At 33.6% G+C, this 72,089-nt stretch overlaps 2 protein-coding genes across 2 annotated transcripts; both read right to left on the bottom strand.

Moving 5' to 3' along the window:
• Positions 1 to 24,485: 24,485 nt before the first annotated feature.
• Positions 24,486 to 34,437, bottom strand: LOC127255155 (uncharacterized). The gene is made up of 3 exons (XM_051280549.1): positions 34,223 to 34,437; positions 33,293 to 33,380; positions 24,486 to 24,716 (listed from the first exon to the last, which is right to left on the bottom strand). The coding sequence occupies exons 1-3, from the start codon at positions 34,435 to 34,437 to the stop codon at positions 24,627 to 24,629; spliced, it is 393 nt and encodes a 130-aa protein (XP_051136506.1). The 3' UTR covers positions 24,486 to 24,626.
• A 1,103-nt stretch (positions 34,438 to 35,540) lies between these two features.
• Positions 35,541 to 37,589, bottom strand: LOC127255275 (gibberellin-regulated protein 4-like). Its single transcript, XM_051280747.1, has 3 exons — positions 37,447 to 37,589; positions 36,124 to 36,160; positions 35,541 to 36,005 (listed from the first exon to the last, which is right to left on the bottom strand). Exons 1-3 carry the CDS (start codon positions 37,510 to 37,512, stop codon positions 35,824 to 35,826), a joined length of 285 nt encoding a protein of 94 aa, XP_051136704.1. The 5' UTR covers positions 37,513 to 37,589; the 3' UTR covers positions 35,541 to 35,823.
• Positions 37,590 to 72,089: the final 34,500 nt, after the last annotated feature.

Here is a 72,089-nt window from a genome sequence, read left to right as displayed (position 1 = left end):
AACAAAGTCGTTAGATTTTATTTTGCAATTTTTTCCTTCTAAAACTATCAAATCAAACTCTTATTTTTTTATTTTTATATTATATTAAATATATATTAATATTATACTATCAAATATCCTATTTAAATTATATATATATATTATTCAAAATACAACTGTGAGCAAACACACCCGAGTCTATTTATCAATTTTTTTTTCTAAAAATTTTCAAATTAAATTTATATATATTATTTTTATATTATATTAAAAATTAATTTTATATTCAAAACATCGTATTAATACATATTTATATTAAATCAAGAAAATATTCAAATTAACTTTTTTTTTTATTTACACAAACTAAAATCTAAAATCAAGTACATTGTTAATATTGATTAGTTATGGAATATTTTTAAAAATTATTAAACATTAAATTATTTTAGTTTTAAAAAATTCAGCTACGTCCGGCGTAAATCCGAATTTTCATATCATGTTCGAGTTGAATTTTTATATTTTTAGATCATATGTTTTTTTTTTATCAGTTCTAATTAAATGTAATTAAAAATAAAATTTTAAAATATTTGTGAATAACAAACTAAATAGATTGTTTTGAATTTGTTAAGATTTAATTGTAATTAAATTTGTTAACTTTTACTTCTTTTGAAAAATGACATAATTGAATGGAAAAAAAAAAAAAAAGGTGTCGTAATTGAGTGGGACGGATGAAATATTATATAAAAAATAGTTTCATAATTTCCAAAACAATTATAATAAAAACTATTTAATATCATTTATATTATTTCAGCAAAAGTGGTTACTTGAATAATATCTATTTAGAGTGGCAAAATGATAATTAGTCCGGCTGCCAGACTAAAAAAGATAGATTACCTTTTTTTTCATCTCAAATATTTGGTAAAATTTTCAGAGGTTGGACCAATTATAAATTAATTTATGTTAATTATATATATTTTTATTTATTTGTATAATAATATTGTTACTCCAAAATATTTTTAGGGCTTCGGAGTTAACTATTTTTAGGGCTTCGGAGTTAACTAACAGCCCAGCTCAGAGGAGTAGATGGACCGGCCCAAACAACCTTAATCCAATTCAAATTTGTATACGGATAAAGACAAATTTAATTTGGACGATGGATATGACGAGGGAGTGAGTTAAGAAACTTTTCTAAATAAAAAGTAGGAAAATGAAAAAAAATAGTGGAACAAAAATAGGGAAAGTGATAAAATTATGGACAAGACTCATAAAAAAAATAATACACACATCCAACTTTTATCTATTTTGCTTTTCTTATTTTTGTTCCTACATTCATGTTATTTTATAATTATTCGTTTCATAATCCAAGTCTTTTTTGTTTATACTGATTTCTTCCTATCTCTCAATTTAGTAGTTTAATTTCTCGTACAATTACAATCACTATTTTTCGATTGCGAGACCAAGTCCGAATACTTTTTTGAGTAGGCCAGGGAACTCAATTCTCGTCGATCTTAACAGATCCGTTGGACCATCATTGACGAATTTCAACGATAACAAATACTCCCTCCGTCCGCTTACAAAGTTTACATGTTTTTATTTTGAGACGTCCAATTACAAAGTTTACATTTCATTAAATACCCTACTTTTTTCCACAAATACCCTTACTTTACATCACATCATTACTTTTACACAAAAAAAAGTAAGGGCAAAAATGTCATTACACTACTTTTAACTACTCACTATAATTAAAATACTATTATTTCTTAATCACCGTGCCAAAAGTAAATGTAACCCTTGTAAATGGACGGAGGGAGTATTAAAATTTTATTATTTACAAATAATATCCATATAAGACGGTTGTTGTTGCAATAATTACATTTAATGATAATAGTGCTAGACAACACTAACGAGCACAATGCTAACATCACAAATAATATACACCAACATTAAACACAAATTAAAAGCACAATGTATATACATTTACATAATACAAATATAACAAAAAAATATACACTATATAACAATAGTTCATATATAACACATACTATAATTAATTTCACCTATTAACACAACACACTATAAAATGAAACGGACACCATATGCTACACTCGATATAACATAGATCGTTTGTTCTATTTTCATATGATATTTGTTATATTTAGAAGTACTTATTAAGATTAACATGATGTTGATTAGTCCTAAATAATCAACTTCTTAACGGAAATAAAATTCAAAATATATTAAAATTTATTTTTTTATGAAATAAGTTATATTACATTGTAACTTAATTATTAACCAGTAGGAGTGTAAATGAGTCGAGTTGAGGCTAAGTAGCAAGGTACTTGAGCTCGACTCACAAGCTCTTCTTAAACTCGAATTAGTAGCCATATTTGAATTCAAACTTGAGCTTATAAGAATGTGTTTACATTCGACTTAGTACAATTTTAAATAAATGTTTGTTATAATTTTAACTATGAATCTTTTATTATTATTATTTTTTTGAAGGACTATAAATACAAAAAATACATAAATATAGTCTTGAAAGTTCGAAACTAATTTTTAGTACTCTAATCATAATACATCAATGTAGTTAATACTTTGCTGGCTTAATACCAAAACCAATTTCGTATACAAATATATAAAAAATAATTATGCAAACTTATAGCAAGCTACTTAATAAGTTTCAAGCAACAAAATCAGTGCTCATGACTCGACTCAATATTACATTTAAGCTACTCGATACTCGACTCAAATTCAAATTCTTTGAGTCCAATCCAAGTACTCCATCGATCGAGTAGCTTAACAAGACAAGCAAAGGAGTTTGATTCAACATCACCCTTCTAACCAAATAACATATTATTTAAAACAGTAAAATCAAACTTTCAACCATAATCTTAACTAAAATATCCAAAACAAACCATTACATATGTTCGACGCTAGGATTCCAATTTAAAATTATAAGTCTCAAGCGCTTATTATCGCTGAAGCCTGATGCCACTCTTAGCTCATAGATGGCTTGGATTCATAAGCAAGCAATTAAACGATATCTAATACAATCTAAGCTTCCGGTGTGTTCATGTTTAAGCAATGTGCTCCATCCATAGAGTCACCTTGAATGCAAAATTAACTCCACTATATTATAAAGTTTTAATCGAAAGCTGTCCAATTACCATATCGAAAACTTGTCAACCTTCTCAGCCACGGCTCAGCATTCTAATCGACTTTCTTTTTATGTGCTTCACTTTAGCATAAGTTTGCCTTAATGTCTTCATTCTGTCTTCAAGCTTTGCGTCGGGAAACACTTCTATTATCCTCTTCATTTTCTTCAGATAAGCAATGTCTTCCTTGAGCTTCCTATCATAGCTATCTCCCCGTTCTTCCTGTCAAGTCACAATTCTAGCGTATAATTATTCGATAGAAATGTGTTACTTTTGAAAGAAATTAGAATGCAAAACTGAATCATCTCATTTCATTGAAGTTTGGACACATTTAAAGCCATGTACAAGTCTCCTAATCACATTTAGAATACTACATAAAATTTTAAACATTACTACTACTAAAATTATACCGAATGTATATATAGAAAAATAAAATAAAATAAAAATCTAATCTAGTAATGAGATAGATATGCTTTGAAAGTTTATTCTTTTGGACATGTTTTTTTTAATTCAAAATTTTCATAATTCTCTATAAAAGTATATTATTATTTTGCACAAAATATTGCATTAAAATAATTATTCAAACGAAAAACTAAAACAGAAAAAAAAAAAAAAAAAAAAAAAAGAAAGAAGGAAAAACACCAACTAAACACAATATGAGGTGCCTTTAATCAATATCCAAGTATACATATCATCATATAATGAGCAAAAATGGATATATAAATGTATTCACCAAAATATATTTTGTTTTTGCTAACATGATTCTCAATATATTATATTTTCTCATTAACAATCAATATAAAATATTAATTTTTTATATCAACGATACCATTTTCATGTCTCACATAAAAATACATTTCAAACTAAAACACTAATCCAACACACTTGACTCATAGTAGTTTAGGGAGTATAAAACTAATTTCAATCGTTTCACATTCTAAAAACCTTTCGAAAATCATTCTTTTAAATAATAATCTTTTAGACACAATAAATAATTTATTATAACCAAATTTCAACCGTTTAGGAGTATAAAACTAATTTCAATCGTTCACATTCTAAAAACCTTTCAAAATCATTCTTATAAATAATCATCTTTTAGACACAATATATAATTTATTATAACCAAATCTCACCCTTAATTATAAGAACAAATTCGGATAATAAAAAACCAAATTAGGGTTTAGATAACCTGGATGGTCTTCAACAGGGTTTCAATGCTCATAAGCTTCCTATGAGGCCATCTTTGTATACCCCAATCGCGGCACATTTTCTTCAACAGAGTAATGCCCATCTTGAGTTCTTGTGCAGCTCGACGGATTGGCATGTGGAAGTACTTGCGAATAATTTCCCTTGGCAACGTTTTCGAGCTCTTATGAGTGACTTTGGATGGCAGTTTTGGCCTTTGAAGGCTTTCCTTGACTTCTTTTGTTGTTGGCACTTCAGCTACTTTCATATTTTGATCGTTGATATTACAGTCTTCAATCATCAACTGTTGTTCAGGTACTTCCATTTCTTGATTGTTGATATTGCAATCTTCAATCATCAACTGTTGTTCAGCTACTTCCATTTCTTGATCATTGATATTGCAATCTTCAAGCATCAACGGTTTTTCAGCTACTTCCATTTCTTGATTGTTGATATTGCAATCTTCAATCATCAATTGATGTTCAGCTACTTCCATATTTTGATCGTTGATATTGCAATCTTCAAGCATCAATGGTTGTTGTGCTGGTTGGGGCGGCGGTTGCAGTGTTGATTGGGGTGGCGGAGGAACCCATACCACGACTTCATTGGAAGACCCTAAATTGTTGGCAAAACATGGGTTTGAAAACTAATACTCTTGTTTGCACACATCAAAAAATTACATTGCCACTCATTTATGTCTAGTACTATTTTAAAAAAAATATCATATAAATACTTATTTTCTATAAAAAAAAATATAGCATCAAATATTTAATTTTTTATTTGTCAAAATCTTCAACTCTTAAAAAAAGAAACAAAAAAGAATCATATCTGATCCAACTAAAAATTTGATCAAAGATGTTGCAAAGGTGCAGAATCTATGAAAATATAATATGTAAAAACAAGAAAACCCCTTGAGTTTCTTATTTTTGTATTCCATTATCAAATTTTTCTTACAATCCAATCTATATATATATATATATATTTAAACAAACATCACATATGAATTATACTTTTTATATAAAATATAACATTCAACAACTATTTCACCTTAAGAACATATATAATCCAAAACATACGCGCACAAATCGAATGAACAAACCCTATATTTTATAATATTGAAATTTATGTATTCACAAGTTTATATCCAACATTAGAGTTTACAATATTGAAATTTTCACAAATTATGTATTAAACGATACATGACAAATTAAACCCTATGCATATACAAACCATACAAAATGTTCTGAAAACCCTATGAAAAAACCTAATGGAAAAGCCAGTGTCTTAAAAGATCAGTGCCATTTATTTGTTGGTGAATCTCACCAACAATATTTTGATTGATTTTTCATAAATATTTTAAAGCCTTTACATGACATAAATAATAGAACTTTGATTGTTTATAAAGATCACTTGGAAACACAAAGAAGTCTAAAGAATATAATCAAATGATGATCAATGATTCAAAAGGAATTCAGTTTCGAACACGAATACCTGGAACAAAAATACTCTTCTGTAGAGGATCAATCCGGGGATAGAAAGGATCGACTGCTACCGAACCAGCATCAATAGGAGTATGTTTATGTCCATAAAGTTCCCAGTTTTCAAACAGATCCTCTAGTCCACTGTTTTAATTCCCCCAAATCCATCAAAATACTAAAACTACAACAACACTATGTAAAAAAAAATAACAGCCTTAATAAAAAAATCTCATATATACCTGAAATCATTTGGGTCCATTTCCAAAATGGGTGATAGATCTAAGAGGTCTTCATTGTTCTGGGGAGCATTATCCATTATCCTGTTTCAATTTATTTCAATGAAGTACCAAATGTCAGTTTATAATTTGTTATTACATTGATAGAAGTAATAATAGCTCATCTTTGAGTTAGCCATATGTCAAAATGTGGCTACATCTAATAGCAAATTATGCACCTTGAATCCCATCATAAGCAATAAGTAAGCTACATAGATATGCATATATATAAATTGTCAAAATTGTACAAGTAACAAATTATTCGACCTAAAGAATTGACAGAAACTAAAATTTCATCTTCTTATATAGGAATTGTATTTTTATGAATAGAAAAAAGAAATAGTGAAATAAATTTGTGATGTATGAATACTAGATCTTGCTAAAATTAGGGAAATACAGCAATGTTTGTTCTTTTTTCTCTTTGGTCTTGTACATTGATTTTAGTTTTTGGGTTATAAATGGCATCCGAGGAAATATTCCAGGCAATCCCAAGAATTCTATACTTAAAAAATATAATAGAAACACAATATATCTTTTTATTTATTTATTTAATCCACTTCCACTCAATACTTTTGACTTCTCTAAATTTAAACTCATTATTTTTGACAAATAAACAAATATATTAGTTCCATAATTTTAGTGTCATCATATGATCATGTCATGAGATTAGAGCTTTGTTCTCTTTGTAATATTCTTTTTTTTATAAAATGCAACACTACAAACTTTTGTAGAATTACACTATTTCTTTTTTGCAAAATATTTCATCTAAATATGATTCACATCAATCACTCACACACAAAAAGAACACACATTGAAGTATGCTAAAAATCTGTACAACAAAACAGTTCTACCGCAACAAAATTTATCATTCAACTTGCTACATATATGTGACTTGCTACCAAGACATCCATGGTTAGTAAAATTTTTCAGTGGCACTTTCATGACTACGGGGATGTTTTCCTTATAGTCAATGAAATACATCACTCAATAGATCAGATCTACTTAATTTATTTCGGCAATAATTTAATCGATGGAATTAGAAAAACCAACCAACTTATGCATATCTACGCGCAAAACAAATAGATTCCCATATAGCACAAAATCTTAACATCACATCCGGATCTATTGTCACCCAAGACATAGAGAAAAAGGAAAAAAAAAAGAACGTTCTTTTCATTAAAAAATCATTAACATTTTAGAATGTTCTTCAATTTTCACAGCGCATTGAAACTATATTTAACAAAGAACAAATAAACTCACAAATGATTTACGGCGAAGAAGAAGAAGCAGAAGAAAGTACCTAAGCGAAAACCACGAATGGAGAAGTATTCTCAAATGCTGATTCCTGATTTCAAATATACCGTGACAGCGAGGAAAAGTCATGAAATATATAGTAGCTCTAGAATTAAATTACATTCTATCTATGCATTCAAATGCGGAAATTAATTAAAATATATATTTATTATCAAATTATCTACTTTTAAAATGAGCTCACACATAATAATATTTAAATAAATACACTATTTTAGTAATTGTAGTATTATTATTTCAGATTTTATTAGTTGAAAAAATATATTATTTTGCTATCCTAAGTGACATCTATTACCATTTTTATACTTTAGTAAACCTTTTATAGATAGTCTCCTATCGAACATGCCATTGATAAAATGATTTTCCTGTTTTGTTTTAAATTAAAGCTAAAAGGATAAACAATGCTACATATAATATCAAAATTTTGGGAGAAATCACTGTGCTAACTAAGTGAAATATACATGTGATGATTTAACTCGCAAACACATCATAAATAAACAGACATCATATAGTTTAATTTAATACAACAAATTAAATATTGTGTTAGATGAAATCATTTGTTGACAATTCTATTTAGAAAGTATGCTATATGTACGTATTTTATGTATAATATGTGATGTGTCGATAATTGTCACGCGTTGTATTTATATTATGTTATATAAATGATATATTGTCTCTTATTTTATCATGTGCTATTTTTTTATTATATAGTGTATTGTGAGCACTATGCTAAATTTTTAATTCAGCACAGTAATTACCTCACAAAATTATATATAAATATATACACTATTTTTTTTAGGAAAAATAGCTACAATTTTTCTACTTACTATAATATAAGTACATATAATTATTTGTCAGGATTATTTTCATGCTTATATTATAATAATACTTAAACATTTCACAAAATTACAAAATTATAGTATGATTAATTAATCATTTTAAATTAAACTATTTTTATATTATGATAATCATTACATAATAATTATAAAATATTAATTATTTAATTAAGAAAATAATATATAAATAATACAAATTATTATTATTATAATAATCAAAATAAAAAAAATCAAGAAATAAGTCTAAAAATATATTTAAAATTCCTTCAAAAAACAAATATGTAGAAATATTGCTTTAATTGCGATGATCCATCTCATTATGATAGGGACTTCCCTAAGAACAATAAAAGATAATTCAAATAAAAATCACCTATTAGTGAACTTGCTACTATAATATTAACTTATGAAAATTTAGGTGATGAACATATCGATAAGGTTGAATATTCAAAATTAATATAATGAAAAAAAACAAAAAAAAAAAAAAAAAAATTGAAGTGGCTGATTGATTTTGCAAGCACATATCATATATCTCCCTTGCAAAAATATTTTCTAAATATAAAACTTTAACAAAATTTAATATTTCTATGGTTGATGAATGTGTATAAAGTAGAAACAGATATGTACTATAAATTTGAAATTTAGCATTGGTTATATGCTGAAATTATATAACATTATCATGTATTGATTTTTCTACTTTTAGCTTAGAAGAAAAATGAAATTCTAATTATTTGAAAATTACAAAAGGTGATTTAGTTGCTTTTAAAGTTAAAATAAAAAATAACCTAGTTGTGACTGTTACAGATCTTATTAATATGCATGTAACTTATGTGAATGTTGTTTATGATAGAATTGATTTGTATCATAGAAGATTAGGACATTTAAATAATAAGAGTTTAGAATTTTGTATATAACTCGTTATTTTGAAAATAAAAAACATTATATTGTTCCTTTTGTGGTATCAGTGTTTATGGAAAATATAGTAGAATTTAGTTCTCCAATATTTTTCTTGAAAAAATATTTTAAAAAATTCTTGATTATTTACTTGTTGATATGCGGGGACCTTTTAATAATCCCATCCATGATAGGAGTATATATTTTGTATCAATAATTGATAAGTTTTCAAGAAAGAAATGAATATTTTAGTGAAAGCAAAATATTCTATTTTTGAAAATTTTGAAGGTTGAAACAATTAACTAAAAATCATATTGAAAAAAAAATTAAATATCTAAGAACGGGTTAGAAATTTTGTAGTATTTGGTTTCATATGTATATATATTTATAGAAGATAGTATTAAAAGACATAAAACTATTTCATATATACTTAATAAAATGAAGTGGACGAACTGATGAATTAGACTCTTTTGAAAAGGGTTATAAGCTTATTAGCTTTATCCAGATTGTTAAAACATTTTTGGGGAGGCTGTTGTAACAAAAATTTAGTTAATTAGCAGGTCTTTCAGTATACTTAAATGGTGCTTATCCTGAATCCGGTTGGTGTGGTAAAGATGTGGACTTGTCAAACTTGAGAGTGTTTGGTTGTTCTGTTTTTATAAGTGTATCTAATGATAAATTCGAATCTAAAGTTGAAAAATATGTATATATTTTTTTAGATAACGTGGGAATCCGTAGTCGCTACCCTTTAGATGTGTTTTGGGTAAATTTTCGGCCGAACCTAAATATGCAAACTAGGTCCGACAAGACAAGCACACTAGGCGATATACTTTGGTTGACATTCAAACCAGGTTTAAAACTTTTATTATTAGAGATATAATATCTAATGATAATGAACTGTCATGTTTGAAATATGAGGAGCCTAATAATATTATTAATAATAAAACAGACAGTGATTCTAATGGCACACCTAACAAGGTGGAGCAAAATTATTATCAAATTGTTGATCATGACAGTGAAAACACTATTGTTTTGTCATATGTTAAGATTGAATTTAAAAACAATTGTGCTCTAACTTTTAAATAACACATTAGAATTGTTTTTTTTTTAAAAAAGAAATCATTGATTGACTAGAGGTAGAACTACAAAAAATAGTAAACACCCTTATAGATGTGATGATTGTGATGTTTTGACTTTTGTTTTGAATGTGTGTTAGTTTTATATGAAAATGAATCTAAAACCTATAATAAGGCAATAAATATGAATTTAAAGCTCAATGAAAAAAAAAAAAAAAAATAGACAAGGAAATTAAATCACTAACTGATAATACTTGAGTTGGTGCCTAAAGTTTCTAATTGTTATGTTCTTGATTGTAAATGATTATATAAAGTTAACTAAGGAACTGAGATTAAATTTAAGGCTAGATTAGTTTTTAACTGATTTACTCAATATCAGGAAATCGATCATAATGAAATATTTATACTCGTTGTGAAATGTCACTAGTAGATCTATACTTCCTTTGCTTGCTTGTTTTAATTGAGAATTAAAACAGTTAGATGTAAAAACAATTTTTTTTTACATGGTGACTTAAATAAAAAACAAATATATGAAATAATTTGAGGGTTATGTCGATAAAAATAAATTAGATTATTTTTTTGTTTTGAATAAATCACTCTTCGGTCTTTAACAATATCCTAAAAAATTGAATATAAAATGTGATGAATGTATAAAATCAATTGAATTTACAATGAGTAAATTTCACCATTACCTGTCCTTTAAAATAGCATGTAAGTATCTTCTTTTCTTACTAATATATGATGATATACTGTGATGAGTACTTAGAAGCTATCAATCATGTAAAGATTGTTGAGTTACAATTATGAAATATGTTAGGAAATGCTAATGTAATTCTTGGCATAAGTATAATTAAAGATAAAATGTGCTATTTTAAAACCAATATCTTTATATGAAGTCTTTAATTTTGTATTATCTAAAGGATAACGTCCAAAATATAAAAATAATATTTCCTCTATCCAACTTAAAGTACTCTTTTTACTATTTTCGTCCGTCTAACTCCAAAACATACATTTCCTATTTTAGTAAAAGTAATACACTATTACCAAATACTCTTAACTTTTACTTAAATTTCAAATATATCATTACCCATACAATACTTTATACATAAAGTAAAATGACAAAAATGTCAAAACGTCTTTCACATTTCTATTAATCAATAAAATACAATTATTTCTTAATTTACTATAAAACTCTAAAGGACCCCTTTGGAGTGAGACGGAGAGGGTACTAAATATATAAAACATGTGCCATATCCAAATACTTTAGGTTTGATAATGTACTTATTAGTATGAACTAGGTCCTATTTGGTTTATATAGTGTGTTGTTTAAGCCGTTATATGGCTAATCCCGGCATTGAATCCTGGAATGCTTAGAAATATTTGTTTAGGAATTTAGTTAGTACCATCAATTTTGGTTGGTATTTGGTAATCATATTAATGAAATTAAACTAGATGGATATGTGGATATAAATTATGCTAATGATAGGAACTCCAAAAATCGACCACTTTATATGTTTTTACTTTGTGTGGGTCTTGTTTAAGTTGAAAGTAACAACTCCAACATTATTTCTTTCTACTATCGAGTTTGAATTTGTAACCATAAAATAAATTTTTAGTTAAAAGACTATTTAAATCAAAATTGGTTATTTGCATAAAGATATTGTAGTTATTGAAACGTGAGTTGGATTTAGGGGTCTACCCGACCTAGACAATGATTGGGCCTATCATAATTAATAACAAATGGGCTTAGGGTTTAGGATGTTTTGGAGGAGGGGGGGAGGAGTGCTTATAAATAGATAGCTATGGTTATTAGCCGTTTGAGAATGATTGTAACTCTCTGAATCAATATAATAAAATCTCTCCAATTCTGCCAGTGGACGTAGGGTAACACACCGTTACCGAACTAAGTAAAACCTCTGTGTTCTTTATTTACTTTATTTCTCATTTTCTCATAGCAAGTGGTATCAGAGCCATATCTAATTGATTGAAGATGTCCTCATATAAGTTTGATTTGGAGAAGTTTAATGGGTCGAATGACTTCACCCTCTAGAAGGTCAAGATGAGGGCACTTCTGGTTCAACAGGTATGTGCGGCTGCATTGGAGGGAGAAGACAAGTTTCTTGTAAACACGAAGGAGAAGGTGAAGAAGGAGATTTTGGCAAAGGCTCATTCCACGATCTTGCTGTCAGTTGGTGATGAGGTGTTACGGGAGGTTGTAGATCAGATGACGGCTTTTGGGCTATGGGATAAACTGTGTGAGAAGTAATAAACTGTGTAAGAAGAACTAGAACAACTATCTCAAAAATAGGCTATATCAGAAGCAACGACTTTACACTCTCCGGATGTCTGAAAGTACTTAGGTAAAGGATCATCTTGATACCTTTAACCATATTATTCTTGATCTTCAAGGGGTTGAGGTTAAAATAGATGATGAAGATCAAGCTCTAATTTTACTGTGTTCACTACCTGGTTCATATGAGAATTTTGTAGATACTATGCTATATGGTATAACTACAATTTCTGTTAATGATGTGAAAGATGCCCTTATGTCCAAAGAATTCAAAAAAAAAGGTTTATCTGGAAGAGGGTTCTGGTTCAGGTATGTTTGCAGGTAGGGGAAGACCACATGAGAAGGGTAATGGGAGTGGGAGGTCGCGCTCAAAATCAAAATCCTCTCGAAAAGTTAAGTGTTATCTTTGCAAAGTGAAGTGGCATATTAAAAGGGATTGTTCGCAGAAGAAGGGAAATACAAAATTTGAGTCTAGTAACAGTGGCAGTGTTATTGTAGTACAAGACAGTTCTGATGATGAAGACCTTGGTGAAGTTCTGACAGTGTGTAGTGCTAGTATTGCTGATACCTGGATTTTGGATACCAGTGCTTCTCACCATATGACGTTCTCTCGTGATCTACTCACTTCTTTTAAGGAGTGGACTGGAACAGTAAAGTTAGGTGATGATGGGATTCTAGCCATAAAGGGAAGCAATATAGTGCATATAAAATTGCATGACGGTGCTGTTAGGAAATTTGACTGCTGGTATGTTCTTGAACTCATAAAGAATTTTATTTCTCTTAGCACCTTAGCCAAGAATGTTTTAAAATATCATGGTGAATGTGAGTTGGTGAAAGTCCTGAAAGGTGCTCTGGTGTTGATGAAGGGAAAACTGCAGCATGAAATTTATATTTTATAGGGCAGTTCAGTGATAGGAACGACGGCGGTATTCCAGGCCGTGGATAAACATTATGACATGACAAATTTGTGGCACCGCCGTTTTGGTCACATGAGTGAGCGGGAGTTGTCTGTGCTGAACAAGTAGGGTTTATTTTGTGGGGATGTGACAGGTAAAATTCAATTCTGTGAGGCTTGTGTAAAAGGGAAGCAACGCAAGGTAAGGTTTAGTTTCGGTCATCACACTTCAAAAGAAATTCTGAAGTATGTTCATTCAGATATATGGGGTCCCTCTCCGGTGAAATCGTAGGGCGGTTGTTCTTAATTTGTCACTTTCATAGATGATTATTCAAGAAAAGTCTGGCTGTACTTTTTGAAGACTATGGTTGAAAAACAGACAGGTAAACAGGTCAAGACTCTAAGAACTGATAATGGGTTGGAGTTCTGGAACGCTCTATTTGATGATTTCTGCAAGAAAAAAGGTATAATGAGGCACCGCACTGTACGACACACACCACAACAAAATGGGGCTGCAGACGTATGAACCAAACCCTCATGGCGCGTTCTAGGTGTATGCGCATATTTGCTGACTTATCTAAGCAATTCTAGGCTGAAGCAATTAACACTGCTAGCTATCTGGTTAATAGATCTCTATCAATTGCAATTGACTTAAAGACTTCTCAAGAGGTATGGTCCGGTAAACCCTCTTATTACTCTAATATAAGAATATTTGGATGTCTTGCATACACTCATGTGAATGATAGTAAGTTGGAGCCGATGGCGGTAAAATGCATATTTCTAGGGTATGTAACAGGAGTCAAAGGTTATCGACTGTGGTGTACAAAAGGTAAAAATCCTAGTAAATTTTTTATTAGCAAAGATGCAACCTTTGATGAATCTGCTATGCTTGATCAGAGTAGAGGTCGTAAAAGTATTGCAGGTATAAAAGATTGTAGTGCTGACCAGAGAGTGGAGTTTGAGACTCCTGACAAAGTTGTGTTAGAGGAAGAGCAACAAGATAATACTATTGATCAATCCGATCAACCAGATTAGTCAAAACCTCAAGAAAAACCGGTTGAAGAGGAAGCTGATGACACTAGTAATGGGGTTGAAGATTCCATAGCAGCTAGAAAAGAAATAATCAACTAGGTTTACAGGATGTGTCAATACACGTGACATGGATTCCGTGGCTTATGCATTGGCGGTTGGTGATGATCTTGGCTCTGATGAGCCAAAAACATATAAAGAAGCTGTGGCGAGTAAAGATGCAGAAAACTAGATTATAGCAATGAATGAAGAGATGCAGTCTCTTAAAAAGAACAAGACTTTGAATCTCGTTGCACTACCAAAAGAGGTAAAGCCAGTGATATGCAAGTGGGCCTTTAAAAGTAAAAAGGGAATTTCTGGTGCTGAACCTGCTAGGTTCAAGGCGAAACTGGTGGCAAAAGGGTTCTCACAAATGGAATGAATCAATTACCATGAAGTTTTTTCTCATGTGGTGAAACAAAAAACCTTCCGAGTTTTTTGGAAATGGTGGGTGCTTTGGATCTGGAGCTGGACCAGCTTGATGTAAAAAAAAAATTTATTCATGGTAATCTAGAAGAACGGATTTACATGTCTTAACCGGAGGGGTTCGATAGTTCTAAAAGGGACCAAGTATGTTTGTTAAAGAAATCTCTATATGGCTTGAAGCAGTCTCCGAGGCAGTGGTACAAGAGATTTAATTCTTTCATGGTATCTAATGGTTATACTTGTAATCAGTTTGATAATTGTGTTTACTCGAAGAAAGTTTCTAGTGATTCCTTTATGTATCTGTTGTTGTATGTGGATGATATGTTAATTGCAGCTAAAAATATGGTTGTGATTAATGAATTGAAGGCTTTACTAAAGAATGAGTTTGAGATGAAGGATTTGGGTGCGGCAGAGAAAATACTAGGTATAGAAATCTGGCGTGATAGAGAAGCAGGACAGCTATAGGTTTCTCAAGAAAAGTATATTGAGAAAGTTTTGTAGACATTTTTTGTTGATCAGTCCAAACCGGCAAATACTCCTTTGGCGGCACACTTTAAACTTGATCAAAGCACTATACCGGTTACAATTGAAGAGGTTAGCTACATGAAGATGGTTCCATATTCAAGTGTAGTTGAAAGTCTTATGTATGCGATAGTATGTACGAGACCGGATCTCGCTTATGCGGTTAGTGTGGTGAGCAGATTTATGGCTAATCCGGGTAAAGCTCACTAGAGAGCTGTAAAGTGGATTTTGCGATATTTGAAATGAGCGTCTGATATTTGTCTAGTATATGATGATAAAGGCCATGGTGATGGTCTGGTTGGCTATGCAGACTCTGATTACGGGGGTGACTTGATGTAACAAATATCACTGACTTGTTTTTTCACTATTTTTGGATATGTAGTAAGTTATAAGTCTATTTTACAACCTATGGTTGCCTTGTCGACAATTGAGGCGTAATACATGTCAATGTCTGAAGATATTAATGAGGGTATCTGGTTACATGGTCTAGTGCGGAGTCTGGGTCTAAAGGTGGAGAAACCGGTGTTATTATGTGATAGTAAGAGTGCTTTGAGTTTAGCTAAAAATCCGGTGTATCAGGAGAGAACCAAGCATATTGATGTAAGGTTGAATTTTATCCGTGATGTTCTGGAGGAAGACAAATTTTCTATTCAAAAAATATCTACAGAACACAATCCAGCAGATATGTTGACAAAGGCTCTATCAATGGAGAAGTTCGAGCACTGTTTGAATTTGGTGAATATTTGCAAGAGGTAAAGTCCCTCGGGTCATCTGGCAGGAATGAGACGATAAAGAGAGATATTAGGAACCTTTGGCGATTGGAGAAACTCCAAGTCAAGGTGGAGATTGTTGAAACTTGACTTGGATTTACCGGTCTACCCGACCCGGAACCAAAGTGAAAAGGTTGTTTCAATTGGCAGGGTTCCTTTTGGGCCCATCCTAATTAATAACAAATGAGCTTAGGGTTCCTAGCCCTTTGACAATGATTGTAACTCTCTAAATTAATATAATAATATCTCTGATTCCTGCCCATGGACGTAGGTTGACACATCGTCACTAAACCACGTAAAACTTCTGTTTTCTTTATTTGCTTTCTTTCTTATTTTCTCATAACAATAGTTCTTTTTTTGATAGCCAATCGGGTATTCAATTGTATAAAATAATATCTTTCATGATACAACTTTTTTTTTTTTATTTTTGCAAATGAGAAAAGCATTGGCGATGATGACTCTAAAGTTACCCAAAGAAACCGTGTCCCGAATTAGGTACGAGATTTGTTATAATTTGGGCCAGTGATTACAAGGCCTCAATCCAAAATCAATTTATTTTGTATCTAGTTTATTACATTAGTCAATCTATTTGGCCCAACCCATGAACTAGTGAAATTAAACATACATGGTTGGATATAGGATAAAAATTTGAGCCATTGATTTAAACTATCCCTACTATATATATGTTGTGTATGTATGTATATATCTTTCATAATTCACTTACTCTATTCTCACACATACTACTATCTCTCTCTCTCTCTTTTTCTCTAAACTCAATTTTTCTTATCCCTCTTTCTAATATTTTCCTCTCATTTTGTGTTTTTTTTCCCTTGTTACTTAGAGTCCTCTGCTTCTGCTCCGTGAGGCTTGAGACTTTCTAATTATGTTCCTTTGCTTCTAAATTTTTGGAATGGAAAGAGCTTTGGCAAGGTGAGCGACGTGCCAACTGATTTATTTTTTGTGTTCGTGGTTTGAGGTTTTTGTATTGTTTCTTTCCCTTGTGTGAATTTTGGCGTGTTTAGCACCATATATCGAGTGTGTGAAGAATTCTTTGGTTTAAACTAGAGTTAGGAAGGGGTCGTAGGTGTTTAGATGCATTTTTATGGTCAATTTAATGTTGTTCGGGACGATTTTTTTGTTTTTGGATGAATCTCAAGGATGAGCCTCGCAACAATCTTGTTTTCGATTAATCTACTTGAATACGTACAATGTATCTTTTTTGATTTGTTGTTCGCCGCCTTTTTTCATCTCTATTAAGTTTTATTTGACATATATTTAGATTTTTTTAAGAAAACCCAAGTTCTTCGTTAAAAATAAAACATTAGAATAGGTAAACAAAGTTGACCAAAATAATATTATGTATTAATAAGAGGATATCACTTTCTTTCACGGTTTCAATGATGAGAAGAAGGCATAAACATGAACTAGAATTTCCAAAATTTTAAAATTAAAATACACCAGCATCTAATTGCTTAGGACTACACTGAGGGACGTCTAAATGACAAAAAAAAAAAAATAATAATAATTAAAACACGTACCATACCCAAAATACCTTAGAGAATCACCGCTTAGTTGAAATAACTTGTCTTTGTTGAGATCACTTTTGGGCATGCAAAGAAAATTGTATGAGTGACATTCTTGCACCTTCGGTTTGAACGATGCCTCATATGGTTTCTTTTGAGAACACATTAAACTCGACATCAAGGGTGGAAAATATCGGCGATGGGGGCAATTAGTGAAGAGTTAATTCGACCTTACACCCGAAACACATATTCTGGGAGTTCAGGTTGCGCCATGTGGCACAATATGAATATATATCTTTTAATTTTTATTTTTTAAAAAATATCTTCCCAACTTGTCTTTTTTGTCTTTGTTTTTTAGAAATTATAAACTGTCTTGCCATAGTTGCTACAATATAGTGTGGACTGTCGATATGGTGCAAACTTAAATTTCTCCAAAATTGCAAGACCATGATATTGGAGTTACACCCTGGTTTCATGCGTTTTTTAAAAGTATAAAAGGGCACCATGCTATTTTGAAAGTACATGGAGATTGTACGCTGAATTTCAAAACTACAGAAAAATTATGAACAATTATATTAATATATTTCATTAAATATTCGGATAAAAATATGATTTACATAGATTTTCTAACATTGTGTTTTTTCAAAAAAAAATCCCTTAATTATGAATACAAAATTTATAATTAAAATAATCAGTATATTATGAAATTAAAAAACCTAAATTACTTACATAAATAATACTTCTTCCATCTGAGTTAATTATTATATTACATAAAATTTTATTCTCTATAAAATAATATTCATATTGTATATATTTTTATTGAAATATAATTTTTAAAAAATTTAGACACATATTTTAGAATTTTTTAATCACATAGTAATTGAATAAATTACCTCTAAGCTAACTTTGAATTTTATAATCTAACGGGTAATCATATGCATCCTTAAGTGTTTATCATTTCGTTCAGTACATCAAACTATTTATAATTACTATGAAGGATGAAATGTGATAGCTTTTAGTAAACACACAACAACAAGTTTCACACTACACATATAGCAATTTCTCTTGAATGCTTTTGTACAAAGAATATTTCTTTCTAAGATTTTACTATAAAAAAACTTCTTTGAAAAAAATTATAGTGAAGAAAAAAAATTACATCATTCTTATGTTGTTTTGCTTCTCCTGTTATATACATAATTTGAGATTTTTTAATTGACACATTCCAATTTTCTTTACAAATCTTTCAAATATCATAGTAGGTAATGTTTACATTAATAAAACCACTAAATTATTATCTCATCGAATTTCTTGCAATCAATTTCACATTTTTTTTAACATCACGAGTGATTTTTTAAAATATATTTCGTTTTATCTCATTTGGTACAACATCTTAATAATTTTAGGCTATAAAAGTTATATTTTCTTTATATAGTATTTTTTGGGATATTTTTTCTACCAGTGTAAGTCATTGTTTTCAATCAAAGACATTCTCGACCAACTTCATAACTTTCCAATATTTTGGCATGATTTGAGAAAGTGGTATTTAGAGTTTGTTTCATCAATGTCTAAGAAATCATAGTTTCATCATATGTGAATATGTATACAATTTTGAGATCTGACTTTATTTGAATATGATAAATATCATGCATTGGAAAAACTAACTAATTCACGTTGAGAATAAGTCGAGTAAAATAACCATAAATCAATTGTTCTTCGGAGATAAAGAGAAATGCTTAATCTCATTCCCATATCATCGAGCAAGCGACGAGTTGAATCTTGCCAATAAATTTAATCTAAATAATATATCAACTTAGATGGCATTGGCATGATAGATCCATGCACCTATAACAGTGAGATATGACACTTTTGGACCAAATACTTCTTTATTTTCTTTATTTTTTTTTTAATTCAAATGGATCCTTAAGTGGATCAAGTGAATTTATGATAATTGGGTACATAGCGAATATGATTATTCAGAAAAAATAAATTTTCATACCATTTTGGAATAATTTGTTTAGCAGATGAAGATCCCATATTTCAAGTGCTCAATTTGCAAACCAAGATAGAATTCTGTTTTATATATATATATATATAAAATTATCTCAAATTCTTTTATTCCAATGGAGCACTCCAAGAGTTTCATCTCACTTGAGATCATCGACATGTATGGCGATAATTACAAATTTTGACTTATAGTTATTTATGAAAACACATGGACAAATAAAGTTATTTATATAACTTTTTGGTAAGATTTCACTAAGCCAGTTATTCCATATTTGGCCTTATTGCTTGAGATCATCGACATATATGACAATGATTACAAATTTTGACCTATATTTATTTATAAAAACACATGGATAAATAAAGTTATTTATATAAGTTTCTTTGTTAAGCTTTCACTGAGACAGTTATCCCATATTTGGCCTTACTGCTTAAGCCTATGTGAGGAATTATGTGTTGATTCCAAATGCCTTAAATAATTAACAACACAATCTACACCAGATTTTTGCAGAAAAAATTCCAATAGCGCAAACAAAGTTATGTTGTTCGTGGAAGAGGCAAACCATTCACGCACGTTGTAAGTGTAATAAATCACACTCAAATTGTTAACTCGGATCTATCATCGAAGACGTATGTCTGAGGGTAATAACCAAGGAAGATTAATACTCATAGATGAACAAATCAAGCTCACAAAGTTGTGTGAATCATGACCTTCAGATATCCCATACCCTCGCTCACCTAGAATTTTCTAACAAACATTCACATTTTCAACCTCTACGAACTCAATTCCATCTTTTACTCTTCTGATTACCTCTTATCTCATTGTATTTTTTTTTCTTTTTCCTCTCCCTAGAGTTCACACCCAAAAGTCTCAATAAGGCAAGTACATCAAAAATGAAAAACAATCATTCTCAATAATTCTCTATGTTGACTCCAAAATTTGCTTTCAATCGAATATTCTAGAATATGCTTCTTCATCTCAATCATATTGAGGAACTGGTGATGTTACATTGAGGAACGAATCCTTTGCACCCAATTCCATAGTCATCCAGCATTTGCTACATCCAAAGAAGTTAGGAGCATTCTTTGGCGAACACAATATATTATGCCTCCACTATAGATAGAGTTATGTTGTTCTATTTCTTGGAGAACCAGGTTACCAAGTTTTTCCTAATATAAAAGCACTCATTATGTAATCTTACGATAATCACAATACCCCATCAAGTCCGTATCTTCTTAAGGGACCACTCTAAATTTTTTTTGAACTATATTTTCACTTTCATCTATTTTATTTCTAAAAATTCACATGGTCCCGATGATGTTGGCACCTGCTAGAAGAGCAATCAATTTAAACACCATTTCTTTCGATGAACGTTTCAAATGATTTATCATCTGAGCCTTGACTCTTTTCCTTTGTTAGTTCATTGCAAAACTTCACATTTACTGACCCCATCTCTTTCTTATTGCTCAAATTGATTACCCTATAAGATTGAATATCTGTGCAATATTCCAAGAAGTTCGCTTCATTAGCTAGCGAGTCAAATTTGCCCAAGACATTTTTGTCTTTTAGAAAAGGACACCTACAACCAAAATCTCAAAAGTAATGTACTCTGGGCCTCTTTCCCTTCCATATCTCATAAGGTGTGGACTTAGTGTGTGGCTTAAAAAAGATTCAGTTGATGACATGACATGTTGTATTTATTACTTCAGCCCATAAATTCTTTGGCACTCCCTTTCCTCGCATTATACACTTGGTCATCTCTTGGAGTAATCTATTCTTTCTCTTGACAACACCGTTCTGTTACGGGGTTTTTAGGATATAAAGTCCATGTATAATTCAATTCTTGTTACATAAATTATCAAACTCCTTATTTTCAAATTCTTTTCTTTGGTCAATTCAAATTCTCATCAATTTAGATCCTTTCTCATTAGCCTCTTGTTGACACAATACTTCGAAGGCTTCGTAGGTGTCTCTCTTTCTTCTTAAATAATCTCACACATTTATAGTAGTTGTACGCTGTGAAAAAATTATATTTTCTCTCACCTATGTTTTCCACTCCGTCGGACCCATGAGGTCGATATGTAGCAACTCCAAACATCGGTTGGTTGTGTGTTGATTAGACAACTTGTGCTTCACTTTGCTTCTCTTCTCTTTACAACAATGTCCACACACAATATTTTGAGAGTTTGACAATTTAAGCAGGCCTCGAACTGCTTCTAGACTACTGATCCTGATTAAACTCTACATATTGGCATGCCCAAGTCTAATGTGTCATAGACTGCGACCCTCCTTTTGAGTAAACAATGCAACCTTCAAGAGATTTAGTCAAGACCTAGCAATTGTTTTTTTAATCAAAACTCCACTCATGACTTGTTGTCCCCCATTCAAAACTTCACATTCGTCTTTAGTAAACTTGACTTCAGTTTCTTCATCACACAACTGGATGATGCTAATAAGATTCGTGTTGAGATCTTCAACATAATATACCTTTCTATGTTTAGGTAGTCCATCAAACTTCAATCCTCCATGATCTGATATTTTTCCCTTAAGCCCATTACTAGTACGGAAGGTTTATATGGAGCATGAGAACTGAGTCATAATAATTTGGACATATTGAATGTATACTTGAGGTGATCCCAAACATTGTTTAAAAAATATATCCATGTAAACGGTGACAACACCCATACATAGAGGAATATAAAAAGGATTTGAAATATCATAATATATTAAAGAAAAATAGTGTACTTGTGATTGACATATTTTTTTGAAAATGTTTAGGCATGTTATTTTCTTAAATGATATTTTAAATAATCAAATAACTCAAAGCTAGTAGAACCTAAACAGTCCTTAGCAACCATAGATCAAATTTTAGGAGAATATGCATGACCGAAGGTTATAATGAGACTAGGAAGAACAAGAGTAGTATTATGAGTGAGAGCAATAGTAGTAAAGAGATTACAAAGATGAGTCTACTTCTATTGAACCTCAAATAGGCAACCCACCTATCGACCCATCTTAAGAATTTGACCCGTATGTTGATCCTCAACCTGCACACTAGAAGAAAAGAAAGTAACAATAAGTCCCTGGTAAACTAGTTGGCCGAGTGATACAAGATTTAGAGTCAACTTGAGAATACAGTGAGTATCAGAAAAATATGTAGATGATAGAGGCAAAAATTCCGAATGAGTGATATCTATGTGGCTCCCATTAGTAATGTGCATAGGTAGTGAAAATGATATGGAGATCTATTAGTCAATAGACAAGTGTAGGTGTTATATGATTGTAGAAACTAAGATCGAAATACCACTGAGGACTACCTGAAGGGACCATGATACGAGAGAAATTTGAAGCCCGAACTTGATGTGAGAGAGTTACGATGTTATGGAGTGTCGGAGATGCTGATTGATCATAGTGATAAGGCGGCCGTGTATTTCAAGCATTTCGGAAGACCACAGAGCTCAGTCAAGATGGCCAAACAAAGTAATTTTGAATAGTATGACCTCTACGATGATAGTAACAACATTCCAATATCATAATTAATATGTAAATCAATAAAATAAAGCAACCCAAAAAATAGTCTAAACAAACCAAGCTACAACATAATCAGAAATTCTCAAAACAAAGCAAATTAACCTCAAATAACAAAATAAAATTTGAAACTCATATGTGCAAGAACTGACACATAGACTTGTATAAAAAAATCCCAAAATAAAGCCACAAAAATTTGATGACAGAGTTGCCATCACATGCCCCTATGCACTTCCGTCGCAAATCAACATCGGAACGCATTACTGGCGTGTGTGGGCCGCATGCACCGCTTTCGTAGTAATAGTTTTTTTTGGTGGCCGGTCTCGGCATAGTAGTGACAATGTGATGGGCGGTGTTGATTGGTTATCAACGGATAACGATGAAATTGTTATAGAAGGATGTGCCCATTATTAGAGAAAAATAAACTCTCATACTATGTAAAAATTTTCAGAATGAAAATTATTTTTAATAATAAAAGTAGGAGATTAAAAATAAATGTAATTTACTACATAATTTAATGCATATAGCTATATAGTAACGAGATATAATCAATAAAAAAATATATGAATTATATCTATACACTAAAAAACAAAGGTAAGATTACTTACAAAATGTTTATGTGAGTAATCATAAAAAATCCATGAGTAAATCGATTACTCACGTAATTTTGTCTGTGAATATTCTGTCAGTGAACACCTCGTTAGTAAGTATGTACGAGGAAAATCTATGACTAAATTACTCACAGAATTCGCTCCGTGAGTAATTTGCTCGTGTAATTACTCACGAGATTTGTCTGTGAGCAAATTTACTCATAAAAAATTATATGAATAATTCCATAAATAAAATTCAACAAGATAGAAGTTGACTATCTTATTTGCGACATAAAGATTGCATGAGTAATTTATTCAAAAAATTACTCACATAATTTTCCCTCGAAACATGTCAACATAATGTTTAAAATAGAATAATCACTACAAAAAAAAATAGTATATTTGTAACAGAATTCCGTCCTTAAAGATCATGTAGCTAATGTAATTCCATCGTTAGTTCCGTCTCTAATATCATTGGTAACGGAAAAAGTAGATTTAAAGACAAAAAAATCTCGTTACAAAAATTATATTTTCTTATAGTGAATTTCTGTGAATAATTCTTCCAACCACCAAAAATTTATATTTTGATTTATCCGTATCTATCTTAAATCATATATTACGACAACAAAAATCCAAGTCATAAAGTAAATCGCACCAAACCAAATATACAATAAACAAAATATGAGTGAATCATAGTTCCGTAATCGATGGATATCACGAAAAATAGTAAACATAACATTACAGTCAAAATAGTAGAATCCATACAATATTAGAGTTTAAATACCAGTACGAAAATAAACAAACGGATGGCGCACCAAAATTGCCATCGGGGTCACGGCAGTTCTGCCGGGAGTTCGTCCTCTTGAGCTGCTGCATGATGGTATTTGTCATCATCTCCCGCTAGAAACCTTGTATTCTTACACTGCTTTCATGAACAACATATAGTATTGTCAATCTTATAGATATTTGAGTTGTTCATGCAAATAATGCAGAAAGTCGGTAACCCTATTAATAATGTTTCTATTTAGAATAGCCTTGTGCATCCTATTATACATCCAAGCTCGTCTAGGAGTTGTCATGTCTAAGTTATTTGCCTCTGAAATAATATTTATTAGACAAGCAAAAATTCTTCATCAATTTTATGACAATCAACCATTGAAATCTTCAATAGTAAAACAAAAATATATTATCAAAATTTTGAAATAAAAACAAAAAAAAAAAAAAAAACTAATCTACAATCCTCTTTCTTTATAATTTCCAACACATTTTATTAAACCCCATTATTCATTAGCATTTATTGAATTTTTTTTTTTCTTATTTAAAACATAATAGTGCTAGCTCCAAAATACAAGATACAAAAATTCATCGAATCTTCTATTCATTCTTCCAAACCAAAAATTAAAATCTAATATATTATCTGAAAGCTCGTGATTTTTAACTTAAATTCAAATAGCATAAAATGATATATATATATATATATATTTGGTCTTGACAAGGTCAAAAGTGCAATTGAATTTTGAGAAGGTTGCTCCAAAAATAGTCGAGCTTATAAATATATAGCACAAAGAAAGTTAGCATACATACACATATATATATATATATGTATATACTCTATATTTATAGGTAGGTAAATTTGGTAGGCATATATACAGGTAGGCAACTGAAATAGATTCATAGGTTACTTAGCTAAATGTGTAATCTTGTCCTTTCTTTGGTGAAAGAAAGCTTGCAAATTTCATGATCTCATTACATTTTTCCATTAAACAAATATACACAATAGCGCCTAAAATAAAAACTAAAACAATTCAGATAGCATCCAAACTCAATGAACTTGTGAAGATATACAAGTGTAATAATACCATGTAGCGAATAAATATTGTACTGAATAGAATTGATTTTGTAATGTATTTCTCTAGTAGAACATGAGCAAACTTGTTCCGCTAGAATAAACAAGCCAACCATAGATTACAAACTTCATGAAAAGCTAACAAATATTTGATGACACACCAAACCATGCATAGCAATTAGAAGTGATAGTCACAACTAGAGTTTATGTTTACAATACATAATTCATACATTTAAAATTAGATGACCAAACATCAAATGTGAAAATTTAAAATCGAAAGGAGATTATGCAATGGTTTAGGAAAAAATTATGAAGCTGTTAAAAACTAAACTGACAAACAAATTCATCACTGGCCAACCGAAAACAATGCATTTTCTTCAATTTTTACAACTAACTAATCATTACATAATAATTCTCAATGCAATAGAAATTAATCAAACAAATGCACCAAATTTGATTTGTCACTGATAAACTAGTCGGGCCATTTGTTTGTTACCTAACATTGGGCCATTTAATTAGTTTAGTTTAGCCTATTTTCATATTGCTATAGGTTGTTAGTTTGTTTGATCTGTTGCATATATACATACACTTATATACATATCAGGTCTGTACAAAAGAGTGTTCCGCAATCAATTTAGAATAGAAAATTTCTCTTCCTTGTTTTTCCCTAAAATCGTCATGGTATCAGAGCGCATGAGTTCGATTGATTACTGATTGATTACCGATCTTCTATTTCATTTGATTAATTTGATTTGTGATTTTTTATTTCACTGAGATTGATTAATTCTCAGCCTCATGGTCTGTTCTGCTGCTATTATTTTCTTGTTGTAGTTTGTTTGAGAAATTGCAAGATGCTTACAGATCTGTCACTCTCTTCTGGAAACACAGTTAATTCATCCTTGGAAATCTTTTCTCATGATCAACCTAGCATGAGTCTTGTTCGTCTTCAACTCACGGAGACAAATTACTTGATATGGAGCACAGTGGTCTTGAGAGCTCTCTCAGCAAAAGGAAGAAAGGGATTCATGACTGGGGAAATTAAACGACCTCAAAACCCAATAGCTGCCCTAGAATGGAAAAGAAATGATGATATGGTACTTGGTTGGCTGTTGAACTCGATCTCTCCAAAAATTACAGTTGCGCTCAGTCTCATCAAGAGAAACTAAAACTTCGCTATAGTCAACACAACGACCCTCTCATTAACCAAAAGATGAGAGAAATCAGTAGGCTCTATCAAGGTAATCTCTCTATGGCTGCATACTTCAATAAAATGCAGAGTTTGAAAGATGAGCTGTCCTATTTGCCACCTGTGCCTATTGATAGAAATGAATTTGATCTGTATCTCCACAACCTAGATGCAATTGATTTGATGGGCTTAAATGACAATTTTGATGCTGTAAGAAACCAAATATTGATGATGGATCCTTTGTCGGATGTAAACAATATATTTGTATACTCTCAACTGTAGAGAAACAACAAGAGGTACATGATATGTTAAAAGATCATTCACCCATTGTGTTACTTGCTAACTCAAGAACCAGTGAAAGAAAGTTGGATAAGTCATTAAAAAGGAATTTGGTGTGTGATCACCGCAAGAGAAATGGACATGTCAAAGCTGAGTGCTTCAAAATTCACGGCTATCCTGAGTGGTATAAGGAAAGATTGAATAATAAAAGAAGGGAGACGTTACATTGCAAGCAGGTGAGGATACGAAATTAGCTGCTTCATATAATGTTGCATTTAACTCTGCATTCAATAGTACCTCATCTTCATTATCCAATGAAGCCTTAAGCGATCTAATACAAAGGGAGATTAGGAAAGCTTTTGAATCCTGCAAAACTCCAGTTGAAGAAATCAATATTTTCAGCACTCACCATACAAGTACTGTTTGTCTCAATGCATCTAATGAGGTGAATAAACTTAGAGGTTGGGTTCTTGACAGTGGAGCCACATGTCATATAGCTAATGACAGAAGGTTATTTGATTGTTTGATACAACTTGATAGTCCTATTAAAGTCTTCATGCCCAATGGAACAGTGCAGTTAGCAGAGTGGATAGGCACAATGAAATTTGAATGAGATTATTACTCTTCTTGATGTCTATTTTCTCCCTACCTTTAAAACAATTGCTTGGTATCCATATACAACTTGTGCTTGTTACCATAATTATATGTGATCTTCAAGAATAACCAGTGTTTAATTCAGGACCATGATCATCATGTGCTTGGAAAATGAGTGCTTGAAGGACATCTGTTCTATCTGGAAGGTCACACCGATCAAGTGCGTGCTGTCAAGCTGGATACTCCTTGTCATCAAAGATTAGGACATCCATCCAGTTTGGTAATGCAGAAATTATTGTTTAACTCTACTCTTATGAATAAGGATGTTGCACATACTACTTCTCTACCTTGTGATGCTTGCAATTCAACCAAAATGAGACATTTACCTTTTGGTTTGAGTGCTAATAAAGCTGATTCTTCCTTTACCTTATTACATCGTGATATTTGGGGCCCTTATCACTTACCATCTACTTGCGGAGCCAAATATTTTTTGACTATTGTAGATGACTACAACATAAGCACATGGATTTTCTTGCTATCACTAAAGTCTCACGTCTTAAACGTATTTGTTGTGTTCATCAAATTGATTCATACTCAGTTTAACTCCAAAGTAAAGAACGTGAGAACAGACTTTGAAGCCGAGCTTACTTCTCTGGCTTTCAAGAATCTATTACAAGAGAATGGAATTGCTCATTACAAGTCTTGCCCATGTACTCCACAACAGAATGGTCGAGTGGAGAGAAAACATCAGCACCTCATCTTCATTGCTAGAACCTTGCTTGTGCAAGCCAATCTACCTACTGAGTTCTGGGGATAGGCTGTTCTAACAACTACTCACTTGATCAAAATATTCTCCCCAGTCCTGTGTTGAATTGGAGATCACCCTATGAGATTTTATATAACAAGAAACCAGATCTTGATGGACCGAGAGTCTTTGGCTATCTGTATTTTATTTATAACACAGATCCTACAAGAAATAAATTCAGTAATAGAGGAGTTAAAGCTATCTTCATGGGTTATGAAAAAGGAATAAAAGGTTACAAAATTTACATTCCCTCCACAGACAGTTCTTGATCTCTAAAAATGTGGTCTTTTTTGAATCAGTGTTCCCTGGATTAGATTGTACTGCCTCTACCTCCAACTTTTGCCTTTCCCATGTGGTTGGTACTGAGGACAGAAAATCTTTGCCGGTCGATAAGTTCACCTCTACAGACACCCCATCCCCTATTCAACTAACTTCTCAGGCTTCTCTATCCCTGGTTGCTGAACCTCAGTCTTCTACATCTAGTATTCCCTCTTCTCCTGATACAATACAACAATTGCACTATCATCTGTGCCACCTTCTACACGGCCCTATAGGGAGGTTAAGCAACCTGGTTGGCTTAATGACTACGTCTGCATGTGTACTGACAACAATGATGAGCCGATCTCTTATCTTGAAGCTGTGGATAACACCCATTGGATACAGGCTATGCAAGAGGAACTTGATGCTCTTGAGTCAAACCATACATGGGACATAGTTGCAAGGCCCAAAGAAAAAAAGGCTATAGGATGTAAATGATATACAAAATTAAGAGAGACAAATCAGGAGCAATTTCTCAATATAAAGCTCGGTTAGTAGCCAAAGGCTACCTGTAGGAACAAGGGAAAGACTTCAGTGAAAGCTTTGCACAAGTAACAAAATGCACTACAGTTCGACTGCTCTTGGCTATCGGCATTGCTAAAGGTTGGCTTATACATCGGATTGATGTTAATAACGCTTTTCTGCATGGAACTCTTGAGGAGGATGTCTATCTCTAGCCCCCTCCAGGGTACTCAATCCCCCCCCCCCCAAATCATGTGTGCAAATTGAGAAAATCCTTGTATGGGCTGAAACAGGCTCCAAGGGTTTGGTTCTAGACTCTCGCAACGAAGGTTCTTGCCTTTGGCTTTAATCAGTCTCCTCATGATCACTGTTTTTTTATTCTTCACCGAGGTCCGGATATTCTAGCCTTGACAGTTTATGTGGATGACATTCTTCTTATTGGTTCCTCTGTGGGATTGATTAATAAAGTCAAGACCTATCTCCATGATATTTTCACCACTAAAGATCTTGGTGACGCCAATTTTTTCTTGGGCATTGAGATTAAACAGTCTTCCTCTGGTTTGATATTATCTCAGCAACGGTATATCGTTGACATCCTTGAGGACATGGATATGCACTCTGCTTCGGCTGTTGCCACTCCTTTACCACATGGGATCAAGTTGTCAGCTTCTGATGGTGAACCTTTGGATGATCCTGCCTCATACAGACGTCTCATTGGTTGTTTGTTATATCTCAACTTTTCTCGTCCTGATCTTACTTTCACGACACAACAGTTAAGTCAATTCATGTCACACCCCACTTCTTGTTATTGGAAAGCTACTTTGCATGTTCTTCGATACCTCAAGGGCTCCGTTAATTTCGGGTTACACTATTGTGCCGATCTTGCATTGAATGTCACGGCCTTTGAAGATGCTGAGTGAGGTGCCTACTTGGACAGCCGAAAGTCTATCTCTGGCAATTGTATTTTTGTTAGGAACAATTTGGTTTCATGGAAAGCCAAGAAACAAACTACTGTCAGTCTCTTTACCGCGGAATCGGAATACCGTAGTATGAGCTCGTGTACGAGTGAGCTTGTGTGGTTATCTTACATCTTTCATGCATTGCGCCTTGAGTTCCTTACCCCGGTACCACTTCACTGCAACAACCAGGTTGTTATTCATATCACAGAGAACTCCGTGTTTCACGACCGGACCAAACATATTGACATCGTCTGCCATTTCATCCTCCATTATTATGAAAACAAATTTCTTATTCCCGTCTTCACGAACAGTGGTAATTAGTTAGCTGATATTCTCACGAAATCGCTTCCTCGTGCGACTTTCGACCTGCTTCGCTCCAAGCTTTGCAATGATACACTTGGCGCGACGGGGGGTAATAAACTAGTTGGGCCATTTGCTGTTACCTAACATTGGGCTATTTAATTAGTTTAGTTTAGCCCATTTTCATATTGCTATAGGCTGTTAGTTTTTTTGATCTGTTGCATATATACATACACTTATATAGATATCAAGCCTGTACAGAAGAGTGTTCCGCAATCAATTTAGAATAGAAAATTTCTCTTCCTTGTTTTCCCTAAAATCGTCAGCCACTTTTCTTATTGCTTTCAGCGAATTACTTCTATAACAATACAACATTTTCCCAAACTTTACCTTACATGATTTTCCTCTTTGGTAGGATAGATAAACATTCAATTAACATATCATATATTGTTTTACTTGACAATTAATACTCTCTCCGTCAAACTTAAGAGTCTCATTTGCATTTTGCGTCATTGTACTTAATATTAAAAATATCTTTATATTTGTATAAATTTTTACACAAATGTCATTATAATAATATTATAAGACACTAATAGAAATGTTTTTGTCATTTTTTTTTATTTTGTACTACGTTTTCATATAATAATTAATATTAAAAAATCAGCATGTAAAAAGTAAATGAGACCCTTAAAGTGGGACGACTCGAGACCTAGCAACACAATCATTAATCATATATCCGCAAACGGGAGTCTCAACACGCCCCCTCAAGTACAAGTGGAGGTATGCGAAGCTTGCACATACATATGCGCACAAATGAGTATGGTGGAACTCGAGACCTAGCCAGACTCTGATACCATGTTGGATGCTTAATGACCGTCTCATCTAAAAGCTCGAACTGTTAGGAAAATGAAGTCATTAATCATATATTCGTAAACGGGAATCCCGAACTGTCAGGAAAATACAGTCATTAATCATATATCCGCAAACGGAAGTCCCAATGACTACTTTATAATTTTTATGCTGTAAGACATAAGGGATTGTCAAACAAACACTCTAAATCAGGAAACACATAAACAACAACAACAACAACAATAATAATAATGCAAAACCAAAACAGTTTAATGAACCTACATAATAGCCTTCCAAGGAAAAATGAGATGCAACAAACTGAAAATATATTGGTGTTTAATGAGACTTATCATAGGTACAAGGGCTTGAAGATCACTGTGAAATCATACAACTATAGAACTACAACAGTTATAAATACATAGTATAACATATATTGAAGTCAGATGGAGGCAGAAGTCATCTTTAACCAAAGAAGTGAAACTCATTCCTACTAGCGAGAGTAATGCATTTTATAATAAAAGCTCATAATAAGCCACAAAGTGATTGAAAATGCTGACAGAACAAAGTAAAGAATGAAATTAGGAACCATATAATTAGTATTGGTTTAGTCAAACACAGCAAGACATGCCTATCTCAAACAAGTTTAATATGAAAATGCCTTATACAAATGTTTTTATAAATTCCAGCCTTTCAACATGTAGAAAATTTTTTTGCACACAAAGCTTTAGAAACATTGGTGAAATGGCTAAGCATAGCATTAATAAGCACACTGAAACTGCTGCAGCGATTTACAGTTCAACCTTTGGCTGTTATAAAACATGAAAGCAGTTTGATAAGGTCTGGTCTAAACACCTGTCATGCATCTATAACAAAACTATTTGTCCTCACCTCCAAAATCATGGGTTTTGATGGAATCAAAGTATCAAACACAACTTCATAACAAATCATTAACAAAAAATTCTCAAGAAGTATCTATAACAACACTTAAGCTAACTGCAAGCACCTTTAAATATGTGCTCCCAACCTTCTCTACATGGTTACCACACTCATAAAAAATCTGTACAAATGAAAGTTCACATTATCAGTGAACCAGAAATCCAATGAATGAGTTACCCATTTCAATATTTTCCACATAATCCTAACTCTTCCAAAATAGAAAAATCATACCCATCTATAAATAAAGAACATTTCTAATCTAAGCATTCTCATGTAAATAAAATAATTTAAAATAACAAATTGGGCGAAAATCGAAACCCTTAGTTATGTACAAAGTACCCAAGTCACAATTCGAAGAGGCTTGTTGCAGACTAAATAACTGACTGATGAAGACAAGAAGAAGAAAATTCAAACCGATGGAGTTGTTCTGGAAATGTAAAGATTTAATTGAAAATACAACCTTTTCAAGAGCTAACATGTCTTTGACTTGCTATCTAAAGAGTTATTCTGCTTTTAGTGTAACTAAAGTAACTGTAGGCCTGATGTCTAAATATTTTAGTAAGAAAATAACTACTTGCAAGTACAAATGAATAAAATTCACAAAATAGAAAATTAAAATTCATATCCCACTAGCTAGCATTGTATGGACTTTTAGCCAATATAGTTACAAATAGTCCTACCTACCTTCTTGGCCATTCATGCCCTCAAAATATCAGCATAGGAAGCTTAGTAAAGTGATCCAGTGGATGCATGTACTAGTAGCATTTACCTATTACTTTCACTAACCTTCATCAACAATGTAGCAAAATGAATAACTCCTAATATAAGTAAAGATGGTCTGAAAAGATTCCTTATGACCACAATGGATAGTAACAAACTCTATTTACATATACATACACATTAAATGAAAACATAAGGTCACAAACAGTGAGAATTGCATAAAAGGAGCAACTACTTAACTCACACGAGCCCTGATAACAAATGGAAATGATATTTGTGGATCCATTATGTCTTGTAACAATCTTTGAGAAGAAAGGGAAGGTGTGCATTCTCTGCCAACATTGAACAATACGCTTCATTAACCATTCTAATGACATTTTTACGAGACAGCTTCGTAAGAATGAAGAATATTAGTATTCAAGAATGATAATTAAGCAATGGCATTAACAATTATAATTTCCTCAACACTTAGTGCATTGACTTGCAACATTCATTTAAAAAAAGAAAAAAATAGTTGTTGCAATGCATATAAATAATGTAAAATTCGTTCATGAAAACCAATACATCAAAAAAATTTGCAATATGTGCAAGTAATTTGTGACCGAAGTCAATCCCCACCATATGTGTCATCCCATAAACAAATTCCGCAAAAACAATAGCATACCTTCAATTAGAATTATACAAAAAGGCTGAGATATGAAGAATATTAACAAGGCACTAAATAAAAGAGAATAATCAATTACAATAAATAATCTTTTTTTTATGAATAGAAAAATGAAATAGTATTAACAAATAGAGCAGTTGCATGAAGTACAATGCAATGCGGATAGTAAAGATATGACAAGTACATCAATGAAGAAATGATAATCGACATCCAGAACAATCCATAATTTAAGAGAAGAGAAGCAAGTAAAAGAAAAGAAAGAGAGAGATAAATACTTGACTGTTTACTCTCTCTAGAACCTCGAGAGAGAGATAAAGTAATATGTTTATGTTCGGTGCGCAAAATGTCATCCCAATTGCCTACCCTGCATTGAACACTGCCCTCGCCTCTTCCCTAATTGCCTACCAAATCGTGCATAACTGATAAACCTCGAGTTAAAAGCCCTAATTTTTGCAAATCAATGTTCTAAGGAGCATTTCATCGAACAGTTGGAGGACTCCAAATCCATACCTGAGCAACATGATCCCATAGATTAGAATTGAAGGAGGTGTGGCGAGGATGATCTGAGGGAACATAGTGGTGGATTTGATGGTGCCATTGAAGCGGACATCCTTGCCGTGGCGCGAAACTTCGTGCAAAGCCTCCGACCACCACTCGCAAGCTGAGACCTTGAGGAGAGGGATAGATGCCGCCTTGTTCACTAGCTTCTGTACCTTCTTGTCCATTGTCATAATTTATGATTTTATTTTAATTGAGTTTGTCATATTAATCTAATTTGAATTTTTAGCGATTGGTGATGATTAATAAAAGAATATATTAAAATCTTTAATTTAAGTTTTTAACTATAAAATCTTTCTAATTTGTTACTATTAAATTACAATAAGTTACAAAATTATAATAAGAAATAAATTAATTTTAGTTACAAATTATAGTTTGCAGTTAATAATTTTTTACTATGATAATATTTATTAGCAAAAATTTTTGCAATAACTTATAATTTTTTTATAGTGAGAATACTTCTGCCGTTCAAAACATCGTCACTGTTTTTGCGAGTCATTATGTAAGTAGGAATTAAATTTCATCCGTAAGTAATCTGGACGGAGTCGGTTCCATCCGTAATTACTCACAAAATTTATTTCTTGAATAATCCAGGCGAAATTCAATTTCTTCCATAATTTCATCGATATTACTCCAAGTTAATTTCGTAAATAATTTTCATGAGTAAAACACAAATATCTTATAGTGATATATCTCAACTATATATATATATACATAATTATTTCAAGATTTCTCGAATTAATTTAAGACTAATTTTTTTTCTTTTTTTTTTTTTTTGGGTGCGTGTATGCGAAGGTAACAAAGAGAGTATGATATATATATATATATATAAAGAAAATAGAAGATAAAAAATAAAGTTTGTTGGGTGTGTTTGTTTGGATGTTTGGATTTTGAGTTGGAATTTGAACAGTAAAAATTTTGAATTTGAATAATTGTATAATGTGATATAAATAGGTGTTGATGTGATGTTTTGAATGTAAAATTAATTTTTAGTATAATATAAAAATAAAAATTAGGTGTTTGATTTGATGTTTTTGGGGTGAAAAAATTGGATGAATAGTGAAAAAAAAAAATCCAATCCCTCGAACAAACACACCTTTAGTAACTCTTGTAGTGCATTGATTCACATACCACTTAAACCATTAAATTAACATCTATTTTATTTAAAATACTACATTAACAAATTAATTTTTATTAAAAAATATTGAATCAGAATTTCGATTTCAAAGTCAAATTTAAATTTAAATCCAAAATTTAATAAAACGCGACAACAAATTTAAAGGCTCACAATACTCTTAACAAAATATTATCCATCACCAGTCCCAACATTACATACCTTTCAATGTATACATATTAATCTATAGAATAAGCAAAGACCATGAACATGGCCATTGCAAGTCTCATTAGGGCACATAATAAAAGTCCCAATTAATCTTGTAGGAGGATCATCATCATCATCAAACAATGACAATTTTAATTTAATCGAAGACGATACAAAATGACAATTAACTAAGTGAAGATATATATAAATAATTTATTTATTTATTTATTTTTCAGGGGCATTTTGGCCCTCCTCTCTTGGTTTTCCAGTTATCGTAGCAAGGGCAGCCTATCTTGTTGCCATAGAAGCCAGGAGGAACACACAAGCATTTGTTGCAGCACTTGTTGCAGAAAATTAGGCACGGCTTCTTGTACCGCGTTTTCTTGCACCTTCTAGAACATTCCGACGGGCATTCTGGCCGGGAAACCAACAAGACAATGATATCGATCAGTTTATGTATATATATATATATATATATGAATGCATGTATGTATGTGTATATGAATGTTTCGATTTTGGTTTTTGGATTTACCGAATCTCTTCAAGCTACCGGGGCCGTATTTTTTTGCCTGAAACAAAATATTTACCGTTAGACTTCGCAATAGTTTTGGAATTAGGAGCAAATATGTATGCGTTTTGGAAATGTTGTAAGAGTCTTTCAGTAGCCATTATTCTTATTTCATTCCCAAACGCTCCATTGAATATTACGTTATTTTAATCATATATATTAACGATTAGGATAAAGAAAAAAAAAGGAAAATTTAGCTACGCATTTCAAAATAATCTTAAAACACTTTTTAATCTTTTTTTTCCCACCTTAAATAGGATACTTATAATTTTATATATCTATTTTTTTCAATCAATAAATATATTTGTATATATTTAAAATTTATATATTTTTTCTTTTTTAATATATTAATTTAGGTACGTTAATATATACTACATCCGTCCGGCTCTAAGGGCCAAATTTACTTCTTACACGTTGATCTTTGAATATTAATTATTATGTCAAAATATAGTACAAATTAAGAAAAAATTGTAAAAATACTTTCATTAGTGTTTTGTAATACTAATAGAATGACATTTGTACAAAAAATTATACAAATATAAGGACATTTTTAATGTTAAGTACAATGACGCAAAAAGTAAATGAGGTCCTTAGAATCGGACGAAGAGAGTAATACATTTTATCTACACCTCATTAAAACGGTGAATTACTAATTTTTTTTTTCTAAAATATTTAACACAACTAACTAATTAGGGTGTGTTTGTTTGGGGGATTGGATTGGATTTACACTATTTATTCAATTTTTTTCCCCCAAAAACATCAAATTAAACACCTATTTTTAATTTTTTATATTATACTAAAAATCAATTTTACATTCAAAACATCACATCAACACCTATTTATATCACATCATATAACTATTCAAATTCAAAATTTTTACTATTCAAATTCCAACTCAAAATCCAAACCTCAAAACAACTCATAGGAATAGAAAGTATAAGAGCAATGAGGATTATCTCTCCGGAAGAGATAATGTAAAAAATGGAGAAAGAGAACTCCAATTTAAAATCAATTGGCACGCTTTTACTCTTATAAGTAAGAGAAGATCCCAATATTTTTTCAATGTAGCCTCGTTGAGACATATCGATCAAGCTATAATCAACACAAAACTTCCAAATAAAAGATTAAAATTCATATGATAAGACTCACGGCATCCGGACGGTAGTCGCCAGCCAGTGCCTAAAAGAATAGCATCACATATTGAACTAACAACCAGCTCGATCGATGCACACATATATACTTGCGCATATCGAAGCAAAAATTACATAAACGACCCTATACGCGTACCGTGGTGGTGAAGATGGAGATGGAAATCAAAGTAAGGAGCAGCATAAGAGTTATGAGCTTAGCCATTGTCCAACGCTACTAAAGTGAGAGAGCTTCAATTATGCGAGACAAGCTTTACTGCCCTATGAACACATATATGCATATATATAATAGTGTCGGACTATATGTGAAAATCAGCACCGTGTTGATTTTCCAAATCAGCAAATATAAAATACAAAAATAGCACATGTTGTGTGTAATAAAGGCATGTGTTGTTTGTTCATGATTACAGCGTGTGCTGCATGAGAGTACATCACGTGCTAAAATCAAATATTGTATGTGTTGTGTGAGACTATATTATGTGCTAAAATCAAGTATTGTATACGTTGTGTGAGACTATATCTTGTGTTGTTAAGTCATGTACAGTATTTGTATTATATTAACGTATTTGGTGGCTCACGCTGTGCTATTCAGCACAGTGTTAAATTTTATGTTCGGCACTGTAACACCGCCTATGTATTATATACGGAAGACTTAACAGTCCTCTTCTTCGATTAAACAATATTTTCTATGACTGATTATGATTCCTTTCATCCATTTTCGAGGCCACATTTCTCGCACTTGTCTTCGTGCAATAAATTTTGTGTCGACAATTTCGTTGCAAACAAGAATATGATGATGTAATAAAATAACCGAATGGCCAAGATCCATCCATCGATGGCGATGCGAAACAAAATCGAATAAAAATGAAAGTCCTGACATGAAACAGTTATAGCCAAGCAACCGCAAGATGCTCGTCTTGAATACCTCTTCCCAAGAAAAAATAAGTAATAATAAATAAATAATAGAAAACACAGTGGACTATAAAATTTGCCATTGCAGATGATCTATCGAGAAGATCTTGAGTTAGTTCAATATATTAATTGTTATGATATATGTGGTCTGTCCCTTTTATTTTAATTAGCTTTCAATATTTTAAGAATAAATTGCTATTTTATGTGATCTAATGTATAAAAATAAATATAATAATTGATATTTTATGATAAAATAATACTTTCTCCGTTTTAAAATAATAGTCTCATTTTTGTCATTTTCGTTAGTTTCAAAACAATAGTCTCATTTTCATTTTTGGTAACAAACTTCGTACTTTTTTACAGAACTATCTCTACTTTTTCATAATAATTACATAAACGAGGACATTTTGGTATTAATATAATATAATATAGTATTCCTTAATTCTAATGTCAATATCAAATGTTTCTATTGTTTTGGAACTAGGAAAGTAAATTAAATAGTACTTCGTCTTGTCGGTTAAATTTATTGTCATCTCTTTGGACATATATTAATGTAGGTGTAGGTGTATTTATATTTTTTTTTACTTTTCATATTTTTTTATAGTAAATAAATAAATAATACTCCCTCCGTCCCGCAAAAAGGTTGTCATTTGATTTTTGCGTCATTGTACTTAACATTAAAAATATTCTTATATTTGAATAATTTACTCGAAAAATATCATTGTATTTGTATTATAAAAGACTAATAAACATATTTTTGCTTTTTTCTCTAGATTTCTACGGCGTATTGATATAATAATTAATATTCAAAGTTCAACATGCAAAAAGATCATGGCAACCTTCTTGCGGCACGGAGAGAGTATAATTTGTTTTACCGAAAGAAAGAAGGAAAATACTTTTTTCAATTACAATCCAAAAAAGAAAGTAATTTTGATTGTTAGAATTAAATATCCTCTTATTAAATTTAAATATTTTTTTTATATTATTTGACATTATCTATGTTAGTTTAGACTCCAATATACTAAGTATATATACTCTTGTATATTCTTATTTTGAAATAATATAATTTTTTAATTTTCTCCTAAATTCTAATAGGGCATCAGAGCCTTATTTTTCAAAATAAAAAAATCCTAGCTGCCGCTGCCATCCGCCATCCGCCGTACTCCAGTCAACACCATCGCCATCGTTGAGACCACCTCGTCGCCGCCGACCTTCCCTCCAAAAATCGCTGCCAACCGCCGCGCATGGAGCCCTCACGCACTGCCAACGTGAATCGCGGCGGAAAAGCCTTTTCCGCCACCTCGCTTCGAGCCGCGTGTGTGGGCGCGTCCGGCCACCTTCGGCCATCGTTTTCCGGCCACCGCTTCCTATTTTGGTTCCCTACGTCGTGGTGTGGTTAGTTTTGTCGTCGGAGTTAATTTTATTTTGCGTAAATTATTGATATGGTTTCGTCAGTCCAGAATGTCATGACTTTCTTCCATCAAGTTCTTACTTCCAATCCCTTTTCTGTTATGGGCAATTCGTGGTATTTTGATTACGGTTGATGCCATCATATGACACCTACACTTGGACTCTTGACCGATGCGTATCATGTGTCTTCTTCATTGCTTATACATACTGCTAATGGAAGTCGCATGGATATCACTCATTCAGGATCTGTATCTCTACCACTTATATCCCTTCCTAATACTTATTGGATTCCTCAGTTTGACTTTAAATCTTGTATGAGTTGGCCAACTAGTTGAACAAGGATTTACTGTTACTTTTTTTTTCTTTTGGCGTGCAGGTTCAGGATCCACGTACGGGTCAAATTCTTGGGACATGTCGAAAAGTGGGTCAGCTATTTGTGGTACAATCTTTGAAAGTTCCTCATAGTAATTTCTCTGCTACTACTACTTATACCCCTCTTACTACCCTACATTCCCCATGTCTTCAATAGCATATTCGTATTGGTCATGCATCTTCCTCTAATATTAAGTCTTTCGTTACTAAGGGTCATTTGGGTTCTACTCGTTTCGAGTAATTTGATTGCTTACACTGTCATTTGAAAAAACAACTAGACTTATCTTTTTTTAAAAAAATGTCGGTCCTTTCCCTATTCCCTTTATGAGTGGGTTTCATTATTATGTCATTTTCATAGATGATTACTCCCGTTATACATGGATATATTTTTTGAAACACCGCTTAGAATTACCTCAGACATACATCCAATTTGCCCAAATGATTATAACTCAATTTTCTTGTCCCATACAAACCCTCATTACTGATAATTGCCTTGAATATAAAGATTCTACCTTGTTAAGTTTTCTCTCTACTCAAAGTACATTGATTCAGCATTCCTATCTATACACCTCCCAAAAAAATGGTGAAGCTGCGCGCAAACATTCTAGATACTGTTTGTGCGTCCCTTTTGTCTACCCCTTGTTCTGATAGGTTTTAGAGGAAAACTGTCATCACTGCTGTCTATACAATAAATCGTATTTCATCACCTTTCCTCCATAATAATACCCCTTTTTGAGTGTCTATATGGTCAGCCACCCGATTATAGTACCATTCGTCCGTTCGATGGTGTCAATTTTGTCCTTATCCCTCCGCATGAATGTTCCAAATTGGAACCTCATGTGCATTTATGTTGTCTTCTTCGTTATGGGGTAGAGCATAAAGGTTATTGGCTTTGGGATCCGATCTCTAAACGGTTGTATATATCTCGTGATGTTACCTTTTGGGAGAGTACCATGTTTTCCACCGTGTCTAAATTTTATGTCTCATCTATTTCTGGTTCACCTTTTTTTCTGTCGGCATGTCCTCCCTTGTTTCTTAATCCTGACCCTATGACTCCATCTATGCCTTCAGATTTTGTTTCAGTTGGGAACTCTGATCCACCTCCAATTGAGGCTTTTATTCCACCTCTAGTTGAGGCTCCTGATCCACCTCCGACCTTGTCTCCAGATGCTGATCCGTCTGTGGTCCCTGGACCTGTCATACCTCGTCAATCACATCGAGTAAGTCACCGTCCTACTCATTTGCGTGATTATCATTGTTACTCTGCCATATTATCTCATCATGAGCCTAAATCATTTCGTGAGGTAAGTGCTAATCCATTGTGGCAGCAAGTTATGACTGAGAAATTGCAGGCTATGACTGAGAAATTGCAGGCTCTGACAAAGACCCACACTTGGGATTTAGTGGATTTGCTTTATGGAAAGACACCTATTGGGTGCAAGTGGATTTTCAAAATCAAAACTAATTCTGATGGTTTCGTTGAGCACTACAAGGCATGTTTGATGGTTAAGGGTTATTATCACGAATGTGGAGTTGACTATGATGAGACTTTTGCCCCTATTGTTCGTCCCACTACTGTTCGTTGCCTTCTTGCTGTTGTTGTTGTTCGTCAGTGGTCCTTTCTTCATTTAGATGTCAAGAATGCATTCTTACATGGCACTTTGTCTGAAGAAGTTTATATGACTCCTCCTCCATGTTTCCCGTCTTCTGGAAAGATTTTTCGCTTACGCCGTGCTTTATATGGGTTGAAGCAGGACCCTCTGGTCTAGTATACCACATTTAGCTCTGCACTCTTGAAGTTTAGTTTTACCACGTACACCTACAATTCCGGATTCTTTCTTCGTCGCTCTTCATCAGGGATAGTTATCCTCTTACTTTATGTTGATGATATGATCATCACGGGAGATGATACGTTTGATATTTCTGATCTACAGGCATATCCTAGACAGTAATTAGAGATGAAGAAATTGGGTCCCCTTTGTTACTTTTTTAGACTTGAGGTCTCTGATTCTCCCAATGGTTTCTTTTTGTTTCAGGTTAAGTATGCCTCCGATCTTATTTCTCGAGCTGGTCTCACAGATTGTCAGGTAACCTCTACACCACTTGCCTATGACGTTCGACTTACAACTCATAATAGTTCTCTCCTTGATGATCCTACCTTATATCGTCAGATTGTTGGAAATTTGATCTATTTGACTGTTATTAGACCTGATATTGCTCATGCAGTGCATATTATGAGTCAGTTCATGGCTGCTTCGAGGACCTCTCACCACTTTGCCATCTTACATATTCTTCACTATGTGAAAGGTACTCTTCTGCATGGTTTACATTTGTCATCTCACTTCTCTTTGATACTCAGTGGTTACTGATGTTGATTGGGCTGAGAACCCTACCGATCGTTGTTCGACCACTGGTTTCTACTTTTTCTTGGGTGATTCTCTTATCTCTTGGCTCAGCAAGAAGTATACTTTGGTTTCTCAATTGATAGCTGACTCAAAGTATCGTACTCTTGCTGACTCTACATCAGAACTTTTGTGGCATCGTCGACTACTCACTAACCTTGGTGCCCCTGCAGCTATCTTCTACGGCTCTTCACTGTGATAATCAGAGTGCTATAAAGATGACCCATAATGATATCTTCCATGAGCGCACCAAGCATATTGAGTTTGATTGTCACTTCATTCGACAATATGTTGTCAATGGAGGAGTCCATTTCGTTCTGGTATCCTCTGCAGATCAAACAACAGATATCTTCACCAAGTCTTTTCTCCCTGGCCGTTTCCAATTGCTCTTAGAGAAAACTCAAGTTGGTCTTTACTGCCCCATCTTAAGTTTAAGGGGGGGGTGTTAGATTTAGATATTCTCTTATTAAATTTAGATATCATTTTGATATTATTTGATATTATCTATCTTAGTTTAGTCTCGAATCCACTAGTATATATACACATATATTTCCTTATTTTGAAATAATACAATTTCTTAATTTTTCCCCAAATTCCATCATTGATGATGAAGTAAATAATTGGAAAAAAAATGCATAAAATTTCATCAAAACTATCCATCATATTTTGATTGTGAAATTGATACAGTTGGGAAATTTAATCCAATAGAAATGACAGATTATTCTGCAATCACAAATTCTCAGCATGAAAATTTAGCGAATTTCAATATAATTAAAGGGAAAAATAGAAAATTATTGCTTGAAAAGTTATAAACCTTAGGAATGGGTGGTATCAGATTGTAACTCACTCCAAAAAAAAAAAAAAAAAAAAAAAAAAAAAAAAAAAAGTCATCCAAATGAGGCAACATCCTCACAAAGAGAGAAATCGATTGGTTTTCGATACCAAGCTACGAAAATCCACAAATAATCCTACTAAGTAAAAAAATAAATACAAAGTTTAGTGGAGGGAGGAGATTGTAACAAATCCGACAATAATCTAGTAAGAACAATGCATCACAAAAAAGAGAACACAAACAAGCAACATACACTACTATATTGTCACTCTCACAGGAAAACCCACAATACCCATCCATATATGTAGCAAGGAAATGAATTGGATAAACTTAAGAATATAAGAAAAGACTTACCGATAGACAACCCTGAAAGAGATAAAATGCGATAATGAAGACACCACCAAAATTCGAATTAGAATCGCACTATAGAAAGGGTGGATAAGAAGTGAACATAATGTTAAGACTGAGACAACTCAACGCTAGTATGATATTGTTCTCTTTGGCTGAGCCTGCACAGATTTATTTTGGGAGTTTCTCCAAAAAGTCTCATACTAATAAAGTTTATTTGAGACTTATAAGGTGTAGTTTTTGCTTTAAATATTCCAATGTGGGACCTTTGCATCATGTTGGTATACAAAACTAAGTCCCATATTGGAAGATTTGAAGAAATCTAACATATTATAAGTCTCACATTAACTCCACTAGTATAAGAACTTTTAGAGGAAGTCCAAAAATAAATCTATGCGAGCCCACATTGGAAAATTTGAAGAAAATCTAACACTTTATAAGTCATACATCAACTCCACTAGGATGAGGCTTTTTGGAGGAAGTTCAAAAATAAATCCGTGGCATCACATCCCAAAGCCGACAATATCATACTAGTGTTGAGTTGGCCCAGTTCCATTAGTGGTATCAAAACCTGGTTCGTTGTTGAAGTGGACTAAATGCATCGGACATTGGTTGTAGTTGTGGGAAGCCCTCGTGATCTGCAGAGGTGCCTTGTGTCGAAAGTCTCATGGCATTTGTCAGTTGCACGGTCAGTCCCGACAGTTGTGGTCAAACAACGGGTCCTTTTGTAATAGGTGGTACAAGGTAGGTAGGAAAGGCACATAGGTTATATGGTCCTTGGTTTGAGAAGAGGATTGTTGGGGTACAAACCTAAGTCCTATATTGAGAGATTTGAAGAAAATCTAACACTTTATAAGTTCTACACCAACTCCACTAGTATGAGGCCTTTTGGAGAAAGTCCAAAAATAAATCTGTGTGGGCTTGACCCAAAGTGGACAATATCATATTAGTTTTAAGTTGACCCACTCCCAACAATGGTATTAAAGTTTGGATCGATGCTTAAGTGGATTGGATGACATTGGACAGTGGTTATGGTTTTGGGAAACTCTCGTAATTTGCAGAGGTGCCTTGCATCGAAAGTCTCCTGGCATTCTTCGGTTGGACGGTCAGTCCCGATAGCTGTGGTAGGTCAGATAGTGGATTCCTTTGTGATAGGCGGTGCAAGGTGGGTATGGAAGACGCATAGGTTGGTCATTGGTTTGATGAGAAGATTGTTGGGTACAAACCCAAATTCCACATTGAAATATGTGAAGAAAATCTAACACCTTATAAGTCTCACATAAACTCCACTCTAACACTTAAATCCCACATAAACTCCACTAGTATGAGGTCTTTTAAAAGAAGTCCAGAAACAAATTCGTGGAGGTTCGGCATAAAACGGACAATATCATACTAGTGTTGAGTTCACCCAGTCCCAACACATGCATCATGTTGGGTCAGGTTTGATTTCAACCAACAAGAATATAAAAAAATAAAATAAAATTCAACAATCTTTCCCTTACTTACGGTCAACCATCATGGTTATATTGGAAAAGTTAATCAAGAGTAAGGAATATATTAACATCATTGTCTTTAAACATATATATTAACATTATCGTCTTTAAACATACAATTTAACATATAATCATTGCACAAAATCACATATAAACACAAAGAAATTATATATATGCAATCAAGTAAACAACACCGAGTTGTAAATTCAACACTTCAATTTTTCAAAGTTAACACATAACTAAAAACTATTAGGGTGTGTTTACTATTCCAATTTTTTTTCTTCTTAAAAATATCAAATTAAATACTTATTTTTTATTTATTATATTACCTCTGTTCGGCTCTAAGGGTCTCATTTACTTTTTGCGTGTTGATCTTTTAATATTAATTATTATATCAAAACGTAGTACAAATTAAGAAAAAAATGTAAAAATACTTCTATTAATGTCTTATAATACTAATATAATGACATTTGTACACAAAACTATACACATATAATGATATTTTTAATGTTAAGTACAATGATGCAAAACATAAATATGACCTTAAAAGCAAACGGAGTGAGTACAGTAATTAAATGGTCACTTATTTGCACACAAAATCAATAGTAGCACAACTACCTCCCACCGTGAACACATCATCCACAACCTTATCGTTTATAGACACATTCACTTGCTAACATTGTTACCTTCCAAAGTTTTTCTTAGGACGTATTTATTAAATAATTTTGGTTCTTGAAATTATAGCAATTTCTAGTTTTAGTCTTAGACTTATTTTTCTTTTTGCCCTTTTTTTTTTCATAAGTTTTTTCAGATTTTGTGACTTTATTCTAATTAATAAAATTTGATCGAGTACTTATCTATAATTATTTATATTGATTTTTATCCAAAACCAAAAATACTTTTTGAAAGTAGAAATTTCTTTTTAAGAACCACATTCGAGTAGCTTTTGAAATAAATAAATAAAAGTATTTTTGAATTAAAATTACTATTTTTGTATTTAATAATAATAATTTTATATATATATTTAAATTTTACTTTAGATCAAATTAAAAAAAAAAAAACTATAACTTTAAATTATATAGACAATTTAAAACTATTAAATATAATTTATCAATTTTAAAATAAATTGTAAAGTATAATTAATTAAAAGTTAATTTTAAAATATAAGTTACCAATTTTTAAAATACCATATATTTTTTTTAATTATACTTGATAATTTAAAAATTATAAATATAATTAATAAATTAAAAAAAATAATTGCAAATTTAATACTCTTTTTGTCGTTTCAATTTGTGTTTATTTTTTTTTTTTGAATTGTTATCGAAAAATATTCTTATTTACTTTTTTATTAAAAAAATGGTAAACTATTTTTTTAGTTTCGCATTTGACCCCCTTTATCATTTTAGGACTTTAAGTTGACAATGTTTGAAAATAGTCTCGTAAGTACAATTTTTTCACTAAAATTGTCCTCCGGTGTCGGACTCGCCACGCTGGCCAGCCGTTGCTGACGTGGCGCTGACGCGAGTGACATCTCATTGCCATTAAATGTCACGTCGGAGGACCATTTTAGCGAAAAAATTCTACTTACAAGACATAGTCCATTTAAATGTCCTATAAATGATAAAAGAAGGTCATATGAGACTAAAAAAAATAGTTTACCAAGACATTATTGTTACGTACGAAATTTAGAATTAGGTTAAAAGCCCAAGGTAAAAAGAATAGTGGGCCTGGCAATAGAGTTGATTGAACTGACTGAAGGGCACCATGAGGAAATCAAGGAAAATAGGTTTATTACTAAGGAAAGTCCTCAGGTCGGAAGGTCTTCAGGTCGGTAGGTCCTCAAGACGGAAGGATCTCAGGTCGGAAGGTCTTCAGGTCGGGAGGTCCTCAAGACGGAAAGTCATCAGGACGGAAGGACCTCAGGTCGGTAGGTCCTCAAGACGGAAGGACCTCAGGTCGGAAGGTCTTCAGGTCGGGAGGTCCTCAAGACGGAAAGTCATCAGGACGGAAGGACCTCAGGTCGGTAGGTCCTCAAGACGGAAAGACCTCAAGTCGGAAGGTTTTCAGGTCGGGAAGTCCTCAAGGCGGAAAGACCTCAAGTCGGAAGGTTTTTAGGTCGGGAGGTGTCCTCAAGACGGAAAGACCTCAAGTCGGAAGGTTTTCAGGTCGGGAAGTCCTCAAGGCGGAAAGACCTCAAGTCGGAAGGTTTTCAGGTCGGGAGGTCCTCAAGACGGAAAGACCTCAAGTCGGAAGGTTTTCAGGTCGGGAAGTCCTCAAGGCGGAAAGACCTCAAGTCGGAAGGTTTTTAGGTCGGGAGATGTCCTCAAGACGGAAAGATCTCAAGTCGGGAGGATTGGCAGTCGGACCCATACTATTGTAGATTGGCAGTCGGGCCAAAAGAGCGGAAGGTTTGTGGTCGGCTCAAAGAGTGAAATATAGGGATAATTTTGGTCTGCTGGGGACGCGTGTCAGCATGAGAAGGGTTGGAAGACGGTTGGGAAGGAGACGTTGTAACCGTTCGGGTGACGGTTTTCGGTACGGTTTCCCAGAGAATATTTAAAGGCTTGGATAATCATTTGGCAAGGCATCTTCAATCAACTTCAACAAAGCAAAGTCAGATTTGGGGATCACCACTTTAAATTTCAGTATTTTATTTTCCAGTTTATTTTCTGTACGTTACAGTGTTTAGAGATTCCTAATCTCAGGCACTAATTAATCAAGTTTAAGGATATTTTCTATATCTTTGAATTTTACTTTATTTTTGTTGAAAAATTACATCAACAAATTGGCGACCACAGTGGGAGCAAGACAAAATTGCTCATTCCAATTCCGGCGATAATTACATACGTCTAAGATCCGGCCGTATCATCGGAAGGGTCCATATGGCAGGTTCACAACCTCAATCATCGTCGGCACCGGTGGGAGAATCCGTTCCACCACCTAATGTGCCAAATGCCGGGGAAATCCCACAACCACCAACAGATTGGTGGTCTTATGTTCAACAAATGTTGCGTGAGCAACAAACGAACATGTTGCGTGAGCAACAGAGCATGATGCAGACCATGATAGATCAAGCACTGTCTAGGGTTAGTCTTCAACCCACTCAAACTCCACCAGGAATATCACCGTCCAGACTACAGGCAAATTTCGCAGGGCCATCATTCGTGGATAGTACATTCCCAAGTGCCACTAATCCCAACCGAATGGATAGGGGAAAATCTCCTCTGACTTTTCCCAACACTGTTCCACTGGGACCAAGGGTTACCAATCCGCAGACGAACAATACAAGGGAGGACAGGCCTGAAGGATATATACATGATCCTATTCATATTCCTGTGCAGGATCCGTTCCATGTTCCTGATCATCAACACTTTCATGTAGATCCTGATGAGCTTGCACATATATTAAGGGATCAGTATGGATTAACTCCTCAGATGGTTAACCGCCCTGCATATCAGAAACCTTTCCCAGAAAGGATCATTAATGAACACCCTCTCCCAAGGAATTTTCGACCACCCGATTTTCATGCATTCTCAGGGGAGGACGGATCTTCCACCATAGAACATGTTGGTCGGTTCACAGCACAATTAGGAGAAGTTGGCAATAACCCTTTTTATAAGTTACAGCTGTTTGGTTTATCTCTTACTAGAACAACGTTTTCGTGGTTTGTAAGTCTGCCTCCTGGACAAATTCAGACATGGGAAGGACTGGAGATGGCATTTCACGCTAGATTCTTCAATCCTTTACCAGTTGTTTCTTTAACTGATTTACTTGAATTGAGACAGTATCCAGAAGAAACTGCTTCACAGTTTATAGAAAGGGTGCGATTGATGAAGGGACGATGTCCTACGGTAATCAGTGAGAAAGAGATGACCAATTTAGTGGTCCGGAATATGCATACTCGTTTAAGAAAGGCACTCACTGCCCTGGATGTTGAGGATTTGGCAAGTCTTGCATCCAAAGCAGGACGTCTAGAGTCTTTGTTCAGAGAGGAAGATCAAGCATAACAGGCGTAATAGAGGCCAACATATGGCGAGTATGGGAACGGAAACATGTGACTTTGATTTTAATCAGTCAGAAGAGATGGCAGCCGAAATCCTTTCTGGAAAACCTTATGTATACCCTAAGTTGAAGCCAGTACTAGGATCTGAAGGAAAAGAGCAACCGACGTTCGATAGTTCAAAAGCTGATGAAATTTTTGATATCTTGCTGACTGATGGGCAGATCCGTATTCCAAAGGGGCAAAGACTTGCCACTAAAGAAGAAATCAAAGGGAGACCATATTGTAAGTGGCATAATTCTTTCACACATAATACAAGTCAGTGTACTCATTTCAGGAAGGAAATTCAAAAGGCCATCAGGACGGGTCGGCTCAAATACATCACTCTAGGTGTAGATCAGCAACCATTTCCGAAAGTAACAACTGCAATGGTTGACGTCCAACCAAGTTCGGAAACAAGGAAAAGTTCGGCCAATGATGGACAAACAGGGGAACGAACTCAGGCAAGCCCCGGAACAAAGAAAGGAAATCAGCCAAAAAGCAGCCGACCTGAAGAACGACTCAAAGTTTGTGAGAAACCAGTCGCTGAAAAATGGGACCATCCAAACGGTTCTTTTAATGTGGAGGTGAAAGAAAGGGCGTTAGTGCGTGACCACCCGACCAGAAAAACAGGGTCAGTCGGGAACAATTGGGCTCGAAATAAAAAGCCTTTGCCAGTTGATATAGATCCTCGTTTCCCAGGTATGAATCGTACACAGATTCGCAATGCCAAACGCAGGTATGCTGCAAAGTATGGGAAACGAGTTCCTTCAGCAAAACAACTAACCGACGAACAAAAAGCAGCCGACCACTTGGCAGGAGATCGGTCCGTTAGAGTCTCCACAGAACAACCGACCAACGAGCAGGGAGCAGCCATTCAGTCTCCAATTGGTCGGTCCAGTCGGGGCTGGTCAGGAAAGCAACCGAATGACGAATCAGGCGCTTCCGACCATACCAAAAGAAGTTCGTCGGGACAGGGGAAAGGTAAAGGAATGGCAGATGAAATAATTAAAGGTTTTAGATGCCAACATTGTGAACGGATCAACATCAATCCATCTCTTGAAGATTTCCGTATAGAATCTTTGACGCTTCAACCTCAGAACAAGACGAAGGAAGAAGTTCTAACTACAGAGGAAAGTTCAAGATCTGTTAAATCTCGTCTGGGGCCACGCATCCCTTGTCGGATGACAGAGGTTAATCAGATGAGAGATGAACCGATATGGGCGAGTCTGGCAGATGATACTATGGACGAACCGTTATGGGCATTCTTGGCAGATGATGAATTAGAGGAAACAGAGTGGGCAAAGACTTCAGATTCTGAGCCTCAGTCAGAAAAACCTTCGATAGTGTTTCCTCCTATTCCAGAGGGTGCGATCTCCCATTTGAAACCTCTGTATGTTAATGCTCACATTTGTGGGAAACCAATCACAAAGGTTTTCGTGGATAATGGAGCAGTCTTTAATGTTATGCCATTGAAGACTCTCAAGAAGCTAGGGAAAGGAATTCATGATCTGTCTCCTGTGGAATTCGAAATGACAAGTTTTACAGGGCAGCCGACTAAGCCTGAAGGGATGATGGTTGCCACCATTGAAGTCGGACCAAAGAAGATTTCCACTGTTTTCTTTATTGTGGACGCAGATACTACATACTCTCTCTTGCTGGGGAGAGACTGGATTCATGCCTCCCAATGTGTGCCATCAACCCTGCACCAACAATTGATGTTCTGGGAAGGAAATCAGGTTCTCAAGATGGAAGCGAATGACAACCCATTCGATATATCAGAGCAAGTTGAAGAGTCAGTGTTTTATTCCAGTCATTTGGCTCCGATGTCTCAGTTGTATATGGCCAGGGAGTACCCATACAAGGGTTATAAAGTCACTGGCCAGAACTCGATGTTCTATTAAAAGAACACCTTTATTGTATGGCTCATGATAAAGCCACACCCATTCCCATATAATTTGTTTGTAATGGATGATACAAGTTTAGAAGTATGTAGTTCTCTTATTAATAAGTTCTATTTAAAGCAGTTATTACATAAAGCAGAAAATAGTAAAGAGATTCTTGATGTTCACCTCCAAGAAGATGAACAATTTCGTTGGCCTGATTTATTGGAGAAAACAGAACCAACAGCTTCATCACAAGACCCATTATTGGAGTTTAATTTAGGAACCGAATTGGTTCCAAAAGTGATCAGGTTAAGTGGTTATTTGTCTAAAGAGCAACAAACAATGATGCTCGAAGTTATTAGAAACAACATTGATTGTTTAGCATGGGATTATTCAGAGATGCCTGGTTTGACAAGAAGTCTAATAGAGCATCGATTGCCTATCAAAGAAGGTTGTAAACCTTACAAACAACCTCCAAGGCGAATGAGCCCGGATCTAATGCCTCAAATCAAGGAAGAAATCCAAAAACTTCTCAAAGTGGGTTTTATTCAGCCTTGCCGTTATGCGGAGTGGCTGGCTAATATTGTGCCAGTGGTCAAGAAAAATGGTAAGATTAGGATATGCATCGATTTCAGGGATTTGAATCTAGCTACCCCTAAGGATGAATATGTGATGCCTATGGCCGACATGTTGATAGATGCAGCAGCAGGGCATAAAATCCTTAGTCTGATGGATGGTTATGCAGGTTATAACCAAATATTTCTGGCAGAAGAAGACATTCCTAAGACAGCTTTCAGGTGCCCAGGGGCTTTAGGTATTTATGAATGGACAGTCATGCCATTCGGGTTAAAGAATGCAGGGGCAACTTACCAAAGAGCCATGAATTCAATCTTTCATGATTTAATTGGCAGATCTATGGAAGTTTATATTGATGATGTTATTGTTAAATCTGCCAGTTTTGACGAACATTTGAGAGATCTTGAAGAGGCATTCGAAAGAATGAAGAAGTACAAGTTGAAGATGAATCCAACCAAATGTGCTTTTGGAATATCAGCCGGGAGCTTTTTAGGATTTTTAGTTCATGAGAGAGGAATTGAAATTGATGCCAATAAGGCTAAAGCCATTCTTGATAGTCGGCCACCCAAGACGGTTAAAGAAATCCAAAGTCTTTTGGGTAAAGTGAACTATTTGAGGCGTTTCATTTCTAATGCTGCTGGCAAGGTCAGACCCATTACTAAATTGTTGAAAGCGGGAAAAAATGCCTTTGAATGGGGTCCCGACCAACAGACGGCTTTAGATGCTATCAAGCAGGCATTGGTTCACCCTCCAGTCTTGATGCCTCCTAAACAAGGTCGGCCACTCAAACTTTGGCAAATACATATGAAGTGGTTAGCTGTTTATTGGCACAGGATGGTGATGACGGGAAGGAAAGGGCAATCTACTATCTCAGTAAAACCCTTACAGGACCAGAACTGAATTACACTATGCCAGAGAAAATGTGTTATTCATTGGTCTTTGCTTGTACTAAACTCGAGCATTACTTGCTGCCCAGAAGAGTTGAGGTCATATCAAAGGTGGATCTCATCAAATTGATTTTACAGAGACCTACTATGAAGGGCAGACTCATGAAGTGGGCCATCAAATTGGCTCCTTTTGATCTTCAACATTCCCCTTTGAGGGCAATCAAGGGACAAGCAGTAGCCGACTTCTTAGCAGAATTTTCACAAGTCGGGTATTCTCTTTGTGATAGCGTCCGACCACTTGGTCATTCATCATATTTGAATAATCTACAGGTCGGATGTGTACCTTATATAAGTACCAGAACATGGTTGATGTTCTTTGATGGTTCTACCTCTGGAAACAAATCAGGGGCAGGGGTCTTTTTGCAAGGTCCTGACGGTCAAAAGATCAACTTACAACTACGATTGGAAGCCATGACCCATAATTCGGCAGAGTATGAAGCTTTAATTTTGGGTTTGGAGGCTTTAATAGCCAGGAAGGTCCAGTCTGTAATCATAAGAGGGGATTCTCAACTAGTAATCAACCAGGTAAACAATCAATATGTTTGCAATTACCCTCATCTTCGCAGATACAGGGACATTGTGGGTCGGTTACTGATGAAAATCTCAGAAGTAATAATTGAGTTCATTCCGAGGAAAGAAAACCAACGTGCCGATGAGTTGGCTCAAAGGGCCTGTAAAGGAATTCTGGAGGATATGTGGTCGGAGGTCAAGTCGGGCATAGAAGAAAAGACAGACCCAATATGTGACCGAATGGTCGGGCAAGAGACGATTGGACAGGAGCCCGACTGCGAAGTTACGGTCGGGCAAGAGGCTATTGGACAGGAGCCCGATTGTGAAGTTATGGTCGGGCAGGAGAGTGTCGGACAGGAGCCCGACTGCGAGGCTGTCGGGCAGGAGACGGTCGGTCAGGAGCCCGACTGCGAAGTTATTGTCGGACAGGAGTCCGATGGCGAAACAGTGCCCGATTGGAGAACAGAGCTTATTCTGTATTTACAGAATCCAGGTGCGAGTGTTTCAATTGCGACACGATTGAAGGCTTTACGTTTTCAATTGATAAATGGAATTTTGTACAAGAGATCATTTGAAGGTTTACTTTTGAAATGCTTGGGATCTAAAGAAGCTCTAGAGGTGATGACAGAAGTACATGGTGGGATATGTGGAGCTCATCGGGCAGGTCTGAATATGAGATGGGCCATTCATCGTTTGGGGTTTTTCTGGCCAAAGATTTTTGAAGATTGCATACAATTTGCCAAAGGCTGCCAGGAATGTCAAAGACATGGAAACTTAAACCATTTGCCAGTAACCGAATTGCAATTTTTGGCAAAACCATGGCCTTTTAAATCATGGGCTATGGATATTATTGGTAAAATACATCCTGCTTCATCGAAACATCATTGTTTCATTTTGGTCGCGACTGACTACTTTACCAAATGGGTAGAAGCAGTTGCTTTGAAAAATGTGGATCAGAAAGAAGTGATAGACTTCGTTTTGAACCAAATTATTTACAGATATGGTATTCCTCAGTCTATAACAACCGACCAAGGCTTGGTCTTCACAGGGGAAAAGTTCTCTAGTTTCTTGGCAGAATTCGGTGTTCGTTTACATCATTCGTCACCTTATTATCCCCAAGCCAATGGACAAGCGGAAGCAGCAAATAAGATTATTATTGGGATTATAAAGAAGATGGTTGAAGGGAATCCAAGAAAGTGGCATTTGTTATTGTCTCAGGCTTTATGGGCACATAGGAATACCAGAAATACGGCCACAGGGTTCTCACCTTACCAACTCACGTTTGGCCAAGATGCTGTTTTACCAGCCGAAATCCGAGTATCATCTGGCCGAACAGAATTTACTGATAGTGATCTTACAAAGGAATACCAACAACTTATGTTGCAGCAGTTAGAAGATTTGGATGTTAACCGTCTCCATGCAATAGATCGAAGTGTGAAACAGAGTGAAATCAGAGCAAGGAGTTACGGAAAGAAAGTTCTTCACAGGACATTTCAAAAAGGAGACCTAGTCTGGAAGACCATTCTTCCTACATATAAGAAAACGGACCAATTGGGAAAATGGTCACCGAATTGGGAAGGACCATACATTGTTCAAAAAGATATTGGAAATGGCGCGTTCATTATTGTAAATCATGAAGGTAGAAGAGTACATGATTGTATTAATGCTAAATATCTGAAGAGGTATTATCCTGCCTTTTCAGATAACAAAACTGCCTGAAACAAAATATTATTCAGAACCCATTTATGGGGTTCGAACCTACTGAAAGGTTCATTTCTGTTAGTCATCGTGTAGTTGTGAGAAATTTTCTGCCTCTGAATCAGACTTTTCATCCCAGTGAGTGGATATTAGCTCTGGTTCTTCTTCAATAAGATCTTCCAAATCTGGTCGGTACCTTTCCCATTGGCTTTGCATTTCGTCTAAGTCTTGATGGGTACGTGCTTGCATGTCTGTTATGGCTTGATGTTCACGATCAACAATGGTCCGTAATCTTGAGAAGACTTTTCGTTGATTGGAAAAGATGTTATCCCAACCAAGATCTGGAAGTATAGTTGCTACGTGATTTTCTATCATTTTCATGTTGTGATGGAGATCAGGAATGCGGCTAAGGATGTCACGAAGAGGTTCATACCCCTCAATGACTTTTTCCATCAGGCGGATGGCGCGATGAATGGTTCTTCTTCCTCGTTGGGAGAATCGGAATTTGAAGTCTAGTTGCTTGAGTATATGTAACAAGTCTTCTGCATGGCCTCCAATAGGGTGATTACCCACAAAGAAGGGTTGAAGAACACCCTGCCAGTTGTTTGATGGAACATAAGGTCGGTCATTCGCCATGTTTGTTAACACTTTAAGTGTTGTGATTTTCAAAATATGCCTTGGAATGTGTTTCTTAAAATGTGAGAAACGATGTTCTTTTAAAGAAGGAGTTTGTTTCTATTCCTACAAAGTTGGAAATTGAAAGGTGATCCTTGTTTTTGGGACGAAAGAAAAAATGGATTACTAAGTCAAACGTTGTTACAGAGGGGGAAATATTACAACAATGCCCCTAGGGCAGTTTTTATATGGGTCCATTTGATTTCATCCCTGGATAGCCTTCTGGTATTGGCAGCCGTCTGATATCTTATGATGAATTGGGATCGGGCTTGGGTTTTCAGCTCTTGATCCAATTCAGCCTCATTTTTGGTATACTTCTCAAGCAGACGCTGTTCATTGGTAATTTGCTTATCCAGGGTAGACTGTTCTTTCCTCAGCTCCCGCAATTCTGCCTCCTTTTTCTGAATAGCTTCATCAACTTGAGCTTTCGTGCTAAGGAGACCACCCAGCCTTCCAGTAGTCTGCTGAAGAGATTCTCGGGTCTTAGCCAAAGAATTCTCCAGCGTTGTTTGATCGAAGTCGGGCTGGGGGGTTTCGGCTGACAGGAGTCCAATGACTAATACTTCAGTCTTGAGCTCTGTAAGTCTTTCCATCAGCCGATGCAGAATGGGGACGGCTGGCGATTCCGTTGGAGTGTAAAAAAGAAGGCCACCAACCGTCTGAATGAGTCTGTCCAATAAGTCGGATCTCAATTCTGACAGGGGATGGTTAATGGCCTCAGTGAATATGGTTCGGGCCTCCGCTGGAACCGGGACAGTCGATAGGACAGCTAAGTCCGAAGGCCCCTGCAAGTCCTACAATGTCAATAAGTATTCCAAGGAAGGTGCAAATTTATTCAGATAAGATATGTGTTACCTCTGGGCGGACTGCTGTCAGTGAGGGGGGCAGCAATGAGGTCGGCCGAGTAGGGCAGACAGTTGGTATGATAGCAGCCGACTCGTCGGCTGCTGCGAATGGTCGTTGAGGTGCCGACCTGGGTCCCTATGGAAAGTAGTATTTGAAACAGTTAGTGTTTTCTGAAGGAAACATTGTAGCATGGATTGGTTTAATCTTACCAAATTCACAGAAGTCTCCGAATCGGACGAAGTCACTTCTTCCATTTCTGGAGGTTGGGCTGCCACAGGTGGTTCTTCTGCCTGCCACTCAATTGCTGGAGGTAACGCTGCTGCTGGCTGGGCGGCTGCAGGTTGGGCGGCTGCATCTAGAGCCATTGCAGCCGGGATCTCTGGAGCACCTGAGATAGCCGCAGCAGGGACACCTTCGATTTCGGGATCAGCAGCATCAAGGATGTCGTCTTGAGGGTCAGTTTCGGCGAGGGCGGCTGGTTGTTCCTGCGGAATGGATGAGTCTGATGCCATGTATGGCGGTCGACCCATCTGGGAAGCAGTCCCCTCGCTGTCAGAAGAGACCCCTGCTGCTGATGTGATGGGTGAAGGTGTCTGTGAAAATCATGGAAATGTTGTTGGTTAAATATATCAAGGTTGATCATTAGAATCCTAAGTATTGCTGATGAGGGAACTTACTGGTTCTCTAGGCACTATTGATAAAGATTGCCTCCTGGTCGGGTGCCTGGCCCGACCACTCCTCGGTACGGGAGGAAGAGTTTGCCTCCTCGTCGGGTCCTCCGCCCGACTGCTCATTGGCAAATGGGTCTGGACCAAAGGCCCGATTGACTGGTCGGCTGGGGGTGGCGTCGGTTGTGTGGTCGGTGCTGCCAAGGTCGGTTCTGGTGAATGATATGTGAAATCAAAGTTAAGATATAGTGAATTGGTTCACGGTTGTAAGGAAAAAATTACCTATTCGGGGTCGGGTCCTTGCGGACATCCTTGTAGTTCCAAGGTCCGTTGGTGCTTGCTGGTCGGCCCCAGAGGTCGGGGGTGTTGGCAGCTGGGACGCTTTCCTTTTTCGCGTCGGAGCACTAGACCCGATCCCCGGGGCGGCTGTTTGTTGTTGAGTGCTAGTATGTCTAGCCGCCCCTAGAACCAATCCTTGGGGGGGAAGGAGTATGTTCAGCAACCGACCCTCATCAGGGGAAATCAGGGGCCATACAACCGACCACCATTCATTGAAAGTATCTACAGTCTCAGGGTTGGAGCGGAAAGGAATATAAGAATTGGAAGTTATATACGTGGTGAGCTGGGAGATATAAGAAGGGATTGAATTCGGTAGGACTCGTCGGTCAGGGCTTTGAAAAATTATATGCGGACACGCGACGGGTCCAGGGATACCTTGGCAACAGCCGAACTGGCGTGCCATGAATTGAGGCTCATAATTATAAGTGTAGAAGGTTTTCTGCCCCTTTTTATCAAGTTTTTTGCTACTAAAAAGAGACCTGGGTTTGAGGGCAACGTCCCAGGCGAAAGGATAAGTGGAATGAGGACAAGGCTCAGGAGTCGGAAGCGGATTTGGTACTGGAAAAGGCCAAAAATGGTCGGGAGCATAGCCCGCATACTTTTTATACATAGAAAATCGAGAGTTACTGCGGGTATCTGTTAAAACTGCGATTATTATTGGATCGGAAGATTGGAGTTTATTGCGTCCTGAGCAAAGTCGGTTAAGGGCTAATCCCAAATGTTTTTCAGATGGTGGCATAGTGGGCGGAGATCCTAAGTTGAACGCGTTGGGGAAGTAAAGACGGAACCAAAGTTCTAAAAACCAAAAAGGACCCGACGCGGCAGTGTCTAATTTCCTACTATCATTATCTGTTAGACGAAGGCTAACTCTAGTAAGTCCTTCAAACAGGTTGGCTAAAAACAGGGTGCCAAGAGAGAAAAAACGACCTGACGCGATATGAATGGCCAGGTCGAGATGAGAAGGAAGAACACTTTTGGAAGGGGAAACAATGACATACCTACAAAGCCAAAAAAGGATAAAGGCAGTATGCTCCCGGTCGGTTACAGGGGTCCCTGGAGCCCCTTGCTGGTCGGTTGCGAACTTTGTCCAACCCCATTCCTTCACACCTTGTAAAGACCACCCTGGATGGTCTTCTGATGGCTCCTGCCCATCTAGGGCTCCCATTACAGGGTCTTCACCCACGACTGGGAGATGCGCGATCATTGCAACGTCCATAAGAGTTGGGCCAAAGGGGCCTGATGGGAAGAGGAAAGTCCCATTTTCCGCATTCCAGAAGGCAGACATGGCCAACAACACCTTCTCATGCAGGTTGATAGGCATGGTGGACAGTAGTATTGCTTGGTCGATCTTTTGGGAACGCCATTGGGTTTGGAAGTGTTCTGCTACCCGTCGATACCAAGCGCGGTAAGGATCTTTTGGGTCCGTCAGATGGGTTTTGATGCTGTCTCGAATGCGAAGTGCTTGGTAGTTAGGGTTGTTGATAGCCAAGAGATTTCGGGATTCCAAGACTTCCCTCATCCGATTTGAATCTTCAGGAGTAGTGCAATATGGACGGATCGTCGGAGTTAGTACTTTCGAGGCTGAAAATGGGCCCTCCGGGAGGGTTCCGTCGAAGGGAAGGGCAGGAATGTATTGATTCGCCATGGTTAGAGTGCTTTGGGATTGTGATTCACAAAAGCTGGTATGGCGGAGGAGGAAGTTAATCAGGAGTGTTGCAGTAACTGGTGCAGTTGCTAAGGGAGTTTTTCAAGAGGGTGGTGATTTATGAACTTCCAAACATTGATTGTTAAATGGCGTTTGAAAGTCCCTTGGCGGCGGGCAAGTTGTTACGTACGAAATTTAGAATTAGGTTAAAAGCCCAAGGTAAAAAGAATAGTGGGCCTGGCAATAGAGTTGATTGAACTGACTGAAGGGCACCATGAGGAAATCAAGGAAAATAGGTTTATTACTAAGGAAAGTCCTCAGGTCGGAAGGTCTTCAGGTCGGTAGGTCCTCAAGACGGAAGGATCTCAGGTCGGAAGGTCTTCAGGTCGGGAGGTCCTCAAGACGGAAAGTCATCAGGACGGAAGGACCTCAGGTCGGTAGGTCCTCAAGACGGAAGGACCTCAGGTCGGAAGGTCTTCAGGTCGGGAGGTCCTCAAGACGGAAAGTCATCAGGACGGAAGGACCTCAGGTCGGTAGGTCCTCAAGACGGAAAGACCTCAAGTCGGAAGGTTTTCAGGTCGGGAAGTCCTCAAGGCGGAAAGACCTCAAGTCGGAAGGTTTTTAGGTCGGGAGGTGTCCTCAAGACGGAAAGACCTCAAGTCGGAAGGTTTTCAGGTCGGGAAGTCCTCAAGGCGGAAAGACCTCAAGTCGGAAGGTTTTCAGGTCGGGAGGTCCTCAAGACGGAAAGACCTCAAGTCGGAAGGTTTTCAGGTCGGGAAGTCCTCAAGGCGGAAAGACCTCAAGTCGGAAGGTTTTTAGGTCGGGAGATGTCCTCAAGACGGAAAGATCTCAAGTCGGGAGGATTGGCAGTCGGACCCATACTATTGTAGATTGGCAGTCGGGCCAAAAGAGCGGAAGGTTTGTGGTCGGCTCAAAGAGTGAAATATAGGGATAATTTTGGTCTGCTGGGGACGCGTGTCAGCATGAGAAGGGTTGGAAGACGGTTGGGAAGGAGACGTTGTAACCGTTCGGGTGACGGTTTTCGGTACGGTTTCCCAGAGAATATTTAAAGGCTTGGATAATCATTTGGCAAGGCATCTTCAATCAACTTCAACAAAGCAAAGTCAGATTTGGGGATCACCACTTTAAATTTCAGTATTTTATTTTCCAGTTTATTTTCTATACGTTACAGTGTTTAGAGATTCCTAATCTCAGGCACTAATTAATCAAGTTTAAGGATATTTTCTATATCTTTGAATTTTACTTTATTTTTGTTGAAAAATTACATCAACAATTATATAAAATAAAAAATAAAAAAAATTGCACGTGTCACTAACGTGGCATCTATGTAGAGATGGCATGTCAGCCATATCAACGCCACCACATCAGCAATGGAGGGTCAGCGTGGCGTTTCCGGCACCGGAGCGCATTTTAGTGAAAAAAATTTACTTACGGGACTATTTTCAAACATGGTCCACTTAAAGTCCTAAAATGATAAAGGAGATCAGATACGATCTAAAAAAACAATTTACCCTTAAAAAAAAAAAAAAATACATCATTAATTTTGTACTTTTTTACTATGAATAACAAAAAGTAATAAATATTACTCATTTTTATTAGAATGCATACCTAAATATTTGATCATACAATTGAATAACTAAGTTAGTAGAAAAATAAATTTACATTAACAATATATATTTAGATAATTTTAACAGTTTTAAAATATTTTAAATTTTATTACATCAACTATTTTTTTTTCCAAAAATTGTTTTTATCAAATTAATAATTTGCTTCTTCTTTTATTTTCTACTTTTGCTTCTATGTTTAATTTCTATTTATTTTTAAATCGATTCAAAACGCATCCTAAATCCATTAAAATATTTTAAAGGAATTGAATAAAGAAAAGTGATTACTGTAAATAGAGAGGATGATAACAATAAAGAAAAAATATGGATTATAGAAGAAGCAATTTAGAGTTTGATTGATTTTCACTCTAAATTTAAATAATATTTTAATATAATATTTAAATAATAATAATTTATATTCATTTAAACACATTCGGTTCGGAGCCGGTTCTGGAGACCATGGATCCACTCCGCTAAAAAATATTAGACTTTAGGATCTGTCCCGCCCACTTCACTTTGGCCTCAAAACGGCCGGGTGCAAGGAGAATTAGACAAATTCACCTTTATTAAGAAAAAAAAGAATAGTATAATTTTTTAACAATCTAATGCTAAAAAAATAAATAAATATTAAAGCACCAAATAAACAATATATTTAAAGCACCAAATATTAAAACAAATACAAACATAAATTTGGTTTAAGAGTTAAAATTTTATTGTATATTTAAAAATTTTAAAAGTAATAAACAATATAATTTATAAGAAATGGAGAAGAAACAAATACAAACATAAATTTGATTTAGGAGTTAAAATTTTATTATATATTTAAAGTTTTTAAAATTAATAAATAATATAATTTAGAGAAAAAATTAATTTTGGTCCCAATATAATTAAAATTTATCAATTTTGATCTCAATATAAAAAAAATAATCAATTTTGGTCTCAATATAACCAAAATTTATCAATTTTGGTCCAAATATAAAAACATCATCAATTTTAGTCTTAATATAAATAATTTCAATCAATTTTGGTCTCATTATAAACAATTTTAATCAATTTTGGTCGTTAAAAAACTAACGGAAATTGCTGACGTGGACATGACGGAGGTGACGTGGCAGTTGACCTGGAAAGTACACGGCCATGTACAATTATACAGGGGCATGTTGTTACATGTCCATGTATATTTCAATGTATAATTATATATAGCCATGTTGTTACACGGCCATGTACAATTATACAGGGCCATGTAACAACATGGTCATTTATATTTCAGTGTATAATTATACATAGTCATGTTGTTGCACGGCCATGTACAATTATACACGGCCATGTTGTTACAGGGCCATATATATTTAAGTGTATAATTATTATACATAGTCATGTTGTTACACGGCCATGTACAATTATACACGGCCATGTTGTTACAGGGCCATATATATTTATGTGTATAATTATACATGGTCATGTTGTTAGACGGTCATGTACAACTATACATGGTCATGTTGTTACACGGCCATGTTGTTATATGACTATGTATATTTCAGTGTATAATTCTACATAACCATGTTGTTACACGGCAATGTATAATTCTACACGGCCGTGTATCTTTCTGTTTCGGTCTAAAATTTTAATTTTTTGTTATATTTTTTAATTTTATTTTTTTAATTTAAAATAGTTGATATAGTTAAAATGGGAAAAAAAATCAATAATAATCATAATATAATTAAAATATATCAATTTTAGTTCAAATATAAGTATTTATCGAGTATGTTCTTTAGAAAAATTTTGTCTAAAATTCTACTATTTAGCAAAAAAAATTTTGTTACAAATATCCCATTAATGTATTGAAATAATAAATTAATTTTTAATACTACTATAATATACAAAATTAAAAAATAGTTGTGTAATTGGATGTTTGTAAGAGAAATTTTTTTTATGAATAATAAAATTTTAGACAAAACTTTTCAAAAGAATATATCTTATAAATTTTTATATTTGAATTAAAATTGACAAATTTTAATTATATTATAATTACTATTGATTTTGTCCATTTTAAATATATCAACTATTTTAAATTCAAAATAATTTTTTTTAGAAAAAATATAACAAGAAAATAAAATTTTAAATTAAAATAGAATTGTACATAGCCGTGTATAATTGTAAATGACCGTGTAACAACGTGGCAATGTATAATTATACACTGAAATATACATGGTCATGTAACAACATGACCGTGTATAATTGTACATGGCCGTGTACTTTCCAGGTCAACTGCCACGTCACCTCCGTCATGTCCACGTCAGCAATTTCCATTAGTTTTTTAACGGTGGGACCAAAATTGATTAAAATTGTTTATAATTGGACTAAAGTTGATTGAAATTGTTTATATTGGAACTAAAATTGATGAGTTTTTTATATTGGGACCAAAATTGATAAATTTTGATTATATTGGGACAAAAATTGATTTTTTCTCAATAATTTATAAGAAATAGAGAAGAAACAAATATAAACATAAATTTGATCTAAAAGTTAAAATTGTCAAAATTAATAAACAATATAATTTATATTATATAAATATATATATTAATTTTAATAATTATTAAAATATTCAAGTTCAAATTCAAATTTGGGGTATAATGAAATTTGTATAAAATTCATAATATATTCCGAACCCGATCTAATTTACAACTTAAAATCTATAACCAAACCTAAAAGTATATTTTTTAAACCCGAACCCAACCCATTCAAAACGGTCAGACTAATCCGCGCATTTGCCATCCCAATGCTAAAGTCTAAAGAGCATCTGCATTAGAAGTTTTATTCAAGTAAAAGAAGAATGTGGTCAACGGTGCTATTTTTTTAGTAGGGAAATATTAATTAGAGATATTATTATAATTTGGGATTTGGATGAGTAAATGAGTCACATGTTTCGTTGGATTCGATGATTTGCTAATAATTGCCGCAGGAAAAGATGGCGATATTTCCGGACACAAACACACACTTCTGCACATGATGATAACCTTGGCACGGACCTATGCCCCTTTTTCCTTTTCGCCTCACACAAATTCACAATTCATATATATATATATATATATATAATACACTATCTCCCTCCGTCCGTCTCTAAAGGTTTCATTTCTTTTTTTCGTGTTAATTTTTTAATATTAATTATTATATTAAAATAGAGTACAAATTAAGAAAAAATTATAAGAATACTTCAATTAGTGTTTTATAATTGTAATAAAAAGATATTTGTACAAAAAAATATACAAATATAAATATATTTTTAATATTAAATACAATGACACTTAGAAACGGACAAAAGAAAGTAGATAATATGTATTTATATATATATATATATTACATACTATATATAAACACAATTATATTAGAGGAGGTTGGACAGAGGGGCGTTAGCCAAAGGCAGATCTAGAAATATTTTTTACTGGTTGAACAATATATAAGTTTAAAAATAAAATAAATTATAAGTCTTGATTTATTAAAAAATAATGCTCCCTCCGTCCACGGATAAAGTAGACATTTACTTTTTGTACGGTGTTTAAGAAATAATAGTATCTTAATTATAGTGAGTAGTTAAAAGTAGTGTAATGATATTTTTGCTCTTGTTTTTTTTATAAAAGTAATGATGTCATGTAAAGTAAGGGTATTTGTGGAAAAAATAAGATATTTAATGAAATATTTGCTTTATAATTGGACGTCCCAAAATAGAAATGTGTATACTTTCTACTTGGACGAAGGGAGTAATATAATATTTTTTGTATATTTATGTTTTAATATATAAATTAATTATTTTAATTGAATTGAATTTTAGTTATTTGAGTATTGATGTTACTTTAAATTTTAAATAATCTGCCTAATTTATTTTTTTTGGATAATAATGAAATTTTAAATTTTAAATTGGACATTACCATTTTTTTAGTGGTAGCATATTTATTAAATCATAAAAGTTTTCTTGTGATAAAATAAAATCACTCGTGGCACGTGCCACCATTCCATCGAATGTTGATCCGCCCCTGGCGGCGGCGACAATCCCATGCCGTTCATATTAGACATGCCAATAGATATTTTGCAAGTATATTTGATTTTAGGTAGTATGTAGACATGACAATAGGTTCGGGTAGATTCGAGATCCGATTTAGACCTAATTAATTAATTTGGAGTTGGACGTATTTATTTAAGCATTGAATTGGATATAGGTTGGATATGATATATTTTAATTCGATTCGAATTGGGTCCAGAGTCTAACGGTAAACTTTATTCGGATCTGATTCAAACTCAATTAAAATATATTAAGGATACGTTTACTTCGAAGGATTGTATTATAATACCTAAATTATTTCAATAAATTATGTAATCAATGTACTAATTAATATAATGTTTACTTTGCGTTATTAAATATTAAATAAAATTTATATTTACTTTGTTATGGTATGATTATTTTGTCTTACCCAAAATATCCATAATAATGTTATTATAAATTATTGTAATATAATTTATTATATTTTTTTCTTTCTAATTATAGCACTATAATATACTTCATCCATCTCAATACAATAGCGTTGTTTACCATTTTGTCAGTTCCAAAACAATAGTCTCATTTCCATAAATAATTATATCACCATAAAATTATCCTTACTTTTTTATTATTATTACACAATTGCCACTATTTTTTACACTAATATACTCACAATGACAAAAATGTCATTTATTATTACTTTTTACCAACTATCAATATAATATCAATATTTTTTAACTCTCGTGCCCAACACAATAAGACTATACTTTTGGGACGGAGAGAGTATAACAATATTAAAATTTAATGGAGTTATTATCATGACATAATATGTATATATATACTTTGATGTATTTTTATTATTTATCCTCAAAATTATAAATTAAATTTTGGTAACTATTTTATAGCATTCTTATTACTTTATATTATTGATTAACAATTTAAAACATATACTCCATCCATCTCATATCTATCTATCCGTTTATTTTTTACACGGAGTTTTAGAAATATTAGTATTATATGAAAATGTAGTAGAAATAAAAATAAAAAGACTAAATTAATCTTATTAGTATTGTATGCTATAAAAGTAATGATATTTTAGTAATATATTATAAATTAAAAGAGTATTTGTAATGTTATGTAGATAGTACAATTACTAAAAAAAAATAAATATAGAAAAATGAACAGTTTGTTAAGAGACGGATAAAACATATATATATATATATAACTTACATTTCAAATGAAATCAAAATATATTAAACAAAAATATTGTTATATAAAGAGAAGGATAATTTAGATAATTTAGTAAGTATGATTAAATAATATTAGAGGGTTTAGATTATATTAATAATCCTATAAATTAGTATAATTGTAACCAACTTTTAATTATATAAGACTTTAATATATTAAAATAAACATAAGATTAAGTCGGATAAAATAGTATTATCCACCGTAATCTCATGTAGTAAACATACCCAAATAATATTTCAATGATATGTAAGAATTTTTTTTAACAATATGATTACATTAAAAAATATATTTTGAGTTTTTTAAAACTATTTTATTATAATATGTTTGAATAAAATACATAAATTTTGATATATGTATAGTCTAGGTCCGAGTTCAAATATAATTTAGATTTAAAATTTAGAGAATTATAAAGATATTTAGATCCGTCGGATCCATGGGGTCTCATCGGATATACCTGGGGTTAGATCCGAGTATAGTCGGGTATGAGTTTGGCTAAGTTTGATTCAGATTTTTGGTTAACAATTTGTATCCGGGTCAAATCTCGGGTCTAGTTGTACCTTATCTATACCCAACTCATTGTCATAATAGTAGGTACTGACTATTTAATTATGATATACATAATATATATTTATTTATTGTTAAATCAATATATGTATAAAAGTCATGAATGTTTATATCTTGCTGATTGAATCAATCAATATATATAATAAATCTATATAATAGTACATGTTTATACATAATACAATATATATTGTAGTATAACACATCATGTGTTTCACCCTATTTGTCCCGGCCATTTAGCACCCGGCGCCTAGCACGGGTACCTAACCTGCCTTCCGATGTGTTCCAACGCCTAGCACAGGGGCACTCGGCACCAACCGTGTCCCGATCACCTGTCATATTATAACTATAATATATTGTAGGGAAAATTGCAAATAATGTCTTATATGTAGGTTAAATTATTATTTTCGATTTTTTTTTTACTTTATCAATTTAAGACATTATGTGTACTCCGGACATTATTTTTGCCCTCCAACGCCGGAAAAACGCACGTGCCGTCACGTGTGCCTTCATGGCATGACCGACGCATACGTGGACATCGCCGTTGCTATGTTGTCGTCCGCGTGGTAGTCGGACAGGTGACGTAGAATTTTTTTTTTTTCACTTTCGCAATTTAGGACATTATGTATACTCCAAGTATTATTTTTACCATTTGATTCTGAAAAAATAATTTGTTCTAAGGTTATCGGATAGGTGACGTGAAATTATTTTATTTTTTTACAAAATAAAAATTATATATATATTTTAAAAATTTTAATTTGGCCCAATTGGACCAAATTGAAATAATAAAAAAAAACCTAGAACAAATTATTTTTCTGGCGCCAGTGGCCAAAAATAATACCCGTAGTAAACATATTGTCATAAATTGCGAAAGTGAAAAAAAATAATTCTACGTCACTTATCCGACGATCACGCGGACGACAGCGCAACAACGGTGATGTCCATGTATTCATCGGCCATGTCACAAAGGTGCACGTGACGCTCACGTGTGTTTTTCCGGCGCCGGAGGGCAAAAATAATGCAAGACATTTTTTACAATTTTCTCTATATTGTATATAATATATCTTATTTATCTTTATTATATATATTGAATTGACTCAATCAGTAGGAATCTGCCTCTATATGTATATTATTAAGATGTGATATCAGTTATGGATGGGGAAATTACGAAAAATATTCTCCACGTATATCCAATTATCATATTTGTTATTTATTTATTTCGCTCACAAAATATATTTTACATATTTGCAAAAATTGTTATTTTTATCCTCTAGCCGTGTGTGGACGCGCGTGAAACAACTATCGTGTGAATATGACATGAGGCCGGAGGACATAAATGACGGATTTTGCAAATATATAAAATATATTTTACTATGAGATAAATGAATGACAAAAATAATAATTTAGTTTACACGAAATTTTTTTTTTTTTTTGCATTTTTCTCATTTATGGACTATAATACATAATATTATTATAATGGATTATATAATTGCATAATAAAATAATTCACTATTTACTTTAATTGTTTATTGTATAAGATTATTGATTTTGTCTAAAATATATCATTAATTATATGATAAAGTATAAAATATAAAATATATTTTTAACATTAATAATACTTTAGTAAAATAATACTCCCTCCGTCCCAGAACTATAGTCTGCATTGTGTTTGATACGGTATTTGAAGAATATTAATATTATATTTGTAGGGGATAAAAAGTAAGGGTAAGAGACTTTTTTGCCCTTGTGACTGTATTAGTGTAAAAAGCAGTGACAATTGTCTAATAACAGTGAAAAAGTAAGAGTAGTTTTACAGTGATATGGTTATTTATGGAAATGAGACTATTATTTTGGGACGAACAAAAATAGTAAATAAAACTATTGTATTAGGACGGAGATAATATTATTTACTCTAATCAACCAAAATAAACATACCTTAATTAGTGTATATGTTCTACTGCATTTTATATTAACATACACTATTTATTGTTTATTTTTACGGCAATTTCCCCCAACCTCAAACACACACGCATTCATTCAGGATCAAATCTAGGATCTAGCTCTCAAACGAGAGATATATCACAACTTGATTTATAAGAGTTTGACATGTATTTGTGTTTTAGTTTGAGGGTTTGGGTATTTTAATTTTGAATTTGAATAGCTATTTGATTTAAGAGTGTGTTTGGTAAAAAAAATTCTTATTTGCTTAAGTTAGATAAATCAAACTTGGGAGAAATAAATCATTTTATTTCTCTATTTTCATTTCTTTATCATATTTAGATAAATAGAGGGAAATGAATATTGATGTAATATAATTATTATTTTTTAATTTTTTGTGCCATTTAATTTGTATATATATATATATATTTTAAATTATATTATTTCAATCTTATAAAACATCATATTTAATTTATTATTCAAGGATTTATTTTTACGATTCTTTAAAAAATTATACTAAAATATGATCTTATATAGCACAATATCCAACTTATTAATTATTTAAACATAAAAAAATACCAAAAATATTTTTTTACTTCTAACTCGTTAAAACTTTTTTTGCCTGATTAATCATTTTTTATCTTTATATATCCATCGAGGTAGTTGCATTTTTTATATTTATTAATTGAATTATATATTTTACAAAACAAAAGAATTAATTCTTATTTCTATTTACATTCCCTACTCCTATTTTGCTGTAATTTTATTTTCTATTTTTATTTTTTCTGTGATTTCACTCTAGGTACGAAACACTCATAATATAAATATTGTTAAATATGATATGTTAAATATAAAATTAATTATTTTTACTATAATATAAATAATAAAATATATTTTTTATTTGATATACTGAACTCAATTTATTTAATTATGTCCTCGTTCAATAATTCAATTATTTTTAACGTTGAGTTGAATATATGTCAACTAATACTACTCCTCGGTCATCATATTTATGCCCAATTTTTTTTTATTGGACATAAATTTTTTAAGAAAAATAGCTACAAATATAAATTTTTTTATTATAAAAAAAATTAAAATAAAAACAAATAAAGATAACTTTGGTTGGAAGTAGGAGTAATATTTTATAATCTTGTCTGGGCCTGGATCTATTGTTGGACCAATATATATTGCTTTTATTTTATAAACATAACTTTTTGGTATCATTATTGTTAAAGTTTATTTGGATTGATTTTAAAATTTGTTTTTAATATTTAAATCTGTTTGGATTTATTTTTTTATTTTTAGTATTTTTTTGGCCTTAAAATATATATTTTTCAAAATTATTTTTGGAGTGCCAAGCAATTTTAAAACAAAATTTATCAATTTAACCACAATAATAATAATGATAATAATAATAATAATAATAATGAACAAACATGTAAGCCAACCGGTTCGCATATTGATTTTGGAAAAATTGGTTGAAAAATTTATGAGTTAAATGTTTAATTTGTACTCCTTTCGTTTTAAATATGATGCAAAATTTGTTTCAAATATAAGAATTTAAGTGAGTAGTATTAAATAAAATAAATTTAAAATTAAATGAAATAATGAAAAATAAAAGTTATATTTATTTAAATGATGTGATAGAATAAAATGTGATATATATATTTAATTATTTTTTATTTTTAAAATATTGTAGAATATTTAAGACAAATCAAAAAAAAAGAAATATTGCAATGGAGGAAGTACCAAATACAATGGCTTAACATTTGATAGTAAAACAAATACAAGATGCAAAAAACAAAAAAAAAAAAAACTAAATTGCAGGAATGAAAAGTAAAAATTATAAAACTTGTATTGAGATTTAAGGAATATTGATATTATATTGATAGTTGGTAAAAAAATATGAGAAAGACTTTATTGCCCTCGTGAGTGCATTAGTGTAAAAAGTAGTGTCATTTGTGTAATAATAATGAAAAAGTAGGAATAATTTTATAGTCATATGAATATTTACGAAAATGAGACAATTGTTTTGGGACGGACAAAAACAGTAAACAAGACTATTGTATTGGGACGGAGGGAGCATAACTTTACAACAAATACATCAAACATATTCATAAAATCTAAATGGTGTCTTACAAATAGGCATGTCGTTTTATTATTCTAACATGTGAGAGGTCTCAATTATTCGGTACAAAAACAATAATTTTTCTAAAAAAATTTAATTTATTTTCTAATTTTTTGGATTATATCTAGATTTAAAAGTCATTCAACTTCTCAAATTAAATAATCTTGTAATCCTCGTAATTTTTATAAATATTTTGATAACAAAATCCAACATATTAGCTAATAATTAGGATTATAGATCTAACTACCTGAAATAAACCAATATATTTATTTAAAAATAAGATTCAACCATTTGTTATGGAGTCAGGATTAAATTCTCATATTCCTCTTTTATTCTCAAATTAGCATATTTTTCAGGCTTACTCTGCCTCAGAACCATAGTATGTTTCTCATTCTTTCTTTCTTAGAACATATTCTATTATTTTATTTATTTGTTATACAGATGTCGCTCCCTTTTTAATCCCTGAATTAGTTGGGTGCCCTTCTTCTTGTTTGGTACGCTTGGACTCCTTCTGAAATATATCTAATATGTTTGAACCCTTCCTAAAACATATTTGACACACCAAGACTCCTTTTGAAACATTGCTAACATGCTTTTGGTTTATCACATCTGTCGATTTTGAGTTAAATCAATTTTCAGGTATTCAGATACCTCCATATTTGTTCTAATTTTTCCATGTCTATCAATTATGAGTTTGATTAGTTTTAGGTGGTAACATAGGCCCTCTATTGTCGTATGACTAATTTTATTTAAAGCCATATGAGAACACATTCCAGATACTCAAGATATTGAATCCGAAAACAAAACTTGCTTCATGTTCCACGTCTCTGTTCAATTCGGAAATCTATTTCTCGCAACTGCCATAGATCATTTAACTATGATTCTGATTTTCTTCTCTATATATTGACAATTATTCTATCGCAGTCCATTGAATATTGACTTGATGCTTGAAACTTAACAATGACATGATGTACATCTTCTCATCATGGGACAGCTCCGGCACCTGACCATTCATCTACCAGAATGGCGGTCGATCAATCCAACCAACCCTTGATAGAGCTGATTGAGACTCTGGCAAGCCTATGCAGTAAATCTACACGAACTCCTTCAAATTTTATCGAGTCATCTAATACTCTGAGCCATAAGAGCCAACAACATTCTGAGTTTATTCTAACGTTGCACTTATGAAGGTAACGACAATGATTCGGATGGTTCCTCATCCGACGACGACTTAGCTCTAGCCGTATGACCTACTAACAACATTTCTATTTGTTGATATGCTTTGAATATAATTTGCCACTTCTCTGAGTTTTCACGGGGGTCTTGCTAGTATTGGGGTGAACCCGTTTGATGTATTCACTTAATTTATTTGAATAAACTAAGAGATATGGAATCTGTAATGTGTAATGTAGCCGTCCTCAATAAATTTTTTCTATGTTTCAGCCCGTGGATGTAGCCAATACGTTATTGATAAACCACATAAATCTGTGTCTTCTTTATGTTTTATGTTTTTTATTCGATTATTAATCATAATCCGTCACAACACTATAGTATGCTCTTTTAATCAAAAAGTTTCCTCCCATTGAGATGTAATCCGGTTCCCTTGTGCTATTAGGACATCTTAATTTGATCTCTCTACACACTCAATGAT

Source organism: Andrographis paniculata, unplaced genomic scaffold, assembly GCF_009805555.1.
Source record: "Andrographis paniculata isolate CXL003 unplaced genomic scaffold, ASM980555v1 Contig53END, whole genome shotgun sequence".
Classification (NCBI taxonomy): Eukaryota; Viridiplantae; Streptophyta; class Magnoliopsida; order Lamiales; family Acanthaceae; genus Andrographis; species Andrographis paniculata.
This window is presented reverse-complemented; position numbering and strand designations above follow the sequence as displayed.

Coding starts and splice junctions, on each gene's coding strand:
- LOC127255155 (XM_051280549.1), bottom strand. CDS start 34,437: ATGGACAAGAAGGTACAGAAGCTAGTGAACAAGGCGGCATCTATCCCT. Junction 33,381..34,222: donor TATGGGATCATGTTGCTCAG/GTATGGATTTGG, acceptor CAATGTTGGCAG/AGAATGCACACCTTCCCTTT. Junction 24,717..33,292: donor CATTTGTTATCAGGGCTCGT/GTGAGTTAAGTA, acceptor TCATGAAAGCAG/TGTAAGAATACAAGGTTTCT.
- LOC127255275 (XM_051280747.1), bottom strand. CDS start 37,512: ATGGCTAAGCTCATAACTCTTATGCTGCTCCTTACTTTGATTTCCATC. Junction 36,161..37,446: donor TCTCCATCTTCACCACCACG/GTACGCGTATAG, acceptor ATTTTGTTTCAG/GCAAAAAAATACGGCCCCGG. Junction 36,006..36,123: donor CGGTAGCTTGAAGAGATTCG/GTAAATCCAAAA, acceptor TTTCCCGGCCAG/AATGCCCGTCGGAATGTTCT.